We start from the raw sequence: 72089 nt of genomic DNA, 5'->3' as shown, positions 1-72089 counted from the left end.
CGCTGAATTGGGTTTAGATTTAAGGAGAGCTCACGCTTAATCAAAAAGAGACTGACGCAGATTATTTTATCAAGCTTCGCTGGTCACACACCTTCACAGAACGTAACGGCGACCGATGTTTTTCATTGTGTACATGCAGTGTGTAACAGGTATTGTCCATAACACCGATTGTCACTGGAAGAAAAAAATAAAGCATAAAAAATCGTTCATATCTTTTATTGCATTGTATTCAGGCGTCATTTGAAAGAGCACGAAAGCAAAAGGCAAGTAATTATATTTTAAAGCACAAGAAGGCATATTGCAAACAAAAAGACCAAAAGTTCTTGTTGCTCTAAATCAGGATTTTCCAGACGCTTCGTTAACAAATCAGTCTTGCCCAATTGACAAATCTCTTTACACTTTTGCAAATTAATCGTCACGTCCGACAACAAAAGCATTTCCACATAGGCTTTCAAGCGCAAATAAGAAAGCTTTTCAGCAGTGGGGAATACAATATTTTTGGGCACTCTGTGTCAACATATTGTTTTGCACTTATGGCAGAGAACGTGATAACCATAACAATTTATTGCTGACATTCATAACATTAATGCACTTGGGACATAGCACATGATAACCATTACAACCTTTTGCTGGCACTCGATGTCAACATGACATTTTAGACGTGTGAGTCATGACACAGAATATAACCATGACAAAGTTCAGCTGGAAATGCATGGCAACTGAGATTTCACACTTGCTACCATAGGTCGGCAAAAAAAAAAATGGAGCTCACTTACTCAAAAATATTTTGCTCCGAGAGCTCACTGCGACTCAGACTCACCAAATTTCCCTCATCCGGAATACCTAAACCTTTTCTCAACCATTCACTCGAGCTCAAACATTTTTTTATTTCAATAGAAAAGAAAATAACATCAGAAGGTAGGTTACATTACAGCCGACTGTCTGACCAACAAGACGAAAGAGGCCATAACAAGAAAAATGGAAACAAACAAAAAATAGAAAAAGAAAAACAATCAGCTGAACTATGCACATATGCAACATGCGTCGTACAACTTCGCACTTGCAGAGTCCCAGTGCAGAGTCTAGTACATAGAGGGTTGTGTCGCATAACACCTCAGATGCAGTCCACACAGCCAGTCTCCCATACAAGGACATATGACATGACTAGAAAGTATTCTCAATAATGCAATGCTATGAAAGTAAAGAATCGTGGCAATCGTAAGCAGTTCATTAAGTCTGTATCAATTAAAAAATCCAAATGAGCACTCATAGCCCGTCTTTTGTCAGGATTTGGCCATGGTACAAACCTTGCAAGTTGAGAGCGGTCGTTTGTCAAGAGTCTTGAGTCGGTCACTAAGTCGAACACGCTGTTCTTCATATTTCGGGCATTCTATAAGGAGATGCTCCACTGATGCATCAGAATTATCACAATGGTCGCTGGTATTGGTCGGCAGAATAACATTTCTAATAAACAAATCTAAACAGGCAAGAGTAGAAACACATTGATAACAAGGAAAGCCAGTGTATATTAACTCAATAAATGAGTAAATAAAACACAAATATGAATAGTGGTGTTACAATTTCAGGTCCCATTGCGACAGAAATGAAACAAGGCAGGAAGCGCCATTGACATGAGATCAGAAAGAAAAGGGAACCTTATTTTCAACATTTCAAGTCTCAACTAAGCAATGTGGTTCTCGCTGATGCAGCATATAGTGTTAACATTCACGATCAAGATAATTACATCCCAGCCACAGTGACGGTACAGTGCTTGCAATACCTGGCTGCTGACAGAAAAGACTCATGTTTGAGCGTGTCGCATTTCAATGAATGGGAAATGCCAGATGCTCGTGTACTTATATTTGGGTGCACATTAAACAACCCCCAGAGGTCAAAATGTGTAGAACCTCAAGCACAGCATGCCTCATAATCACAACGTGGTTTTGGCACACAAAATCCCAAAAGTCATTATCACATCACGATAACGTAATCAGAACATGCACGAAGTGCAACAAAAAATTACAGCATATCCACGGGTGAATGATGAAGAGATTGGGCGAAGCTCCTGAAGCAATCATGGTTACACCGTGAAATGTTCAGTGGTTTCGCCCAGCAGTAATCAAAGCGATACGCCGCTTTGATTACTGCTGCGCTCGCTTGGCGGCAGCCTCTCGAGCTCGCACCTCGGGATCCTGCCGACGAGCACGAGACGCAGCGGCCTTCCGCACCCGGCGCTCCTCGTCGTCCATGGTCCGCCAAGCAGCACGATCCGGCAAGCGCACTCCTCCACGTACGGCGACGATCAAGGAGAATGAGAGATAACGGGCGCAGCAGCCAATCTGAGAGCAGCGGCACCTATAACGCCATCTAGCGTGCATTCACCCAACCACCACACTGCACACATCTCTATGGGACAGCGCCATCTAGCATATCGTCACCGAACTGCAGTTTGCATGCATGTCTATGGGACAGCGCCATCTATTGAATGATACGGGAGACGCGACGGCGGGGAACGCCGGATGGAGCGACGACCGACCAGGTGATGCTATAATGAGCTTCGCCCCTAAAAGATCAGCAGATAAAATCACAATGAAGTGAATAAACGATCAAAATGTAAAGAAACAGCAGTGACCGATATTCCTCAAAAACAATATCACAGTTTCTGGTTAGGTACATGTGCAATCATTTGCTCGAAGCATTGGCAAGGCACACATGGAGATTTCACGGCAGTTCATCAGATGTCACGGCAGTTCATCAATTCCACTCATGTCGGAGCAGCTCGACACATCTAAAAAATTTGAGTCTATGCACAAAGAAATGATGAGACTTTCTGTTTGGCTGCCTATAATGTCATCACGCTCCCATGCCTCATGTTCAAGCCTCGTCACGTGAGTGCAGTCATGGAGCCAGTTCTGTTGGGTCACACTTGCGATTCCTTCCTGCAGCAGCTTCTCGACAGATTCAATCTTGAAGTCTGTGTTCCTTGAAGCAACATAGCCTTTGAATTGGCTCCATACAAGCTCTATAGGATTTAGCTCGCAGTGGTATGGAGGCAAGCGCACAACCTCATGCCCGGCAGCATTGACAAGTTTGTCAACCTGGTAAGCAAGGAAAAGATGCTTATTCTGCTTAACGAGCTGCAGCAGTTCGCTTTTCACTTGGTCATCTGAAAAAGGTATATTTTTCGATATCAACCAGGACAGGATTTCCGCTTTTATGGATGATGAGTTTGGCAGCTTCTCAACCTGAGCACTTCGATACGACGCATTATCCATCATGATCACAATGCGTGGCTTGATGTTGGGTAGCAGCTGTTCAACAAACCAATTCTGGAAACGCGAAGCATCCATCTCTGTGTGGTGATCACCAGCGCCCTTCTTGGCACGGAAAACTAGGGCGGCTCCATCAACAAAGCCTTCTGCACTTCCAGAATGTAAACCGATTAGGCATCCTCCTTTACCGCTGGGTGCACGGAAGCCAGTTGAGAGCCCTTGACGAAATGCGTCTTTCCGAGTCAACACGCTGGTGTTTGTCCAAACTGTCCCCTTTGTATGGCCGGCTTTTACCCAGGTCTCATCAAGGTAGTAGACTGTCCTGTAAAATAGAAAGCAGTCTTATTGTTAACAGCGCACTTTCACTCGCAAGAGCCCACTAAAAAGCAGACAACCTTCATCCGAGGTTATACCTCTGTTCAAGGGCAAAAATGTGCACTGAGAAAATCTATGTGAATACATATAACATACATAAGCTGGCAAACCTCTCTGTGAAAGAAAAGTTGTTTCAGGCTGCCAGAAGCGTAGCCAGAGGGTGGCACTCCGGGCCTGTGCCCCCCCCCCCCCCCCCGAAATTTTCTTTCTTCCACGGAATACAGAGCACAAATTGACACTCGACCACATAGTCCCACCCGGCCCCAAGCTCAGACGAAAGTGGTGTAAAAAAATTCTGCCTACGCCCCTGCAGGCTGTATATCAAAGCTGATGCGACCACGTCCCCAATCCCCAATTACGTGCGCAGCGTATTCGCTCAATAAGATCTACAATTCAGAGGGCCATCACTAGCTATTCCTTTCTCCAAGCCATTGAGATGCCTTGCTCCTACGCGGAAAAACGGCAGTAAGCCTTTTCAAACGATGCCACGGGAAATGCTGCAATACACAACGCTGAGTTAAACCTACACCACATGCAACGGAATCCTCAGCGAATACTATTATTTACGGTACAAGCGCAAGCATGAACAGCCACGATATCTTAATGGGGAATTTCGCTGCGACTTAAGCCAGCATTATGTAAGGCTTTCGATCACTCACGTCAATAGGACACGTTTGGCGATCACAAATGCAAAGTACAACCCATCGTTTTCGCTAACCAGTAGGTACACACGCATGCTCACCATTCGCGTCAACTTTTTTACCAACAATCAGGCGTAGTGAACAGAAAGTTTGCAGAAATAAAAAGAACGTAAGAACTTACCGTCGCTGCCTCCGCATTTCTCGGATGGTACTTTCGACGCCAAGCAAGGATGTCGTCCCTCTCGAGCAACGCGGAATTCCTTGTTCTGTTTGCGAAGGCGAACCCCAAGTCGTTCAGCATTCTTCGGATCGTACGAGTGCTGATGGTTGGCATTTCCATGTCAGGGTCGCTGATCACGTCGTTGCGTAGTTTCTCGACCGTAGGTATTTCATTGCGCATGAAGTAGCTGTGCATATTGCGCCGCAATGCTGCCAACGCAAACGTGTAATAGTGCGGCAGCCGCGTCTTGCCGGTGATGCGCTTCTCAGCTTGGCTAGAGAAATTCACTTTCTTGCGCTTTGGGGAGGCAAGTGGGGCTCGCAGAGCTTCAGCCTTGATTCGCTTAACTGTTCGCTCGCTCACTCCGGTGAGCTCGGCGACGGTCCGGCACAATGCGTTTGTAGACAAGTCAGGCTGACGGCGCCTCACTCCAGCGATGACATTGCATATAACTTGCTTCGTCTGATAGCCACTTTCTGTCACATTTAGAGTACAGCTTCTTCGGAGAACGAAACGGCGACTTTGCAGCCGCACACGGTTCAGGCGGCATCGCGGACGCCGTGTTTACTGAGAGAGCAGGCGTGAGGAAAGCGTGGTGCTGTCCAAGAAATAAAAAAAGACAGAAAGAAAATTGAAGTTTACAATAACTTTTTTGACGAACGGCTTCCCATACTCGTTCTCGCTTTATAATGAAGAAATCTTTATTTATTCGAGCTAGGTAACTTTTCCAATTACAAAATAAATGTAGGTACTATTTCATGGCGCGCGCGCATGCAAGCACTTTGACTCTGTAGCTTCCACAGTGGTGCCACGAAACGTTGTCGCCGAGTATAGTACAGGGCCCGTATTCTCAAACGATCGCAAAAGGCGATAGTATCGCGTTTGGTGACGCAGAATTTGATGCGTTCAATAAGTAAAAAAAAAAATTGGGCAGATCCCACGTACCGTGGGAGTCGATGTTATGCGAAGCATGCTGCGAGTACGTGACTTTGGCGTAACTTTTTTACTGAGCGACACGTTACAAAATGATACTAAAGATTTCTATAAGTTTTATACGCATACATATATATGTTGAAGAGCCGCATATGTGTTATATATGCGGCATATGTGTTATATATAACCGTAAACAACTGGTTATATACCAGTTGTTTACATTTGGGTAACGCTGCCAATGGTAACGTGGGTATTACCAACACCAGAAGCGGTAAGCTGATATGTAGTGCTTATAAGTGTCCCGAGAACGCATGCACGTTTCACGAACCCGTCTGCATGTGTGCAAGAAGCTCTTGACAGTTCTTGAACAAGGGCATTATCACCGTGATCAGTGAGCACCAGCAGCTGGTCATGACTTGTTATAGGATCCGGTCGTGATCGTGGTGACGAGGGGTCCATGTGTAGTGAAGTATGTGGTATAGTAGAGCTGTTGGAATTCGTTTATGCCTCGGTCATTTCGTCGACAAATTGTCTGTCGACAGAGTCGGCGACAAGTCGGAACCTAAAGCCACCCTTCTCGTTGGGGAGGTATAGGCCGTCGAGGCTGGTAGACCTGGATAGTGCTACGTAGACAAACATCAGTGGATGGTGTTTGTCGTATGGGTAGACTACCTGGGCGTATGTGGCCTACGTAGCCTAGTCTACAAAGCGGCCGTCAATCAATCTGGCATCATCCTTGGTCAGCATGAGGCCATCGCCCAGCGTCGTAAGAAATGAAGAGGACACTGCGTCGCTCTGGTGGACGAAGTGCATTTTACGGTGCGGTGATGTGGATATCATATGTAACTTTCAATAATATATTTCTTCGGGGTCGAGCAATGCTTCAACATAGCTTGCTGAATCATAGGAATACAAACGTAATGTTTATTAGACTGCTATAAATGCGGAGCCAACACTGGAACTACAGATGTTAATCTGTATCGTAGAAGTACACATTGTAGGAGTATCATGTAGTGTTATTGCTTTCTTGTAAAATTAGATAGCCAGCACCACAAGCACAATTGTCGTTGCACCGATATTACGCCTGCGTAGGCTGTTTTAGTGGCGCAGCTCCTCTTAGTTTAACCTTGTCACGTCTCCGTTGTCCGGCGTAAACGGCAGTATCTCTGTCCGGCGTAAACGGCAGATGGCGCTGTCTCATAGAAGTACATACAAACTGCAGTTCAGGGACGATATTCTAGATGGCACTGTACACAATCTGTGTCGTCATCACCATTTCTTGTCTCATTTCCTAGATGGCGTTGGTCCAATAGAATTGTGTGCAATATGGCGCTTGTGTGAATCGACACTAGATGGCGCTAGAAGTGCCGCTGCTCTCCGATTGGCTGCTGCGCGGGCTGCGCGGGCTGCGCGGGGATGCGCGGGGAGCGAGCGCCTCTCTCATTCTCCTGGATCGTCGCCGTACGTGTCGGATCGATGGTGGAGCATGAACGATGCGCAGCGGCGGGCGCTCGCTTGGCGGCAGCCAGGCGCATCCTAGATGGTGCGCTCCAAGGACGCCGCTGCGACACGGGCTCAACGAGAAGCCGATCTTGAGACCATAATTGCTTCAGGAGCTTCGCCCAAGCTCTTCATCATTCACCCGTGGATATGCTGTAATTTTTTCCAAAATACTTTATAGACCTGGCGCGGCTCTGTGGTAGAATACCTGATTGCCACGCAGAATGCTTGGGTTCGATTTCTGCTGGGATCCTAATTTTCATTCTTCCCATTCGTTGAGTCAACGCTGCCGATGTTGGATTTCCTTAACGCTCTAGCATTTAAGTTACCAATATCTGTTGTCGCCGTTCCTGGGTAGAGATAAACTGTCAATAACCTGTGGCGCATACCCGTACACCGCGGCCCTTGGTAAACGGGTATGCGCCACACGTGTCTAGTGGAAAGGGTTTGACGACGTACGCGGCAGGATTTTAACGTTATTCATGCCATGACCCGGCAATCATATTCGTCAAATCCTCTTACCCTCCCATGCCAATTTTGGTCTACACCAAGTTAAGGAGGCGATCATGAGAGCACCCAGACGCAGGCGGCTAGATAGATAGATAGATAGATAGATAGATAGATAGATAGATAGATAGATAGATAGATAGATAGATAGATAGATAGATAGATAGATAGATAGATAGATAGATAGATAGATAGATAGATAGATAGATAGATAGATAGATAGATAGATAGATAGATAGATAGATAGAAACGCTCAAAGTGCCAGAGGTTCGCTAAGAAATGCTTCGCATTTAAAACACTTGCCTGTGACGTCATTGTTGCAACTGGCCGTTGGTAATACGAATGTCTCACAACATAGGAGTGAGCGCACCGTGCCAGCGCAGAGCAACCGTGCAAGCGCAGAGCAACCCGAGTGCGGCGTTTTCGAGCGTGTGCTGCTGTGTCTACGCAGTGGCCAGGCTAGGCCGGCTTGGCTGCGGCTACTTGAAATATAAGAGGTGTTCAAAGTGCTTTCAACGTTTTTTTGTTCGATTATTTAATGCACAGCATAATATTTACAGAATGCAACTTTGCATGAAACGTATTTTCGTTGAGAGTTTAACACGGCGTACTCGCAGCGACATCGTGTCAAGATCTCCAGATGTTGCCGGCTCACGATAAGCCACGCGAGCAACGCACGGTTCATGTTCCTGGGACGTTCAAACCACGAAAAAGCACGCGCTGGCAAAGAACGAGTGCTGATAACACCCCAAGGTAATGCTCGATGAAAGCTTCAGCGTAAAAAATGCTGCGTATATATCCACCGAGGATTGAATACTAGAAGCTACCGCCTACGTCACTGAAATGCCAGACTTCACCACGAACCGACGGTTAACGGTGCCTTCGTTTATTGCAAATATGTCGAGAGCACCGTCGAGCACCATGACGCAAAACTGACGTCGGCGGAATTACCAGATGGCGCCCTAACTTTTCCGGTTTGCTCAATAGCCAATCAGCGCGCACCAAAGGCGATACTTTTGCGATTGTCGCTTTTTGAGAATACGGGCCCAGACTGTGTCTGGGTTGATATAGACCTGTGGTACATACCCGCATTCCGCAAGCCGTGGTATGCGGGTATGCGCCACATGTGGCGCAGGAAAGGGTTTTCACGGCGTACGCCGCCGTCACGTTACTCATGTGATGACCTGTCGGTCAGATTCGTCACACACTGATGTCCTCTTATGCCAATTTTGGTGGAAACCAAGTTGTAAAGGCGAACATAAGAGCATGAAGAGGCAGGCGGCTAGCTAGCTAGCTAAATAGATAGATAGATAGATAGATAGATAGATAGATAGATAGATAGATAGATAGATAGATAGATAGATAGATAGATAGATAGATAGATAGATAGATAGATAGATAGATAGATAGATAGATAGATAGATAGATAGATAGATAGATAGATAGATAGATAGATAGATAGATAGATAGATAGCGGTCAAAGTGTCTTGGGTTCGCTAATAAATGCTTCTCATTTAGTATTCTGCCATATGGTATACAGGAGAAAACAATCTGTGGCCTGTTCGTCTACCAGCTGGCGCAGAGGTGGCTGCTCACTCACAGAATAGATCGAGTAAAAAGGGCGTCTTTTTGTCCCACAACAATAATCGTCATTTATTTTGCCTTCCTTTCCTTGCATTATCGCCGCGCTCCCGGCACTTTCTCGTCACGATCGGCATGTGCGCTATCAGCGTGACATAGCGTTCTTTTTAGGAAAGTGGACAGCGCCGAGTTTTCAAGAAAGGAAACGCAAGCAAGCTAGATGACGATTATTGTTGTGGGACAAAAAGATGGCCCTTTTTACTCGATCTATTCTGTGAGTGCACGTAACGAAAAGCTACTCGTAGCATGCGCTGTACAGCGGGCACTTTCTGCTGAAGGTCATTCTCTTGTACGCATTTTCTACTTGCCACTAGTTCTCGTGTGTGCAGAGGTGCAGAAAGAAGGCAAACGTTGGAACGTCCACTACTGAAAGGTCATGCACGTTCACCCCACAATCATTCAAGCAGACCTCCATAAAGGGATACTCCTTTGTGAGTGGGCTCATTAGGTCCTTTGGAAAATAGGTTGAATGAAAAAACAGCATTCGATTTTTTGTTACGTTGTTATTGTCACACGAGGAGAATTCCCTATTCATTGAAGGACTTCATGGTCTGTACGTTCAAGGACTACGTTGATCAATTCGCAAAATGTTCGTGCATGCGAGCGCGCAGCGCACTTCTCGACCCGTACCAAAGCCAAGTTTCTCCATGGCAAGCATGGAGGCACCTTAGGATAATTGTGTTTCCACAGCTTGCATGCACAGGGCATTGCCCTTGAAAGTTGCGTAAATGTTACCGCGAAGGGCATGCTCAGTTTTTCATGTCACTTTGTGCTGCGTTGAAAGCCTCAGCATGAATACGCGCGATAAATTAATGCATGCTTGATGAAGATTGTTATTCCAAACTTGGCACGCCAGGTGATTCAAGCACCGTCCTTGACAGAGCAGCGCCTCTTCCAAGTCTGGAGCGGCCATGCGTGTTGGCTCGCTTCACCAGGCCCTGCAGCTGGCCGTCGGGATTTGCCCGTTTCCTGTATTCAAGGAGTTACAGAGCACGTAGGCTCAGGTACAAGCCAAAGGGCTCAATTAGGAATGTGAATTTATTTGACGATTTTGTGCGAGCAGTAGCAGGACGGCATACGAACTACGTTGCGTGCTTTAGTGCAGTGGCTCTGGGTGTTAAAATATTCAGTGGGCGCATCGTGTCGGCTTAAATACGTTATTTTTGGCCGTGCAAGAATGTATCGTGTTAGCTTAACTAAGATAAACGCCGGCGATTGCGCATAAGACTTCCTCACATATGAGAACGTTAGCGCTTCCCGAGACTGGTCGCAGCAAACTCCCATCTCACGAATACGACCAAGACAACGCGATTGCCAAAAGCTTAAAGCGTGTAGCTAGACTCTCACGCCAAGAATCAGCAGCCTGATGAGTGACACAAACTGGCGTGCGGCACCCTTTCAGGCGCGAAATTCTCAACATTGACCGCCAAAATTGGCTGTATTATTATGCACATAACATAAGTATAACTTTAGGGGCTACAAAATGAAATTCTGTGATTGCTCTTCATTGTACACATCAAGGGTCGTTTCGCCGCACATTACAATGCGGCGAAACGCAATGCAATGCACAGCCAAGCCAATGACCTGTAATTACTAATGAGTAACATTCTTCCACGAGTGCAATTAAAGACAACTTCATTGTGTATTTACATGCTTGTAGCAATTTTAGCGGGCTTAGAGGTATTTCATCATCAATCATTCATTTTACTGTCTTATAACTTTTATGGGGTTGTATAAAACGCCCGATTGGAGCAACCGTGTAGTATGGTTTAATGTCCGGCTTGATTATACGGTTTGTATAAGCATTTTAGCGTCCTGATGCACCCTTTGCGGTTTAAGCGTGAAAGAAAGACTCGCAGACTCGCAGGAGAGCGCCGCTCTCCGTATTCACCTGCCCATAGCGCTGTATACACTTGTCCGCCTCGCTGGTACAGTGGTTACTGCGCCCGGCTGCTGACCGGAGAGTTGCGGGTTCGATTCCAGCTGCGGCGGTCGCATTTCGATGGAGGCGAATTGTTAGGGGCCCGTGTGCTGTGCGACGGTACTGCATGTTAAAGAACGCCAGAAGGTCAAAATTTCCGGAGCCCACGATTACGGCGTGCCTCATAATCATGTCGCGGTTTTGGCAAGACCCCGAATATTATTATTGTAGAGCTACAGCTTGCCCTTGTGTATATTGGTAATGTACATTGCGTGTTGCCGTGCTATCTTGTACGCAAGCCGTTCTGCATGGTCACTTTCAGTAGAATGTGTAAAACTCGGAGAAGCCAAGACGACTTGCGCGCCAACCCGAGTCAGTTTTCGGCTAGAAAGGCTGCATCTCTGTTGACAGTGCATCGAAACGCTACTCCCACGTTGTCCTTTCCGCTATTGTAGCGGAAAAGACAACGATTGCGAACTATGACAAATGTTACAAGCCAGGCTGTTATGCAGGATGGGCCGAGTTTGGCGAAACTCTAAATATATCCGAGCTCTGGCGACACGCCCTTTTGAACGCGCTAACAGTACGAAAATTAAAGGACATTTTGTAAATTCCAAAGTGTGGTCAGCGAAAGCCTGTGGCCATTCGACTACGCCGACGGACGCCGCCGCTGGACGCCACCGCCCCGTTGCGCAACGCGCGTTGGAAATAGCAACGCGCAACTGTTGCTATGCGCCGCTGTACCATCACGTGATTTCTGAGCGAGCGTGAGGGGAAGAGGCCACAGCTGGCACCGTGCCAGCGCACGGACGGACGGACAGACGGACGAACGCAAGTATGAGACATTAAAGCTTTTGCCTTAAAAGGTCAAATACACCCCTCAGAGCGCGCTGCGATCCATTCGTTACGATGGAACGCGGCGTCACGTCAAGGGCCGGTCGACAAAGTTGGGTGGTGTCTTCAAACCAAAGGACATCTAATTATTTCATTTGTTTGTCGTTCCACTGAGTGCAGCAGTGCACCCACGCATGAAAAGTGTCAATAACGATATTTTTAGAGGTACAGGCTGTTTAAAATAATTTTCAAGCGTTTAATGTCTGCACTAAGTATCCTTTACAAAAAAAATCATTTCCCGCTAAGCGTGTATCCACACGACGGAATTATCCGCGGAAATCTCGTCCGCGGACGATCGTTCCGCCACCCGTCCGGCTGGAAAGCACATCCAGACGACGGACGAAGCGAGTAGACGGACGCGCCGCAGGAAAAAAAACATGGCGGCACCGTCTGAAGCGAGAGCTGTCCGCTTCGAATCTTTAAGCTCTTCGTCGCGCATTGCGTGGGCTGTTAGTCCCAAACTGACGATTGTGTCGACTTTAGGTTTGTGTCCTCAAGCTTCGCCGGCAATGTATTCATGATAATTCGGTACTGTTTCCAAGCGCCGTACTCGTTTTCTGAGAGCTGTAGGCTTAGCGAGTACCTCTATTGGCAGAACATGAGCTCGGTGATCTGCGATAGCTACCGAATCTCAGCGGTCATAATATTGTGCGAATGCTTGCTTTTTTCTTTTTTTCTCTAGATGGCGCGAGCAGGGCTTCATGGCATACCTGCGGAGCTGATCAAATGCTTCGGAAACGAGGCAAGGCAGAAATTGGCGGACATCTTCTCGGGCATTATGACAGGAGAACCGATACCAGAGGATTGGCTCTGTGGCCGAGTAATCCTGGTGCCGAAGAGAGGAGGGGATGCAGGGCTGTTGCGTGAGTACAGACCGCTCACAGTTACAAGTGTGCTATACCGAACTTTCGCACAAATCTTAAAGACATGGATGAGCGGCTGGGCAGAACACGATGAGAAGTTGACTGAGCTACAGAATGGTTTCCGAAGCAGACGGCGCCTCGAGGACAATGTATTTGTGCTCACACAGGCTATCGAGATAGCACGCAAGGAGAATAGAGGGCTATACACTTGTTTTCTCGACGTCGCCAAGGCCTATGATAGCGTACCGCATGACCCGCTGTTTCACTGTATGACACAAATTGGCATGCCGAAGACATGGGTCAGTCTACTGCGCCGACTATACACGAACAATACGGTGGTTGCGTGCTTTGCCGAAGCTCAAGCTGAACCAGTGAAGGTGATGCGAGGTCTCAAACAGGGATGCCCATTGTCGCCGCTGCTGTATATGCTGTATACAGCCAGCCTGGAGAGGATGCTGCTGGAGGATGGAGGGTGGATTCTCGCTAGCTCACTCCTATGGCGGAACACCCGTGCCCTGGAGACTGCCGGGCTTGGTATATGCCGATGATATTGTTCTAATGGCTGACAATGTGGGAGACCTGCAGCATCTCGTCTCACTATCGGCAAATCACCTGAGCAAACTCGGATTGCGCTTCAACGCCAAGAAATCAGCGGTGCTGGTGTTCGCAGGCACGGACACATCTGCGGTGGTGTCGCTGCCGGAGGGTGGGCAGATTCCGTGAGAGATGAGTACAGGTACCTCGGTGTACAACTGAGCACATCGAGCCATGTCCTAGACATCCACGAGGAAAACATCCGTCAGACATCACGCAAAGCGGCGAACGTGTTGCGCAAGCGAAGTCTCTGGGGCTGCAACCGCTTCCTGCTGGTCCGAGAAATGTGGAAGTGTGTGCACGTCCCATGCCTCTCGTTTGCCAATGCTGTGCTGACCTTCCAGTCAGGAACTAGACAGTGACTGGAGCGAGGGCAGCGAGAGGTTGGTCGACTGGCGTTGGGCTGCCACGGGCGAGTTGCCATAGAGGCCATTCAAGGAGACGTGGGGTGGTCGTCGTATGAGGCTAGAGAAGCCAGGAGCAAGATCGCCTACGAGGGCCGCCTGCGTCTCATGAACGACCGCAGGTGGGCACGGCGCTTGTTCCGCTACACACACTTGACCGGAACGAGGATTGAATGGGCTGCTCGGTTGCACACCCTCCGCCGAAAGTTCCGGTTCTTCGCGAAGCCCGTGACGGCAACCAGGGAGTGCCAATGGGCTCGGGCCGTTTCAAGAACAAGTACGGGAAGAAGAAAACGAAAAGTGGCGGAAGGCGATGTGTTCCAAGACAACATTGACGGAGTACCGCAAGCACAAAAGTGTTATAGAAAGGAACGCATCTACGACACAAATGGGGTAGCGGCCTTTTGTTTGAAGCGCGGGCTGGGGCACTGCGAACACTTGTGTACCGCCGTCGATTCGACGAAGCTACCGACGACACGAGGGCTTTATGCCGGGTGTGCGAGCAGGAAGAGGAACCAGTCCCCCACCTTGTGCTACGCTGTACGTCCTTTGTGCCCCCGCCAGCGAGAGGGCACTACTCTGCCGAGGCACTGGGGTTTGCGCGCACGAGTGACACGGTGCCTGCACGCAGGCGATGAAACGGCTGGTGCAGTGAACTATGCAGCAGTTCGCACCACCAAAGCAAGGCTGGTGCGGTGGTGGCGAGCGACGCAGCGGCAGTGAATTAGCGTACAGACTTAATTACGGTGCTGTGAGTGTATGTATGTGTGTGTGTGTGTGTGTGTGTGTGGGTGTGTTTTCTTCTTTTTCGCTGGCTAGGGCAAATTAATCTTGCCCGCCCGATACAAAGGAAATAGCCCCAAGTCATCATCATCATCATAATCATCGAAAACACATTCATCGCTAGCAAAACTATTGAAAGTTTTTATGTTTTCCGTCTATGGCGCAGAGTTTCTTTTAAGTTGAAGATGGAGTTCCGAAAGAAAGCGGACGATTAGCTGCAATGGCTGTGCATTACCAGAATTAGACGGTGAAGCGCTCTTCTTTACTCCAAAAAGATCTTGTTGGCAAAAGGACTACAGCATCTGGGTATACAAACACCAACTGTACGGTGAGATTTTGGTTAGCGACGCCGAAGAATACAGGAGGCTGCTGCGAGTGTCAAGAGAGCAGTTTGTTCAGTTGCTGTCGCTCGTGGGACCTCGCATAGAACGACAGGACCCCGTGATGCGGCGAGCCATATCAGCGGAAACAAGGCTGCAGGTCGCGCTACGGTACCTTGCTTCGGGCAAGTGTCGCACGTCTGTGCATTTCTACTCAAAACATAGCTCCTATTTGTTGCATCCGAGACTGTTCAGTTTAACCTACGCGCAGACTTGGAGAGCCTCGCTTTTAGAGCCCGGCATTACGTTGTGTGTTGGAAAACGCCTGCAAGGTCTTGAATATAGTAGATATCTGCCAACAATAAATAAATCTTCATCGGCTAAATTACGAAACCATACGAGAAAAAGAAAAAAACAGCGCTTGTTGCTAGACCTATAATGGCAACCCTTGGCTAAATCTGTTGTGGTATTCCGCGCGAATCCGAATGCGAAAAAGAGCTTGGCATTTTCCGTCCGCGACGTCCGCGGACGAGGCACGGATGCACAAATCCGTGACGCGGGTCACGTGATGCGCCGTCCGCGCCGGAAAGACGGATTCGGTACGTCGTGTGGATACAACCCTAAAGGGGAGCCTGAGGCGATGCGAAGCCGGAGCACTTGCCACGATCGCGTTTCGTTGGTGTTCTTTGGGCATGCTACCGACCTGGCGTCGTGGAAACCGAAGAGGAACGCTACGCGCGTCTTGTCTTCCCTCTAGCCTGGCCGTTAATTCTCACAGGGCGAACGGGGAACGCAGTCGGCAGGCTTGCGAGAGGGGAGCAGCGTAAGAGAGGAGAGAGAGGGGGAGGGGACGGGCATGCGCTGGTGCTCATCGTGGCGTTGCGCAGGAGAGAATTTCGGTATGTCTAGCTCGCGTTTCAGGAGGAAGAGTGGAAAGGGGGATGGGAGAGGGAAAGGGGAGAGGGAAAGTGGAGAGGGGGAAAGGGGAGAGTGGATTTGGAGGTGGGGAGAGGGTATGCGCATGCGCAGTAAGGGGTGGTCACGCCGCACACCACCACCACCACCGATTGAACTCCGCATAACATACTTCGCATCTAATAATCAGCACCATAGCCTCTGAGATTAGCTCCGGCAGAACGCCTTGCAATCCGCGGCCGGAGCTAATCGCTGACGCCACGTGTGTAATGATCATGGTCGGCCTGTCCATTCTAGCGCGTTGCTCTCGGTCGGCGCCGCACCCTTCTTCGGTCCTCTTCTTCATCGTTTGTTCGCTCCCTGAGCACGTGCGCCCGTCTCATTTGATGATTAGTTGAGTGGTATACATAGCTAATTAAGTGAGCACATGCTAATGGCCCAGCTGATAAGCCATGTGATGCTAAAATCGCGCTAAATAAGCCACATCTTACTAAGACCATGCTAATTAAAGCCGTGTAATGATAAGAATGTTCCTAATTCAGGGCCATGTAAATAACACGATGCTAATTAGGCGCGCGCTGTTCAGAAATGGGCTAATTAAGACTTAGAATAACAGAGAGCTGAGCTAGTTGGTAAGTATTCATGCTAAATAGACAGGGCGTGCAAACACGGACACAAGAAAGAAGTCAGTGACACCACAAACGCCGACTAACACTGAAGAGACGCACAAGGGCGGAAAAGAAAGAAGGCACGAAAACTTATCTGCTCATGCCCATGCAACAGGCGAACCTATCAATCCGGCACTGGTGGCGGTCTACGTGGAAGATAACTGTTAAGGCATTTGATTCATCTTTATGCCAAGTTAATCGACGGTTGGCTCACGCATGCGCTACCACTATTCTCGATATGCGCCGCTTCAATCACCAGGCGCGCTTCCTTCATTTCTATGCCGGTACAACACTGCGCATTCATCGAATTTTGGCGTGCACTTACAATCGCGATAATGTAAAGATAGATTAGAAGGTGAGCCCCCTGTTAGTGATATATTATGTTCCAACAATCTCTGGTTAATGCATCGGCCCGTCTGTCCTATTCGAGAATCGAGAATCCGGCACGGTTCTCCAGAAGCGCAGCGACTGCGTTCTTGTTCCGTCCCAGATTTTGCTCCAGTGTTTTCGTTATGTTCTGCTTGCGATCTCCCAAGTAATAAACCATAGCCCGTGCATGAGTAAAACTCGCCAAGCTGTGCTGATACTCCCACAACTAAGCTACTCAGCTGCTCTGTGCCGAACATTTAGAATATTCCCGCGACTCACACGATCGTTTCATCAGCTGAAACTTTGGATACACAAAATCGATAAAAAGGAAGAGATAAGTTGACTGCGCTGGGAATTGAAGGCTCACAGGAAACTTTCCGCGTCGTGCTAAAGCTTTTAGCCAAGAAAGATATAAAGCGATACGCGGGCCTTCGGTCGTCGAGCGACAAAAAGGGAGTGAAGCTTCATTCAGCGCCTGCTTACAGAAGTAAAAGATTTGTCAGCGGCGCTTCTTTCTTGCACTGATTGTCTTGTGTAAGTTCAGCTGAAAACTCGGTTAGAACGCTTCTTTATTTGACTGCATGAATGGTACGAAGAAGCACGGCTGCAAATGAGAAGCAAATTAGGGTGGCGTATTGGCGAGCTGTATTCGCCAGCGCGTGAAGGCGGCGGTGCTGGTAACGCCCGAATTTTATGTAACTTCTCTGAAATTGAGAAGCTGCTCACATCCTTAATGTGGTTTCAGGTGAGTGACGAATACAAACTTGCGCACATATAAAACTGTATGTTGGACCTTGCCATGTATTTATCGCCTATTTTGCGGCGCCTAACTTTTAGGCTGATCAAAAACAAGCGCGTGAGCAGGAGGAACATTCTGGCTACTGAACAGCTGAGTAGCTTAGTTTTGGGAGTTCCTGCACGGCTTCAAGATTTCACTGATGCACGGGACAAGGTTTATTATTTGTAAGATCGCATGCAGAAAAGAAAGAAAACACTAGGAGCAAAAGCTGGACGGCACAAGACGCTGTCGCTGCGCGTCTCGAGAACCATACCGCATTCTTCATTTGCATTCGTATAAGTGGGAAGTTAATAATAATACCTGGGGTTTAAGTCCCAAAACCACGATATGATTATGAGACATGCCGTAGTGTAGGGCTTTGGAAACTTCGACCATCTGGTGTTCTTAACGTGCACCTAAATCTAAGCACACGGGCCTCTACCGCTTCGCCCCATCGAAATGCGACCGCCGCGGCCGGGATCAAAACCGCGACCGGCAAGAGGAAGTTAGCTTCACAGCAAAGCAAGCGCGGTTACTGACGACGGGGCGAAGGCCCCCACCTGCCACTCTCACTGCGCTTGCGCGCTACTTCTCCAAGCGCCCGCGAGAGCACTCCGCAGAGCGCTGGCCGCACGGTGCGGTTTTCAAGGTGGAAGTGGACGCCTCTGTCTCTGTACGCCGACTGGATGAGGGTAGCTGAACAGCATGCGGAATTCATATAAAGGGTAAAACTTCGAGAACTTCCACCATGTAAGCGGAAGATTATTTCTACTGTTTCACCGCAAAATAACTTGCTAGTCCTTGGAGGAGCTGCCTTAGATGATAGTCAGTGCAAAACCCTAGCCTTAGGTCCTAAATACTGTTTTAAGCCTAAGCTGAAACCAATAGACGCGTAAAGTTTGCCGCGTACAGTCACTAGACTCGTTCCTGAAGAAGAGCGCTCCCACTGCATTTCAGACTGCGTTGCTAGTATCAAGGGTTCTAATATTGCATCTCAAATGTCCTGATCCTATCCGGCCTTTTGGTTAATTAACTGTGTCGAGAAGAAACTCAGGCCAGTAATTTCAGATAAGGAAGGGTATTTTGTATTATGCCGGACAGTTTTGTTCTCAGAAAAGGCATTAACAGCCATAGAAAAGAATTTTAGGGACGGTAAAACTTAGGCATCAAGTAGTTAGGCAACGTGCTGTCGACCTTTTGTTAAGACATAACGTTGAGAGAATAGCTTGTAATGTCAAGAAGGCTAAATCACTTACTTTTAGATTTCTTTTTTTCAGCCAAAACACATAAGAACGAGATTACCGTTTCGAGCAATCCTTTCAGAACAAGGCACCTGGCAAGTCGCTGTATTTATAGGTATTTGCAGAAACTGCTTAACCTCTTTGAGTTTTCAGACCTTTTTCGTATGCGTAATTCTCAGGCGCCAGTTCAGTTCCTCTCAGAGGAGAACCCCCGGCTGTTGTAAAGGTTTTAGTATGGAGATTGAAGACCTGCATTACTCTTTGCCGGCATGAGGACTTATTAAATTGTGTTAATGAATGTAATAATTAACAAGGGCACGAGACGGTTTTCACCGATAAATGTGGTGTTTCCTACCGGAGCATTTCTAGAAATTCTTAAGGTTTTTCGTTATGTGGACGATTACTTGATTTTTTGTAGTGGTGAGGACTTTGAAACGGTGGTAACTTCAGTGAGCGAAAATTTGGATTAAAACGGAGGAGGGCTGAACTTTACTAAAGAGGTGCTTTAGAATAATGGAATACCATTTCTAGACATTTCCATAACGTTCCAAAAGAACCACGTGTGCTGGACGTATTCTCCTAGTTCTTCGAAAAACGCTGTTAAATTTTTCGTCGAAGCACTCGAAGGTTGTAAAGAACGGCATCGCCATGTCCTGCCTTAAATCAGCCCTCACCAAGTCGTGTGAGCACAAAATGAGTGATAGCTTTAACGCACAGGTTACGCGTCTTTTAGATGTACACTCAAAGAAATATCCGTAATCTGCCTATAGAAAAGCGGGTGTGTTCCTCATAACAATTAACTGACTCTCACCCTTCCGCAGAAAGCACGGATATATCACTAGTAGACCGGTAAAATTGGGCTGCATAATTTAGCATAAGGACGCTCTCTCCATCATGGCGGATTACGGAAGGCAAGTAGATGATTACATAACAAATGATCCCTCTGTATGCCGATCAAATTCGACTGTACTGTTCAACATATGGATGCTCCTTCCATCATGGCGAAACCTGAAGCAAATAGGTAATTACAATACAGATGATCCCTCTGTACATAAATATACATTCGTACAATTTTCCCTAACGTATATGGTCGTCACGTACCACCGCTATACGAATTCGAGCCTGCTACTGATGTTACTGTACAAAACTGTATTCCCTATTTCTGCGCCAAGCAGTATTTAGAGGTTTTATTCATCATATATCAAACTGCAGAGGGCGCACTTGCAATTATCAATCACCGTCCACCGTCCGATATAATGTTGTAACGGCAATATTCAGCCGTGGCTGGCCGTAGCCTTATCGACGCGCGCGCGCGCTGCTCGATTGGGCTCAACCTGGCTCAACCTGCTTTGTTCTTCCAAGCTCGGCGGCGTGGCTCAACGCTGTGAGGTGAGTGGCTGACTTTCCAAACTTTTTACCTTGTACTTATAGCTCCTACCGCTAAAATCAATCTGTTGTCGCATACGCACGCTCGCGCCTAGGAAAGGCGGGAAACTATATAGCACAGGCGCTGGACGTTTTTTGCTACGCTTTGATGTCCGCACTGTGCAGGTATAATTATTAATTATAATAATTCCTATCTTTGCGGTAGTATTGTATATGCTGTTTTTAGGTGGAGTGCTTAATGGGTGTAGAAAATGCAGCATTAATGAAAAATCGCCAAGTGGTTGGGATGTATGTGCCACAAAGTTCGCATTCCTAGTTTGGTAGTTATCACGTCGTGATCATTGTTTCTCCGCCGTAGTTGTATTACGCCATATTTTGCACATGCGCCGCGTATTAAGGAATGTAATATGAGGTATGTGATCCAGGAAAACGTAGCGTGCGACAGCATCTGCATGTTAATGGTTCATGACTTGTTACAGGCATCTCTGGCGGCGGCGTACAAGTTGAAGTTCACGTGGCACAAGTACACAAGGGTAAGATTTCTTTTTATTTATATCGTCATATTGTTGGTCGTGGTCTCGGAACCGCGTATTGACGTAGTTCCGAGACCTTGTCTCAAAGTGGCTTCTTCGTCACGCTGGGTGGCCAAGTTGTGCCGCCAAGTCGAGCTGAGCAGTGTGGTCTTTAAGCGCATTTTTAAAAATTTATCCATTCTGGGCTAAACCAGGCCCGTAGCCAGGAATTTTTTTCGAAGGGGGGGGGGGGCACTTGCTGAAAACCTTGACTATTTGAGAAAGAAAAAACGCCTATTTTCATGATTTATTTTCAATGTGTGACCATGCATCATCAAATTTCGGGGGGGGGGGGGGGGGGGCGAGCCCCCTGGGACCCCCCCCCCCCTGGCTACGGGCGTGGCTAAAACACATAATAATATTTGGGTGGTGTTGTTAGAAATTAAACATTGTTTCTTTTATAAGAAGATACGAGAGCAGTGGGCCACGCACAAAAAAAAATCTGGCAAATCACATGTACATGTGGTATCGATGCAGTGTGATGCGGTCAGAGAGGACCTGCATTGTTTGGCTTTCAGACAAATCAAGGCATTCATTCAATGACATGTCGTTCACTATTGGATACTTGGCATGCATGCATGCCTGCATGTTCATTCTGGTATGTACCATGCTAATGAAATGTATATGCTGGAATATACCACGCATGACTTTTCATTTATGTTTGTCATACTCGTACTGTGCCAGTTTTGGTATATAACAAGCTAATGAAACATGTGCTAAAGCAACAGCACTTTCATGTGAATCATGATGTTACATGACATGCATGTTATGATTTTTATGTTACAACCAGTCCCTTGCATTCGTCATGTACTCATATCGTGCTATATCAATTTTGGCATATATCAAGTTAATGAAATGGCCACTAGCACAACCAAGGCCGCATCATGTAAATCATCACATACATGACATGATTTTCATGTTACAACCAGTCATTTATGTTCACCATACACTAATGTAGTGCTGAAAATTCCCCCAGAGCACCAAGACCATTTCATTGTAAATCATGACATATATGACATGCATGCGTGACATACGATTTTCGTTTTACAACCTATATTTTACATTCGTCATACACCCATGTCATGCCATACCATTTTGGTATTTATCAAGTCAACAAAACCGTGCCACGACGAGCAAGAATGTCGTGGGTGCCTAGATAGATAAATACTTTTAATGTGCGTCTGGTTTGCTAAGAAATGGTTCTCATTTTAGTATTTACTGTATGTCTTATTTTCTTCTTGTGTACGTGTTGTTTCTGGTGCCGAGTTTCACGGTGTTCAAGGTGCAGGGAATGCTTCGCGCGTGCATAGCCAGGAGGGAGTAGGGGGGGGGGGGGGTCTCAGCAGTATTATACCCCTCTGTGCTGGTGCATGTACTGCTAACTGTGTTGTGTGGTTCTGACTTGTGCTGGATCACTTTCCGGTGAGCCCTTTCTTTGTGCTGCCGGTGGCAGCAGCTGCAGAAATACGACTACCTGGCCTACCGTTCGAAATTCTGGGCACTGCCTACACTCCCCATTTGGGCCAAAATTACATTCCATCAAGTTAGGTGGCAGCTGCCGGATGGCAGGGAGCCCCGATTCATGAGCAGCCCATGGTAGAAATAGGTTACACACTTTCACCATCCTTTGAAACCATTCAACTTCGTTATTGTTCCTTCTCTGACAAGGGAGCAGCAACACTGACAAAAACTGGATTGCTCAGTGAGGTATTTGAGTCATGAGTAGAGGCCGGATATTTAGGCATTAAAGAAGTGTTTTAGGTGCGGAAAATAGGCAGGCAAAACAACTTTTTAGGCCTCCAATATCGTAAATATAGGTACAATAAATTTTTACGTAAATTGAAGTAATTTCCAAAAGAAGAGGTGCGTGACCTCTATTTATAACAGGAAAAACAAAAAATGTTATTGTTTAAGGTGCTACACAGGCAAGCAAAACAGTTGAATGTAGCCGTGCGATTGTCCCTTGTCCACGCACCGCTTTGCACGACACGGTCTCTCTGCTTATGCTGTAGCATGGTGAGTCAAGTGTTCACTGTTGAGGTCAACACCACACCTCTGTGCCTTTCCTTTTCGGCATGACTGAGGAAGGGTAGGGCAAGAGGCAGTTACCCAGGTCGCTAAAAGACCAGAAGGAGGGGATTCTTCCTATTGACCGGGTTGAATCACGTAGAACCAGTTTGTCCCCTGGTGTTGAACACCTTAAAAAGTAAATTACAAACAAACAAAGCTGCATGCACAACACATTTTTCCTTTCTTCTTTTACTCTTCACTCTCTTCTGACGGCTCTCTGTTATTCCGCCCGGCGCGTCCCATTTCACTGCTGCTAGTGGTTGTTTCTGAGAGTTGGTTGAACTAGACGACAAGGATGAACCTCGTAGATTTCTGGACAGTCAATGTTGCACAGTAACATGAGTAACAGGCTCAAACTGCACCGGGAAAGCGGAACTTGAGGTTAATAGTGTTATATAGGTGCCAGTTCTGAATATAGGCATTGATAGGCAATGTAAAAACACTAAAAGCCCTCCTTAGCCTCTAATTCATGCTCATATATCAAAGTGGCACGATAGGAAATAAGGAACAAAATAGGCATTCGCCAAATATCCGGTCTCTAGTCATGGACCAAATAGCTTTGTAAAGGCCTCCAAAAATGCTAATTCAATGAGATGAAATGCTTGCCCTCAGCTACATGATCTGCTCTGAGGAGCGAACTTCACCTGACAACATGAGAGTCGCTGCTGTTGACAAACTCAAGCTACACCGCAGTGAAAAAAATTTGCAAGTCGGCTTTATGCTTTATGCAAGGTTCGTTTTACAGCCAAAAAGGAGTACATAGACAGGTTCCATCTGTTTCGATTGAAAGTGCACTAGAACAACAAACGCTTTTCATATATTGCTGCAAGACTGTCATTCCTCATAGTCATGTGCAGTGATGGGCTCCAGGGAGAAGAGGGGAGGATATGCCTGCAGCATAAAGAAAAACGTGGAAACAGAACGTTGGGGGCGAGTATTGAATGGGAAACAATAGATCGTTCTGCTAGTCTGACCGAGGTTATTAGCTGATTGCCACGATGGTGAAGGAGCTAGTAAAGTTAGTGTCTTGGGCGAGTTAGCAATTCATATCGGCATGATCGCACGGTGCATACGAAGCACGACAGCAAAAACAGGACTCAGTGCCTGTGTTGTGCTCTCTCCTCATTCTATTTGCGAGGTACAATCATGTTGAGTTGCTTGAGCGTTTGCCTCCAACACTCGAATTCATGTAATGTACTGATATAAACGTGATGCATTGAATTGTTCGAGATGCCTTTCCACTTGAGCATTGAGCGTCATAAACACTTTTGCACTTGCCAACTGCATTTAGCCGCTATGGCCTTTAAAAGGTTAATTCAGTGCTTCATCTCGTATTGCTCAGGATTATACCTGTTCATGGTATGGCCACCTGTGAGCCAACATGCAAAAACCGCAACCGGCGTTTTCGAAATGCGACACCTGCAGCTAGTGTGAACAAAGTATGATAGAATCTTAACTTTTCTTACCTGAGGGTGGGAGCCACACGCTGACATCTAATAGTGTATCTTATTTTACTAAATGCCGACTGTACTCTCACATAATCTCTAAATATCAGAACCTCACCCTGTGATTGACTACAGTGTTTGGTTGACATAGATTGCAAGAGTATCCGTGAATTGCCTTGGACCGCCCGTGGACTTCATCTAGGAAACCGTGCTGTATCTGTTTATTTGTATTGTAAGGCATATGGCTGCAAAAAAAAAAAAAAAAGAACGATGCTTCTAAACTGCTTAGCTGGTCCAAAAGTGGCACGCAAAATCACAAGACAGATGGAAGTCGTAGCTATCAATAAACACAGAAATTCATGATTGAATTATGCAGAAATACATTGCACCAGTCCAAATTCACTTGATCTGAGAAGTGCTGCCACGGCGCAGGTGGAAAGCTAAAGTGTGAGGCCCGTTCACTCATCTCGGCAGTTGATGCAGTTTACACACTTTTCCTGTGAGTGCTTGCGAGCCTGTTGGTGGTGCTTCCATGCTTGAGAAAGGTCTGTTGCACATTTTTTTCGCCAAACTATGATGTTCCCTCAAGCTGATATACAGGCATCATCCAATCTGCCCTGTATACTGGACACTCTAAATGAAAGGAGTATAGTACCTAATATTTATGTGCTGTAGATGAAGTTCATGCCATAGTTCACGTGGCATTAGCTTCTACCTGGACACTTCTTCCTTACTTGTTTTCAAGAAAATGAAATAGGGATTCTGATGAGGAGACTATTGCGGATCAGAGTGGCTCTAACAACAGATGTTGCAAAAACACTTTTGGCTAATGCAATGACTAGCCTGTGAAAAGGGAAATTGCCATTCCCAGCTAATATTGCAGGCAGACTTGCCCACTTGTGAAAGTGGGTTTATGTCCATAATTGCGCTTGGTCATTTTCAGAAGCTTCACAAATGTTAAGCTGGCTCACCTTATTTTTGTGTCTAGCCGTAGGGTTGCTGCTGTGGACTTTTGATTTTCCAGCATGCTACTGAATTGCTATTATGCTAAGAAAGTTACTATGTATGATAATGCCAATTTAATAAGCCACAGTACTGCGAGGCTACTTAAAAGGCCAACAGCACTTTTGTACATGAAGGTAGTACATTCAGTAGGTGTCGTTTTTCTCAATAATTTTCATGGTAATCTCATATCGAAGGCTAGATACAGTTTACTCAAACCGGTAAGATGTTTAGTTGCCTCTTTTGACTGGAAGCTAAACAATTTGACAGATGCACCTGCCTGTTTGGGTTAATTGTTCCAAGACTTTAGAACGGCTCCAAGCAAAAAAAAAAATCTATATGCACATTAGGTTTGAAAAATGGTTGGGTATTTCTTTTCTTTTTTTTTCCTTTTCTGTGAGGTCGTCTTCTGAAATAATTGATCTGGATAGGCTGCTTCTTGGAGTTGGTGAAAATCGCTCTTTCTTTCCTTCCATCATGTTTCAACATGTGAAGCGTTTCAGTCCTTTTGAATAAGGCATTCACTACGGAAGCTTCGAGTTTTGCCAGGTGGGTTGAATTGAAATAAAAGTGGCAGCCTGCATATACTGGTTTGTGGTAGACCAACAAAGGTAGCCTCCTCTTAGGCTTGCTAATTGATCAAGGAATCGGAGTGATCTGTCGTTTCTGCATTCACAAGTAAACTGAATATCTAGTTTAAGGAGTTTAGGTGGCTGAGTAAGTTTTATTATTTATGGTTTCTCTATAATTATGTGCCTGGGAAATGCCTGGTTTCAGGTGAAACGTGCTGAGGGCTCTTCGTTTTTCATAGTGATGATGAATGATGCCCTCACTGGAGCTCCGTTTATCTGTGGGGAAGCGCCAGTGAGGGCCTTAATCTTGTTAAACATGGCCATTATCACCACGAGAAATGAAGAGCCCTCAGCACATTTTAACTGAAACAAAGGCTTCCTCAGATAAATAAATTATAAATTATAGTGATATCACAAGCCAAACGCTTACTGAGCTATTGATACTTCGTACTACATATTCAGTTCACCTGCAAATGCAGAAAAGACTGATCACAGCTCCCATCCCTTGATATATGACTAACAACCCAAATAGGAGGCTCTCTAAATATGTCAGTCAACCACAAACCTACATATACTGGCCTTTACTTAAATTTCAGCTCGAACCATTCGGGAAGCCAAAAGCATCAGTAGTGAATACTTCAGAAGAAACAAAGCAAATTGCATGTTGGAATCCCACAGAAGGAAAAAAATTAGCAATTTTCACTGAACTCTGAAAATACAGCCTACCCAAATCGCTTCCTTCGGAAAACAACACAGCAGAAAAAAAAAACATTTCCAAGAAATGCTCAATCTCCCTGTTTCCCCAGAAATGAATATATTTCTCCATGTGTTTTAGGTAGCAGTGCATGCATCAGGCAAATCTTAAAAGAAAGCCTAATTGTAATGCACAGACCAATGAACACATCCTATAGCTTCTACTGGCACCCAAATACCATGCACCAAGACAAAACTCAGTAGTAGTCTACAAAATGGAAGTGCATACTCTCAGGCAGCATACACAGGCGAAATGAAAAAATCCACCAAAAGAATCCAGCGACACAAAAACTGTCAGAACCTGCTCTAGATTATGCAGCCCCCTAGGGAGACATTAAAAAATATGCAAACTACAAAATTGCTTTTCAAGAAACGGGAACTAGCTGCTGAGACCAACCAACAGAAACTACTATTGTGGAAATCTGCGTGCACTCATAACCCCAAGAACAATCTTATCGGCTTCAAAGGAAATCGTCCCACTGTTTACATGCTTGTTCTACAAGCAAAAGTAAAATAGTGAGACCATGAACAAACTGTCACGTTTCGAAACGCATTTAAAAGGTACAGCTTGCCAACTCTGCAGTCATTCTCTCCTGAAAAATAAACAAAGTTAATTCTAAAGCTTGGGGAACTAAACAACCCCCTCCCCCCTCCTTTTTTTTCTTTCTCTTTTTTCTTTTGTTAGAGCCATTCCAGTCTTAACTGTTTCTGACTGCGCTAAATTTTGCAAAAAAAAAAAAAAAGCGGTTGCTGCTTTTAGGAGCAGAGTTTGTTTGCAAGAGGCTCTGCTGCTGTTGAATATCAACTTTGCTGTGTAACATTCAAAGGCCAACAGTGTTTGTGTGTACAACTGTGGTACATCAATTGAGAGGTATTATTTATGTCTAAAGCGGTGTATCTGTGAAACTTTTCGGCACAAATCTTGCTCTCGTAAACCAACCAGACTGCCTCTAAAGACAGTTTTGTTGGTTTATTAGTGTACAAATATTTTGGCCATTGAAAGTAAAAGTTTGCTTCGTTATTGCAGATACAGCTATCGATCATGCCTCTATTGAAGATATGGAGTGCGGATCACACAATAAAAAAGATGATCACCGCTGAAACAATGGCTGATGTTATTGAGAAAGCAAAGGAATACGGGATCTGCAACTCATGCAGTGCAAAGGTAAAAACTTGAAATGTGCAATCTCTTGCTAGCTATTTTCTAACCAAGAAGTTTGTAGGCATTTTTGGGTGTTTACATTGTTACACTAGGCTGCTGCTTCTTGTCAGTTACTAATGCAGCAGCAAGTGGCTAACAGCTGCACCAAATTATATTGAATGTGTTCCTTTCTGCCTTCCCACCGTCAAACAGCATTTGAGCCAAAAATTGCACTCAGCTTATGTGACAGAGGCCCAAACTGCCTTACTTGTAAAGCCGAAACGAAAACCTTAAGTACATCATAATCATGATGGTAATGAACTAAGTGGTCACAGCTATTCATATATAGCTGGTGCAATTTATCCCATGTGTAGCAGTTATTTTTTGAGTTCTTCACTAGCTGGTGTTCGTGTTCAGCTACTGTGCAGTTAATTTCCTCACATCACTGTGATGGCGAGCATGCCAAAGAATGTTTTCAGGGGGGGGGGGGGGATCAGTGCAGCTTGTACTTAGTCGCGCAAGGCTGGGTCACAGCAGAACTGCTGGGCACCTAGCTGATCTGGCTTGGCTAGGCTTTCACCCTCTCACCATCCCTTTCTATATTGTACTATACATGGCTACGCTTGCTCTCTCCTATAGTGCATATGTGCCACAGAAATTGGAAAGTCTCACTACTCATCGCACTGGTTAAGGGAACACTGTAAGGGCCATATGTTTCAGCTTCTCTTGTTAACCATCTGTACCAAGTGCTAGGGCAGTGACTGAGCACGTAGCGGTTCATGGTGATCATTTCCTATCTACAACACACAGCAAACCTTGACCATGACAGTTCTGCTGCAAAAACAACTTTGGCAAATGTTTGGTTGTACATTGCTTAGCGTAGTTGTTGACAGTGCCACTTCAGATTTTGTAGCAGGTGTAGCTCTGCTTCCACTCTTCAAAGAAAATGAACATCACTGATAACTTAAAGGGACACTAAAGGCAAATATTAAGTCGACGTTGATTGTTGAAATAGCGGTCCAGAAACCTCGTAGTGCTACCTTTATGCCAAGGAAATGCTTATTTTGAAATAAAATCACATTTTAGTGGTCCGCATCGCGTTAGCGCACTTCAAATCACCCGCCTGAAATCAGACTTTCATACGTCACTGCTGCCGTGCCCAACGTTGCCCGCCTTTACTGCGCGGCCGCCGACACTAGTAGCAGCAGAGCAAAAGTAGCGGGACCCACAGCAGCAGCAACGGCCATCGAAGCTTGCCGCAATCGCCGCTATGGATGTGGACGGAGAACTTGACAACGAGACATTGGCTTGCGACGCTGGGCTGTACGCCGTGGCAGTACGCGATGCCGAAACTACCACCAAGACGCGACCGCGTGAGCGAAGCAGGGCGCCGGGCGAAGCGCAGTTCGGTGAAAACGGAACCTTTGAACCACACGCGCCGTTCCCCATGGCAATGCCACAGAGGTTTTTTTTCCCCTGAATCAAACGGAAACGAACAAACAGCATTTCATTACGTCTTTTGATGCATGGAAGGTTCTTTTGTTGCTGCTAGATTGATTACTAGTGATTTATTGTAGGCAGACTCCCACGTCATCGGGATCACTTCGAAAATGTCCCACTCGTGGCGCTCATCGTGTGATACATTTAGCTTAATTTCTCGGTAAGTAGGGCACTGCTGTTGATAATATTGCCATTTTAGAAGTTGTCATACATTGAGCTTTCACTCTGACATAAATTGTTATTTGCCTTTAGTGTCCCTTTAAGGAATGCTGCATTCAAGCTGCTGCGCCACAGAGCCTTGGAAGCAAATATGTATATAGTGTGATGTCTCAAAGTGTGCGCCAGCTTCGAGTTTTCACTGTCTCTCCCAAGTAACTTAGTTTGTTCCATTGACAAAGTAAAATGTTTGTTTCAACAACCCAACCACATATTCCCAGACAAAACAAATATCTTATACAGTGAACTCTCAATTGAGTGAACTTCAAGGGACCCAAGGAAATAGTTCACTTAACTGAAAGTTCACTAAACTGAATATTCACCAGAATATGGAACAACATTAGGCACAGCAGACATTAGAGTCAAAAGTGTGAAATGCAATTTATTTTGAAAAGAAATCTGTAATTTTCATTTGGACTGGTGCCCTTAAAGCGCAAGAAGAGACAGCTTTCCAGAGAGTCTACATTTCTGTGCACTGCCTCTGGCACAGCTTTTTGCTAAGACACGAAGTCTCGCAACTTTCTAACATAGTCTACTGCCTCGGCTAGAGTTACAGGATTTGAACCTGCCTCAGCCGTTACGACTTCCTCGTCGCACTATTCTTCTTCTGGTTGATGTTACAAGAGCGCACGGCGCGCGAAATGCGCTGTTGTTTCCTGAAATGAAGATGGCCGCACAATACCGATTATGCCGATGAGACAGACACAAAAAGAAGGGGCGAACTGATGCGCACGTGGCTCGTTTTCGTCACCCGCACGGCCGCTTTGCCTCGGCGCCGCCGCATGCACAAGCGATGTCGCGCCGCCGCCGATGGATGGGCGATTAAGTGGCGGCTCGCATCGGCTACGCCAGTGCTGCAGTGCACAAAACTTCGTTGAATTCATTTAAAAAATGAGCCTGGGTCTGCGGATCAAGTTCGTTCAACTGAAAAATTAACTATTCTGAAATTCGTTTAACTGAAAGGTTTTTGCAAAGAATGCATAAGAAAATCGCCGGGGATTTTCTAAAAGTTCGTTATTCTGAAATATTCGTTAAACCGACGTTCGTACAAGTGAGAGTTTACTGTAGTCATTGTTTGGCCTATGGTGCTATTATTTTGCAACAGGTGTTTCTTGTTGATTGGATGGAACTTGAGGAAACAGTGTTCCAAGAAGTTGTTGCTCAGCTACCAATGGACCAGAGGATTTTCATTGTTGCAGAAATTGTGCCACCTGCAAGTCCTCCTGTGCAAGGTTCGTTAAAAGTGCTTTTACTTGTAGTTGACATTAAAAAGTGGTATGGCAAAAAACAGGACTAAGAGATTCATATACTAGGGGTGTGCAAATATTCGAAAACTTGAAATAACGAATCGAATAGCATTCTATTCAATTCAGTACTCGAATCTAATGGTGCAAATTCGAAATACCAAATAATTTTAGCATATTTTTGGAACAATCAGCAACGACGAAAAATGTTAGAAGGAACAAGTCGTTAGAACAGTGAACGGTAACATTTCCTGTTTTCATCTTTGAATTACCCAGATGCACACAGCCAGAGAAAGATAGCAGTAGCAAGAAAGAAAAAGAAATAGAAATAAACAGAGACAAAAATGAGATAGGAAAAAAAAACAAAGAAAAAAACAATGAAAGAGAGGAAGAAAGAGAAAAAGGCCCAGCTTTGTACTTCCTTCGTGCTTGGCATCACTAGTGCGAAGCTGCCTTATTTTTTTTAAAAAGCTTTTGATAAAGTACCACCTTGAATGCTGTAGTCACTGCTATATTTCAGCCTGCAGTTACAAAATATTTCAAATTGCTGCTGTATAGGAGCTTGCCTTAGTTTAAATAATCGTGTTTTTTTTTTTTTTTTTTTTGGTCGGTTAGAAAGAACCGTAATGTCCCTTTGTTGACACTTGTGAATGTTTGTTTCAAATCAAATGTCGAATTTTTGGACAGTTTTGAAAATTGCAAACTTGACCAGTCTAGGGCTGCTTTGAAGATGGTTGTCTTACAACTTGGAAGAACTGTTCGAACAGTATCTAATTTGTATTCATATTTGATTTGGTGTCATCACTATTCGATCCTTATTCAATTGGTTCTAAAATTCACTATTCGCACACCCTGAAGGAAATAAAGCGTCCTGATGTGTAGAAAAAGGGGTTTATTTACAATAAACCGCAGCCTGACTCCGTGGGTTGCTGCTGTTGTGCACGGTTCCAAAGCACGAGAGAGTTCTGTTCTTTGTCGATCTTGTTCCTACAAACTGCCCTGCGTGCAGGTGAATGGGGGTGATTCCACGAGAGATCGAACATGCCTGTCCGGTCGCAATTTTTGTTTTGCCTGGGTTTTTTATATGTTATGTGGGCACATTCAAAGTGCGCGGAACTGAAAACTTTATTTCCAAGAAACGCTCCCAGCGTGCCAAAAAAATATTTGAAGGTGGGGGCGCGTGCCTCCTGTTTTTGCTCACTGCAATGTTTTCGGATTTCACGGCCGAATTTAGCGCGAACTATAAACGATGTGTCGAAAATTTCTTTTGCTGGTTTTAATACGCATTGCTGTGACTTACATCCATGCTTTTTTTATGCCGTCCTCAAAAAGAAGAAAATGTGAAAAAATGAAAAACACGGCCGAAATCAAAAAAGGGTCCTAAGTTTGAGGCGCCTTGGCGCCTTTACTATTTCAAACAGAAACTTGAAAACAGTGTCAACTATAGAAAAGAGCTTTTGCAACATTCATACTGAAGATCAGTTTCCTATGGGCAGCTGAAAAAAAGAAAAAAATAGTTAAAGAAGCGAGCTTTTTCAAAAAAGTACATTTTCAAAAAATAAAATAAAAAAAACTCCGGTCTCAATTCTGACGGCAATTTTTTATCGAAGAGCGCTTATGTCAATTAACACATGGTCTTAATATCATATGTCCTCATTTGCTTTGTTTACGAGATATAACTGGCCAAAATGACCCTTGCTGTGAGTGCTCACTTCAGTGCGACTGATAGTTGTCATCAGCTTGCATTGCACTTAAATCTAGTTTTAATTATTTTCCTGCAGTAAAACCTTGCTCTGGTGTCTTGTCGTCAAGAAAAATGTATTCTCAAACTTTAATTGTGTCTAGCGTGTGGGGGGGTGGGCTGTTGCCGCTCTCTAGAGGCCAAACGCGTACGCAGTTTGCAGCTTACAACCTCAATTTACCCCGCCAGTATTCGCTAATCAGAAGCACGCGAGACACCGCGAACATATGGTTTAGGTCACTTTGTCAAAACTCTCCTTGCACACAGAATAAAGCATCTGTATGCAGCGAAGGCCAACTTAATCTGCAACTAAATGCCACAATCTGCAGGCTCGCTGTTATGCAGTTGTTTTCTCACTGCCTGCTTGCTTCCCTTCCATTACATGCATTGTACGCTTTAACCATCTTCCCCATTCGACGCACACTGTGCCTAAACAACATTTGTAAAAAAGTTAGTTCAATCATTTCCGAGCCGTTTATTTCACTTCCCGCTATCACATGTTTTCGGCGTCGCAGATAACGTCTTCCTGTATCATCTCGACCTTTACCTCAGCGTTTCAACAGCCAGAAAACGTGCGGTGCGGCATGATTAAGCCATGAGTGGCCGAAGCTGCCCAATTGATGATGTTTTGTTGCCACTTTACTAAAGTGCTTTCCCATGTCGAGGACAGCAGAGGTCATTGGTGGCACCAGAAGGACATAACCCTTAGTTTTGACAATGAGTGCGGCCTACAAATTAAATATTACAGCCCAAAGCATTTAGACACCCTTAGTCATAAAATGTTAAACCGTAAGCAGTTCTGGAAAGGCATTCATGACAGCTGCGCAGATGTGAGATAATTTGTGCGGCGCCGTTCAGTATAAACGTTTCGACTTGCTCTAGGTCTAGCTGTTCACTACACGCGATGCGCGCGGCCCATGGCTACGTCCGATTGTTCTGTGCCGATTATTTACGCGTTCACAAAAAGAAGATTGCTGAGGAAAACGTCTTCGTTGCGCAAATTTTTTTTTCTTTGCTCTTTTTGTTGTTGCCTACCTCCAGAAGCTACTGTCATAGGCTGAGGATCTTCGCGACACCTGCGAGGTCTGCTTGCATTGCTTTAGGCTCCTCAAGGAAAACCTGTCAACATCTAACCGCGATGAGGTAGACCAGGCATCCCTTCAGGAAGAAGAAGCGGTTGATATCTTGAACAGGCGCGCCCATCTTTCCTCTGATGATTGTAGGCGAGGTTGTAGGCGGCAAACTGTTTACACGTGAGCCATTTAGAGGGCGGCAGCAGCCCACTTTTGCACACGCTAGACACAAATAAAATCTGAGAACACATTTTTCTTGACGAAAAGCCACCAAAGCAAGGTTTTGCTGCAGCAGAATAATTAAAACTGCGATTTACGCACAATGCAAGCTATTAACAACCATCAGTCGCACTGAAGTGAGCACTCACAACAAGGGTCACTTTGGCCAGTTATATCTCGTAAACAAAGCAAATGAGGACATATGATATTAAGACCGTGTGTTCATTGACATAAGCGCTCTTCGATAAAAAATTGCCGTCAAAATTGAGACCGGAGTTTCTTTTATTTTATTTTTTGAAAATGTACTTCTTTGAAAAAACTGGCTTCTTTAACTATTTGTTTCTTTTTTTGCGCTGTCCGTAGGAAAATGATCTTCCGTATAAATGTTGCAAAGGCTCTTTTCTATAGTTGACACTGTCTTCAAGTTTCTGTTTGAAATGTTAAAGGCGCCAAGGCGCCTCAAACTTAGGACACTTGTTTGATTTCGGCCATGTTTGCCATTTTTTCACACTTTGTTCTTTTTGAGGGCGGCATAAAAAAAGCATGGGTGTAATTCACAGAAATGCGTATTAAAACCAGCAAAAGAAATTTTCGACACATCATTTATAGTTCGCGTTAAATTCGGCCGTGAAATCCTAAAACGTTGCAGTGAGCAAAAACAGGAGGTACGCGCCTCCACCTTCAAATATTTTTTTGGCGCGCTGGGAGCGTTTCTTGGAAATAAAATTTTCAGTTCCGTGCACTTTGAATGTGCCCACATAACATATAAAAAACCCAGACAAAACAAAAATTGCGACCGGACAGGCATGTTCGATCTCTCGTGGAATCACCCATGGGCGTTTAACGGTAGTTCCACTCGGTAGTCTATGGAGATCTGATATTCGAAGAATGTTCCATAGGGGTCTGGGCTTTCTCAACCCTTGTAGGAGAACGAGTCGCCCTTTTTAATTCTGTAGTACGATGGCGCTAAGTTGGAGCTTTGCTTCGACTTTGAGGCATGTTGTAGTAGCCACGCTGTGATGCGGTCAGTAGAGTTTGGCATACAGTGTGGTGGGCATTCATGTTCTTCATAAGCAAGCCCTTTGGGTCCTGTTCGTCAGACAAGGCCAGATTCATGGCCGGAAGCTCCTCTTGTTAAATATTCAGATGGGTTCTTCTTCATCTTTACTGTGGAAGAATCCAACATGCTGCGTGTGTCGTCTAGGCGAGAGGTTGCCTGAAGCGTGAAAGTTTGGTGTTGCTTATTCGCAGTTCTTTGCTGAATGAATTCTGCACCATTTCCCGGACTAGACGACAATACATCTGTGTCAGGGTGCCATACCAGTCCCAAGGCTTTCGGTACTCTTTTCAATTGTTTGAGTTGTAACCGCGGAGGTTGCGTAGATTGCATGCTAAAGAAGCGTAGGTTGTTTGAAGCCCATTTGTTCAGTTTCATAGATGCACTTGAGAATATCTTCATGGCTTCTGACTGCAGCTTGCACGCGTCTTCGACGGAGTCTGTTTCATTGTTTTCCTCCTGGGTCTTCTTATGTCCATTGAATTTTGTTCCCATAATTTCTAAATCACTGGTTGTCTCTTGTGATCTTATGGTCTGTTACTGCCACTTTCAGTACAATAGCCTCATTGCAGTGCATGAAGATAGCACAAGAGGTGACTGGTCCATGTAGAGCCCAGCCTAGTGTGGTCTCGACAGCTTTGAGTCGGTTGTCCAAATTATGTACGTTTCCCATGACAAATGACCAGTACAAGTCTTTGCCGATCAAGATGTCGACAGCGTTTGGGCTTTGACCTTGATCGATGTCGGTGAAGTACTAAATAGCCTTTGTGTTTGAGCTTGTCGATGAAATCTCAACTTGTTCGTGGAATGGATTGGTGGCCGATCATTGTCATGATTAGAGCTTTGATTCGCAGTGACTTGCAACCACGTACTGAACTCAAAGTGACAAACGCGCTGGTAGGTGTTCTCGTCATGTTGTCCTTCAAGATATCCCTCTGCAAGACTCTCGTGATTGAGTGCTCGACACTGCGGACCCGAAGGTCGCGGGATCGAATCCTGGCCGCGGCGGCTGCATTTTCGATGGAGGCGAAAATGTTTGAGGCCCGTGTACTTACATTTAGGTGCACGTTAAAGAACCCCAGGTGGTCTAAATTTCCGGAGCCCTCCACTACGGCGTCTCTCATAATCATATGGTGGTTTTGGGACGTTAAACCCCAGATATTATTATTATTATATGAGTGCTCGACAATGTTCATTCCCAGCCAATCGCTTAGTCGCGAAACTGCACTGACTGCCTCTATCGAATAAAACTCAAACTAGGCATTTACTTTCTGGGCCGGCTGCCTAAGCAACAGCTGTTGGAGGCATACACACCGTTTGGCATTGCCAGTTCCAGTCACCTCCAGTTGCATTGGTTTTGGTAATGTCGGGACCGGTAGTCAAGGTCATCATCAGAGGGTCGCACATTGTTTCTGCATGGTGCTTATTGCACTTTGTACATTTAACCTTTCACCTGCAATCTTTTGCTAACTGATGTTGCAAGGTACAGCGGAAGCAGCGATCGGCTCTTAGTAGTCGTTTTTCTTTTGCTCAAGAGGAATCTGGAAGTCTCACTGCTCTGTATAATGGGTAGTCGAGTTGCAGAATAAGCAGGCATTCTCTTGAGGAACTGGTTTTGCAGATGAAGCCAAACACTCCGTGGTTGAATGTTGAGCCACGAAGAGGATGTCGCGCTACTGCGAAAACCTTTAACTTGGCCCTTTGACGCATCCTCCTTTACAGAAACATATGGGACTGTTCTTTCTCGAGTCTCTGTTTCTGTTTGAATAAAAAACAGCAAGGACTTATTGCTCGCCTTCTGTTCCTGACTGTGCTTTCCTTGTTGGCCTGTGCTTCCACCTTGTCCTCTTTTCTCTGAACCTTGACGTTCAGTGGTTTTGTTGAAGTCGAGGGCTATGCTGTGAGGAAGCACTGTCAGGAGGATGGTGTACAGCATCAGTGGCGTAAATAAAAAAAAAAAAATGAGAAGGGGGGACAACATCTCGTCATGGTAGCAATTTTTTTTATAAATATAGGTGTTATTTTTACTTATATAAAATTAGATATTTTTTGAAATAAAATTAAATGGTGAGCATGGGTGCCCAGCTCACGTAATTGCATTGTTTTATTGAACCTTCTCTGAAACCGGTCGAGCGACAGTTGCAGTTTCAATTGTCTCACACAGCAGAGGGGTATTGAACACAGGACCTACACACTACAAAATAAACAGGCATTACAGAAAGTTCAATGCACTATACTTAACTGCCAAGCAATTCAAACATATGATGTTTGAAAAATAAATCTGAATTGGGGGGACATTTGCAAATGGTGTCCCCCCCCCAGGCACCCCCCCCCCCTCCCCCGGGATTTACGCCAGCGTACAGCATTGCGGAATAATTGTCTTCCAATACACCGAGAGTCTTGAGGGCGCACGTCTGGGACTGCACCATGTTGTAGAGGTATCGAAGTCCTCGAAGATCGTTGAAAGATTCCACTAGTTGCATGTCGATGAGTCACTGCATGTGAGCCTGAATTATCACATCAGGCTTGGCAAGGCGCTGTTTCAGAATGTCCAAGGCTTCACAATAGCAGCTTGCAGTTGCTGAAAGTCCCGTGATCGCCAGTGCCGCATCGCCGGTAAAAACCGAACGTAGATAGGTGAACCTGTCTACGCTGGAGAGTCCATTGTTGCTGTGTATCAGCTGACTGAACTGCTCCCAAAAAGGTGTCCACAGTGAACCAATGGTTGGTCATCGAATTTCATTAGGTCGATTTTCGGAAGTTGGATAGCGGGCTGGGCGTGCGTTGCACGGGTTCGGTTGACAGTAGTGCACGCTTCTTGGACTCCTGAAGTTGATGTATCCGATACCAGAGTTTCACAGACGTCACTGTGGCTCGATCATTGTAATCCACAACCCGGTCAAGCTCTGCCTGAGCTTCCATGGTTGACAGCAGAGGGACGATGTGGGAGTCAGTTGCTCTCAAGTCGGTGTGAAGGTGTTTGAGGTGTTCGTTAAGGATGCAAAGCTCCTCTTCTGTAACACTGTCTTGAGTGAGCATTGCTTCTATCTTGGTGAAAAGGGCCGTTAATTTCAATCTCTCGGCTTTGCGCTTCAGCTTGAGTGTTTCCATGTTTTGACTCAGTCTTGAACTGCTATAGGTTGGTACGATGAATCCATAGGCAGGAAGGCGATTACCTTGCACCTGTATCTTGGGTCCATCGATGTGGTTCACTGTTTCGATGAGTTTCGGCACCACTTGAAGGAAATCAAGCCTCCTGATGTGTACAATAAGGAGTTTATTTACGATAAACCACAGCCCGACGCCGTGGGTTGCTGCTGTTGCGCGTGGTTCCGAAGCACGAGGGAGTTCCTCTCTTTTTCGTCACTCTTGTTCCGACACACCCCTAACACATACCCATATTAGAGCTGTATGGGCTGTGCATTGTGTGTCCTTGTTTTTCATTTTACCTCTCCAAGCAAAGAAGGAAATCATTTCTGCCATGCATTTCTTTTCTGGCTTCACTAATTGTGGGCTAAAAGTGCCTTCATAGTGCAATTTGGAATTTCATGCATCAATTATACAAGGGTAGGGGAACTTAAGGACTTGTTTTTCTTTGTTAGACACAGCTAGACACAGCCTGAACTAGAACCAACAGACAATCAAGCCAAGGAAAGTATACGGGACGTTATTTGTAGTAATTATGCTATAAATGTGAAGAAATTCAAGTGGATGAAAAGAAAACTTGCCACCGGCAGGGACCAAATTTTACAAGTGTTGTTTATGCATAATAATAGGCTAGCTTTTATGTTGTTCATGTTGCCATAGTTCTACAGCTTAGCAAGCAGCAACTTTGAAACATGCAGTTTACATAACAGGCTTTATTGTGAAAGTGTAGTGTATATATACGTTGAACTGCACCTGCACAGTTGAAACAAAATTGAGTCATATCCATAGGCCGGCAAACTCACTCATGAGTCGACTAACTCACTCAGATCGGACCGTGAGTCTGAGTGAATCCAGGTGAGTATTATTTTGGTGAGTGAGTACGAGTGAGTTCAGCTGAAGAAAATTTTAGTGTTCGAGTCCGAGTGAGCCCTAAGCACAAAATATATTTCTTGGGTCAGTCTGACTGAGCTCGACCTTGCATTGCCGACCTGTTGTCCTATCTACTAATCTTCGGCATTACTAAGAGACTTATATCGGTGTACATTTATACTCAAGTCTATTTACACATGTCAGTGCACGAGTGTTCATGTGCCACCTCAATATTTATTGAACAGAGGTGCGAGTTTTTTTTTGGGGGGGGGGGGGTGCCTTGACCTCCCCCTCGCAAACTCTTTCATGGGAAGTTCTTGATAAAATGTCTTGTGTGAGTCGCTTATTTCATAAAAATGTCCTTACTGGATTGAAACCACTTATATGTATTTGAAGGTACAAGATCAAAAGGCACATCGTAGAGCACCGATTATGTGGGATATTGCCGTTAAAGCGCAATTTTAATTTTACAATAACGGGCTCATGAGTTGACTCACTCAGGCTCACTCAAACTCAGGTCAAGCCGTGGGTATGAGTTTGAGTGAGTCTGGCTGAGTCATATGCTGGTGAGTTTAAGTCCGACTGAGTCCGGTTGAGAAATTCAGTGAGTCTGAGTGAGTCTGGTTGAGGAAAATTTTGGTGAGTCTTAGTACGAGTGAGCCCTTAGAGCAAAGTATATTTCTTGAGTTAGTCTGAGTGAGCTCCAATTGTTTTGCCGAACTGTGGTCCTATCCTGGCGTAACTGCTGCCACTGACTTTGTGAGCTATCTGAGCTATTCTCCTGTCTAATCAGTGGCTGTGTGAAGCTCAGTGATCATTTTAAATAACGTCTATGAATTCAGAGAGATGATCTGTTCAAACAAAATCTGGAGCAGAGCTTTGTCTAACATCGTTTGCCAGGTAGTAAAAGAGGCCAGCATGGCAAGAAGGCACGAGGTACATTTTCCATAAACTTCGAAGTTTCAGTTAAAAATATATATTCATTCCTTTTGTAGCAGTCACTCATTCCACTGACAAATTGCAGCTTTTAACTTCTGGGTGTCTGACAACATTAGAGCTTCGATGCAGTGAGTTAGTTAAATGAGCATGCATTATGGGGCTCTATTTGCCGCTACTACAGATTAGGCCTAACAACGCTGGAAGCTAGCAAGCCTTCAAATTTTTGAGCTACTAGTATGGTAGTGTAAAAGCTTTGTACTGACATGCAGAGGTGCGGCGGTGGTCAGAGGTTGCGGTGCTCAGGTGCTGACTCGAAGGTCGCAGGTTTGATCCTGGCTGCAGCGGTCTCATTTTGGTGGAGGCAAAATGTTAGAGGTCTGTGTACTGTGCTATGTAAGTGCCCGTTAAAATACCCCAGGGGCTCGAAATTATATTGGGCCTTCCACTACGGCATGCTTCATAATCATATCATAGTTTTAGCACGTAAAAACCAGATATTATTATTATTATTACTTACTTACTTACATGCAGACTTGCTTTACTGCTTGCATTTTTGTGATTTGTGTTCGTAGTAAACATTACTTTTCTTGTTTCAGACGTCCCAGAATCAAACAGTGCACCTGTACGAGAGCCAACCAGTGACATCAACATCCATGTATCGACAGAGAAGCTTCCCAAAGATCTTCAGGGTGCATTGAGTACAGCAGCATCTCCTCTTCACCCTGAGCATCGAAGGGAACTAGTCCGTTGTGTTGTTGATCAAATGTTAGCTGTGTGCTCTAGGCGAAGAAGAGAACTGATTAGGAGTGTGGCTGAGGAAATAGTCAAGGCATACTCAGCTACTCTTGAAGATAGGAGCATCAATGGCTCCTTGCTTCGCCGTGGCTACGACTCATTTTTTCAACAACTTGAGGCAAGAGTAGAAAATATTCATCAATGCAAGCGAGGAATCCCATCATCGACTCCTGTGTCGACGCAGAAGAGCGCAAAGATGTCGTACGGCTGCATGAATTGGCAGCCGCGGCCGGTTTTACACACTGATGAGCTTGATGAGAAGCAGCAATTTCTTCAGCGTGAAGTGTGGAAAAGTCCAAAGGACATGGATTTGTCTTTGGCCATGGTGTACATGGAAGATACATATGGAGCACAACGGCAATTCATAAACAGTGGGAGTCCTGTGCACCATGCTACAGAAATCAAGAGAGAGTGGCCACTGTTGCTTCACCGTCCCTTCTTCTACAAGCACGTTGCACAACTTCTTGGAAAGGTTGCCAAGGTATGAACTGCATGTCACTTCGGATTAACTAGCGAAACGGGTGCAGGGAAGTTCTCTGGGGATAATCTTTTGGTGCTAGAATGCCTGTACGTGCCTGGTTGTTTTGTAAGTACATTGGATAAGCTGCTAGACCAGTGCAGCTGCTAGTGTAGTGCTTGACGTCGCGGAGACATAGCATGCTTATTGGCCGATAGCCGGATGAGATGCGCTTCTTGCCACGGGGTGCCGCCACTTGCCCGCGCCGCACTCCTCAGTCTGCTAACTTTAAACGGTAGCCGCACTCGCGCATGCGAATCACAGCGGGAGAGCGATCGCGTTTCATGACGCGCGCTGACGTAACTTCTTACCCCCGTGTCATCCCTCCCTGTCTAGCTTCCAGTGCACTTGTCGGCACGAGAAAAGAGAGAAAGCGCTGAGAGTGTGCGCCAGACCCCCGTAACTCCGCTGATTCTTGACGGATTCGAGAAATTTTTGCGGCAATCGATTCGGGAGGCAGTAAACTCCGAAACTGAGGTCATTAGATCATTACTTGGAAAAAGGGTTCATGACCCCTTTAAGACTGTTGCTCGTCACTTCTTCTAAACATACTACTGGCTTTTCAAAAGTAATTCTGGGCTTCTGCCTGCTACAGTCTTCATATACTTGTGATGCGCACTGCAGTGGAAGGTGCTGAATTATTTGAAAAGTAGGCATTTCTAAACATTCATGTGGATTAAATTTAAGTACACAGCCATTCTTGCATATCACCCCATTACTGATATTTCTAAGTCTAGGAAGGCGGCAAATGTAATGAAGTTTTGAAAGTTAACATGCTAACACAGCTTACTCGAATGGAAAGTATATATACGAGGGTAGCTGCTCAGAACATAGTTTTGGGGATATTTAATTCAGACTTTTTTGTATTTCAGGATGGTTTCAAGGCGTCATTGCGGGGTTACGCCCCACTGCTGTTTAAGCACATGAAAACTGTAGTAAAGAGGGATGTCAACGAATGGGTCATCGAGACAGAGCGGGAGGTGTCAAAGGGCTGCAAGAACGCTAAGGATGTGGCATTTGTGCCATTGTTGGCTGCGTATTTTGGCGTCAAAGAAGAGGCCCTCTTCAAAGTTTTCGAGGTATGTTTAAAGTAGAACCAAGTTTTGCGATTTATATATTTACAGAAATGCTAATTAGCAGCTCTTAAAAGTAGCGCTGATGCATATTTGTTATGTGCAACTCCTTCATTCCCAGGCCAGTAGTGTAACTCCTTCATTCCCGTAGCCCCCTGGCTACGGGCCTGGCTCAAAGCGAAAAAAAGGTCGTATAGGCTGCTACTTGCTCACTGCATCGCATAAAATCGATTCTGACAATGCATGGGATCTGCCGAATTTTTTTATTGACATGCTTTACTTACTTGGTTAAAACATGCACCAGGCAGGAGAGAATGGGCTAATAATGCTGGCACAAGAGGCTTTAATTATGCCAGTGAATATACAATCTAAGATGGCCAAAAATAAGTATCAGATGGTAGAAAATGCCATTTACCACTAGACCTAGTGCGAAGCTGGGTTACGAATTTTTCCGTTGAAGGTTGTTTTATGGATGGGTATTTGAGTTGCTTTTAGGTCACTGAACTGGTAGCAAAACCCTTCGCTGATAAATAACAAATGCGTACCATCTTTTCTCTGCAACTTTTATGGGCAGGCATGTTGAAGTGTACCTATTTGTAGACAACCAGGGAATTACCCTTTTTTTTATTGGAGAGCAAGCCTGTGCGAAAACATTCCCTGACTGATTGTGTCGGGATTGCTTTGTATTCTCAGTAGCATTTTTGTTTTCTGAAAACCAGTCGCTACGCGATTCAAGACTCGACGTATTCTGCAGATACAAATCCGTTTGAGGGGCATTTTCAACTGAATGTTTCTCTCATCACTGGTCCATGATCCGAATTTTAAAAGTTTGAAATGAAAAAGAAGCGGGCATGAAAAGCCCCCTGTGAAATAGCTACTGCGGACAGGACGGGCAACAGTTCGTTGTCAGTAGACGAGGACCTAAGCCAAGATCTTGACAAATTTCCTGGGCTGATGACGGGGAGGGCGGTCTGCCTCCTATGAAACCGTTTGGGGGGGGGGGGGGGGGGGGGGAAGTCCCCCAGTACTCTCCGCCTATGTGCTAACACACAGTATTTGAAATAGGCTTTAGTTACGCAAGATGCACTGCATAGTCAGGATCGACCTCATCTATCACGTGATATGGGCAGTGATTTTGCATGTGATGTGCTAACATGCTTCAGTGTATCATGTGACGAAATTTTAACAGAAATAGTGTTGGGGCAGTAGGTATGAACACAGCCATTAAGGCACGGTAACTAGCAAATAAATAAGAAAAAAGAATGCTGCTGTGAAAGATGACCAGCAAAGTGCAGGTGACTGACTTCTCAGTATGTGCTCAGCTCTGCTATGTTCTTGGTGCAGTAAGTGTTTACGCTGCATGGCTGGCATGCACAATTTAGAGATCAAACATGCCGCTTCTTAGCTGTGGTCTTTGTCCTTCCCAGTATGTCTGGCCAGTGAACAAAATCTTAGACAGGGTTATGTAAGCCACTGTTGTTGCAACCATGAGCCTGCGTGACTGCATGCTTGCACATTGCAGGCATGATGAGCAGATGAAACCGCAGCAGACAGGGTGGCTGGCACTCCAGCTCCCCATACTGCCCTGCAGCTACTCATGTGGGCACACACAGACTTCTTGAAATTTAACGTTCATTGTGTGGCAGTATTACACAGAGAGATCTCAGTGGGCCTTTGTATAAAACCTGGTTTCACTGGATGCATAGGCATATGGCTTTTTTCAGCAGAAAAGCTTTATTTTCCTGACCTTGTCATGATAAGGGAAGGTTATACAAATTACGACATATACATGATGCTTTACAGTGAATATTTATGGGGAAAAAAAACATTCTTAGTTTGAAATAGTACATGCTACAGATTGTCTGTTTACAGAGTCATTCTGCTCCTTTTCAGCATGGTACAAGTATAACAGACGTGGTTTCTGAGTTGCCACCTACGCCCATCATTGCAGCACTAGGTAAGCTGAGTTTTACTTCAAGTTTGTAACTAGTGTGTCAAGGGAAGTGTTTCATCTTGCAGGTGCATGGCAGTTTTTCACCCAGGTGCATTCAAACTCATTTCAACAGATTTACCATTCTGGCTAGGTTAATCAAGAATCTGAGACTCCAGCTAAAATTGCATTGATTGCATTTTTGTTTAATAAATGCACTTAATTGATGGGGTGTCTCCTAAATTTTAAAATAAAGCAGTGATACTGTGTTCCTGCAAGGTGTTGCACTACATAAAAAGTTAAATGTGTAACATGGTGTAGCGTTTTGTGTTTTCATGCCACAAAAGCTTTAAGGTTTATGCATTCAATGTATATTTTATTATGTATGTATATATGAGCAAAAATTCTTATATTGTAAAAGGTGCTGTATCAGAATGCTTCGTACTGTGCTGAGAAGGTAATCTACTGTATTCCCCTTGCTAGTGGCAAAGAATACATTGATCAAAGAGGTAATCTTGTTAATTATTGACTTTGTCAATGTTGAAACTCATGTTTATATTCACAGAAAGTGTCTTATATGTGGGGCTTATAGAACTTTTACTTCTGCAGTAGAAGTATAAGCGTGTGCTGTTTGTGCAGCTATTGTTCGCGGCACTTCAGCAACAAGTATTACGCCGCAGTGCTAAAAATTTGTTCCACTCTTCGAACGGAATCAACGAATCCTAAGGATAACACAGCTGGAATGAATCGGAATAGATTCGTGGGAACGTCGCGAAGCGCAATACAAGCTACGAGAGAGTGGAGGGCTCCGGATAATCTCGACCAGCTGGGGGTTCTGAAATTGCACAGTACGCATGCCTCTAGCATTTCACCCCCATCAAAATGCGACCCCCACAACTGTGATCGACACCGCGTCTTTCACGTGAGCATAAAAGCACCCTAACCAATGTGCCCCAGCAGCGGGCAAAATAGAAATATTTGAGGCGTTGGTTGATGTTAGCGTGCTTGCTGCGTGGTGTCAAGGCAGGCCTGAGATGCTTGCTATATTATGACGTGTAGTAGCTTTGAGCCTTGCTCTTTAGATGTTGCGCACTCGATTTTCTTGATTTATGGAACATTGGTATAGCCTGCCTGATGTCTCATCGTAGGGTTTAGGCAGCAGGAAAGGACCAATTTACACCTACCTATAACGATACACTGCTGTAGCAGCAGGTAAGCAGAAGAATCTGCGGGCACCACAATGCCGCCCACATATGCGGATCAGCTGACACACACACGCACAAACAGACAAATCAATAAGGCTATGCGCATTGCAAAAATGGTGAACAAGTTTCCTACGATCATTTCTTCAGCAGTTAGTATACAGTCATTGTTTCTCTCCGCCTCTTCCTGTACATGAAACGTTATTTCGCTCGGTGTTCCATCACCGCCTTTTTTCGGATTTGAACACGTTTATACAAGAACGCGACGAAGTAACCGGCTGACAAAGCCGCTGCTAAATGCTGACGTTTCGCCGTGATGCTCTAGGCAATCAGCATTCGATAAACGATACCCACCGGCAGCTACAGAGTGCGTTAGCCCACCTACCTTCAAAACACTGCCGAACAGTGTCTGTCTCGCCGATTGGCACACCCCGTGACAGCGCAGCAGCACTTACCTAGCAGTAGATGAGTACGGCCTATACGCGTTTGCACTTCGCTAAAAAGCCAGCAGTGCAGGAGGATTGGCCATCGGAGATCATAGGCTCAACAAGAACACTTCAGCCGCACTGGGATTTCTTGTGCGTCCGAATTCACGCCAGACGTTTACACGAACAGTGCAACATTTATTTTATCGTCGATGTCGTCCTTTGCGACAACTAGAATGCGGCACTAGCCCCCAAGTACACCCTCACGTTCGACAAAACACCACGTTTTCACAATCTAGGCAACACGTTTTTTCCAGCAGCGGCAATCCGCACATTGTACGCACATGGACCTCCTTGCCTGATGATGATGATGATGACGATGTCAGCTGCCTCTTCCCTTTGGAGTACTTTGGAGCGGGAGATCGACGGGCTATGCCGGTAATGCCGGATCAAGCAAAGAAGCAAACGAAAGGGGAGTGAAAATAAAACTGAAACGAAAGTGACAACGGGAACAAAAATTTGACTGTGGGAATCGAGTACGAAACCGAAACCAAGTTTGCGGCGCTAGCACTCCCGTCAGAGGGGTCAGGTGCATTGTCATCACCATCACACAATGGCGGCCGCCATGTCGGCCGAGCACATTGTGTGGTCAGTTCGCGTTGGTTCGCGTAGAACCTGTGCGCGTTGTATCTGTTCCCAGTGAAGTGTAAATTGTGATGAGCCATTTTAATATGGAAGTGCACGACAAGGGAAGGCTATTTTGCACACTGAATATAGCTGCGTCGTGTCTTTTTCGTGTGCGCGAGGCTTGTGACCGTGAGTAGCGCGATGGGATATCTTCAGCTACACGTCGATCTGAATAAGTTACTACGGACCGAAAACTGGATAATATCCGGACCTCGAAGAAAACCGTGCAGACTTTCTTAAACAACTCTGCATATAATGACTGTCAAGGGAACAGCACACGACCAAGGCGTATCCAGAAGTGATCTTAGAGCCAGCAAAACAGGTTCACGGAAGAAAAGGAACTGCCAGGACAATAAGTTTTACATTCTTTGAAGGAAAATTGTGCTTGCTTGTCTCTCTCTCTTTTTGTAATCGTAAACATAGGAGCGTGCGACAGTTTTATCATTAAGATGTGGTAACAATATCTTAATGAGAATTTTTATTTTTGAAAATTGTGCTTGTTTGTCTCTCTCTCTCTTTTTTGTAATCGTAAACTTAGGAGCGTGCTACAGTTTTATTAAGATGTGGTAGCAATATCTTAATGAGAATTTTTATTTTTGAACCAGCGAAATCAGGTGCTCGTAAGATTCGTGTAAATACTCTACCTGAAGGCATAGTTTTTTTCAAGCTGAACTAAATAAATGCTTTTTTTGTCTTTTTGCGCCCATTGTAAGTCTATACCATTCAGTGTTTCCAAGTAACATATTTGGATGCACTTGGCCAGTTAGCATGTCTCTTTTTGGGGGCACTTCTGATAAGCCAAACTCCTGATTAGCCGAACAGATGACTGCGGTCCCTTCGAGTTCGTCTTAACGGGAGTCTACTGTATACTGTACATCTAGCTTATGATGGGACACTGCAGTCAACCATGCAGCCTCTGAAGCAGGCTGACCTGCACTGGCACGAGCAGTTTTTGACCATCACCCTAAATATTCATGATGTGCAAAGACATCTTGAAATGCGCCTTATGGGAAGGAGCTCCACTCTCTTTGCAACGCATCTTGATGTCTACATAAATGAGCTTATATTTTAATTCTTCATGTTTATAGGGTGCTGCGGTTAACACTTGTTATGTCGCTCACAGCCATCTGATACAGAATAAAAACAAAGTTGGGTACAATATTCTCACACCAATACCCTTTAAATATTGAGAAACTTGTTAAGTTCTTATTGGTCTTTTTGAAATGGATGCTGTAACTTGAGTTTCACGAGATTCTTACTAAATTTTTTTTTCACAGGAACCATCTTTTCGGACAAATGCTATGTGGCCTGTGAGCAGGAACTGTTTTGCGAAGCATCCAATTTCACCGAGGCAGTCTGCGTAATGTTCCTGACTTACTATGCTTTCAACATGATGTACGCGAACAATGCTGCGACAACACTGGAATTCTTGCAAAGGTCAGTTACTTAATTTTTTTTTTTTCTGTTGGTGGTCTTGGGCTGTTAACTGTGCTATCAGTCTCACATTTTAAGTGCCACCTTAAATTGTGTGTGGCATTCAGTACTGCTGCACACATATTCTTAACCAGCAAAAGTGTTTCCGAATTTTTGTGTAAGTTATGGCTTGCCATAGTCTGAAATCGTTAATCCCGTATACATGAGAAAAAAAGCATTGGCCTGCTCTGTGGGCTGATAATGGTGCGATTTGTAGATTGGAATGTGGCATCACACACACACCAGAATCACTCACTTTGTCAATGTCTACTCAATTAATTGAGGTTAAACAAGCACTGCACTGCAAGCTGCTATTATGAAGGAAAATTTATGCTTTTTATGACTTAACCTGTACAGACTACTCTGCTCCACTGTTAAAGGGACACTAAAGAGAAACAATGAATTGGTTTAGATTGATAAAGTGTCCTCGAAGAACTCTTGTGTAGTTTATTTCACCACCATAGGTTTATTATTAGCAGAGAAAACAAGTTCAAAGTTTCATTTTTAAATTTCGTGCCGAACTTTGTAATTCGTGATGTAAAAGATTTAAAAGAGCATTCAACGTGTTTTGGCGCCACTGGCTCGAAGAAATTTCCACAAACTCGTTTTGTCAAGTCTCTGGCCCCCTCGGAGAACAATGTACTTCGATTCAACCGATTAGGAACTACGTAGGCCCAAGCAGGCGCCGTCAAAAATATGTGATGTCAGGCAAATGGTGCGGGAATTCCAAGGTGGCGTCGCCACCTGTATTTTCTTTTTGCACGTTTTCTCGCTTATTAAGCGTCTTCTCGCAGCAAGCGTGGCGTTTTTGGTATCGTGGAAGACCACTTTACTAATGCGAGAAAAATCTTTTTGCTCTTTAGTGTCCCTTTAAAGGGATTCAGGGGCATAGCCAGGGGGCAAGGGTTGGAGGATTCGACCCCCCCCCCCCCCCGGTATTTTTAAATTTTGCATATGTAGATATGCATGCACGAACATACATAAAATATGGTGGAACCCCCTCCCCTTTTCCCGAAAATATTTCCGACTACGCCCCTGACCTGATTGTAATGCACCTTGCCAAGAACGAGAGCCAAATGACTTCTGAGGTAGTCCATATGCACCGTTTTTTTTTCCCCCGAAGTGACAAATGAGCAATAATTTGTCACGACCATCCTGAATTTTGGTGCCATTCTGTAAACTCCCCCCCCCCCTCCCCACGGCCTTCCACTTTTCTGGTAATTTCGAGTTGCAGAGCGGAGGTGGGGGGGACGCTTGCTTGAAATTTTAAGTTAGTTTAAGGCGTCACTTTTTTGCATTTCCTGTTGCAGATAGAATTTGCTAATTGCTTTACACACATTGTTTCATTACATTATGTGCACAGCCTATTAACCTGTTATCTATGCACAAGAAAGCAACAATGTAAAAGAAGAAAATTGCACATGACATTTATGTATCTTGACTTTGGTGTGCAGGAACTTCATGTGGTCATATTATTTCAGAATCCTGCACCAACCATCATATGCCATGTGCACATTAGAGGTGAAAACCACATTACTTTTTAAAATGTATGCAATGTTGTGCATAGCTGCTTTGTTGCACTGCACAATGGTTTGTAAGCCACTCAACACAGCCAACAATGCTTTTAAATTTCACTTCAGCTGGTTGCACTGTCAGATGCAGCAGTCGCTGCAAATGTATGTGAACCACTTGTGCACGTGTCTGCTCTGGCCAGCATGACTTGGGAAACCGAATATATTTTTTATGTAGTGGTAGTATTAATACTATCTCAGCTAACTTCTTTCTATAGTGGTGTTACACAGTCTTGTGCTATCAATGCATTGCGTGTCCTTTCGTGAGGTAAAGGTACACTTTTCGTTTTACAGGCAGCTGTTCCTCATCAATCCACCAACCGGTAAAAAGCGGGAAGGGGGACAGCGGTCAAGGACAGTGGTTAATTCGAGAAATATGAAGCTGAACCATGTGCTTCGAGCAAACGTCTCACCCGAGCAGCTGGACTCTGACCAGGTGCGTTTTACCGGTCATGAAATGTCATCTAATAGCTTATTCTCGTGGCACCATTTTTCATGTGAAGTGCTCCATTTCAGCGGCATATCATGAGAGTAAGCTTATCAGCATTATCAGTACGGTTAGTTGTTTTCGGATTTTACGGTTGAACCTCTTTATTAGAGACCCTGATGTAACAGACAATTGGCATATAAGAGACACCGTGCGCCTGCATCGAAAAGGGGGTTGATCAGAAAATGGGAACATGGTACCCTGCTTAAAAGAGACCTTTCATTTACCACATTTTCTAATGTATAACTCGCACAAATTGTACAAAAATTCGGGGTGTGAGTTATGCACCAATTTTGGTGTGTGAGTTTGCTTCCTGTCAATATGCTGGGAGTCCCCCCCCCTCCCTTTTTTTTCTTTCGTGGTTTGCATTGGAGGTGTCGGTTACATGCGAAAAAATGCAGTCACTGACAACAAGTGCCCCTCAGTGCATGTCTCTTATAAAAGAGTTTAGCTGTATATATTTTTCAAATGTGGTGGTATTTCTCAAGCTAATAATCAGGGAGAAATTAATGTATTTGTACAATCATCCTGGAATGCGAGTTTTTTAGGTCTAATTTTATCAATGTTCTACGAAATAAATTTATGACTTAAAAATAATGACAACAAAGAGCCTTGATAACTTCTATGAAAAGAAACCTTTTATTCATGTAAGGCTAAAAGAGACCTTTCATTTACCAAATTTTCTAATGTATAACTCGCACAAGTTGTACAAAAATTCGGGGGTGCAGTTATGCAACAATTTTGGTGCGCGAGTTTGAGGCGTCAGAATGTGCTGACACTATGTGCTTGCTATAATTCTTGCTTCTGTACTCGCCTAGCATGATTGTGCTAACACTTCTTTTTTTCTTTTTTCCAGTGAACACAGTGCACAATACTGCACATTGTTACAGGTACCACGAGAATTTGGAAATAGTACAAATGCCACGATTATTTACAAGTTTCCATTATACATTGCATTTCGCATTCTAGATCTATAAGATATTGAGATCAAATAAAACTTCTGTGAATTCACTTTGCGTATGCTTCACATTTGTTTTTTACGTGCACCTTTATTCAACTTTCGGAGAACACGTTCTTTTTACGCATGCTTAATATCGCACTTACAGAAGACACATTTGTTTTTTACGTGCACCTTTATTGCACTTTCGGAGAACACGTTCTTTTTACGCATGCTTAATATCGCATTTACAGAAGACACATTTGTTTTTTACGTACAGCTAGCATACCAATTAATGTAGTGCAATAGATTGTCCACGGAGTTGACTTCGTGATCTGCTTTCCATTTCTTTGTTACGGGGCAAGGTAATGTTATGTGTTATTAGCTGTACGTGTTCTGAATTCTACGTCATCTCTGGTCTACCGTTTACCTTATGCGGAAGAGTGGTCGGCAGCATTTTACCTACAGGTTTTTCCGTATTCAAGAGCCTTTTTTTCTAAGAGTGTAGGGTATCCTCGTCATGCAGGGGCCACTGTCGCTGAACGTTTAAAGGGACACTAAAGGAAAATAACAATTTATGTCAGAGTGAAAGCCCAATGTATGCCAACTTCTCAAACGGCAATATTATCAACAGCAGTGCCCTACTTACCGAGAAATTAAGCTAAATGTATCACATGATGAGCGCCACGAGTGGGACATTTTCGAAGTGATCCCGATGACGTATGGAAGTCGGCCTACAATAAATCACTAGTAATCAAACTAGCAGCAGTAAAAAAAGAACATTCCGAGCATCAAAAGACGTAATAAAATGCTGTTTGTTTGTTTCCGCTTGATTCATGGAAAACAAAACATCCGTGGCGTTGCCATGGGGAACGGCGCGCGTGGTTCAAAGGTTCCGTTTTCGCCGAACTGCGCCTCGCCCGTCTCAGTGGTAGTTTCGGGATCGCGTACTGCCGTGCGTGTTTTGCGCGCTCGTGAAAGTTGCTCTGACAGATAGTTCGACAAAATGCCGCAAGCTTGTGATATTGCCGGATGCCCGAATGGTGCACAACGCCAGTGCTGCAGCAAGGAAACCGGTGTGTCCTTTCCCTGGGTGCCGCGGAATGAACCCTTACGCTCGAAGTGGCTTATAGTGTCATGCCATTGCGCCAGTGTGCTAAACAGTCAAAACCTCTGCGTGTGTGCTCGCTGCACTTTCGAACTGAGGATTACGAGACCAACCGCAACTTGGTGAAGGCTTTGAATGTGCCCATCCGAGCAAGTCTTTGCCGCAGCGCCGTTGTTGCTACTGTGGGTCCCGCTACTTCCGCTCGGCTGCTTCTAGTGTCGGCGGCCGCGCAGTAAAAGCGGGCAACGTTGAGCATGGCAGCAGTGACGTTTGAAAGTCGTATTTTCAGGCGGAAGATTTGAAGCGCGCTAACGCGTTGCGGACCACTAAAAACGTGATTTTATTTCAAAATAAGCACTTCCTTGGCACAAAAGCAGCACTACGAGGTTTCTGTACCGCTATTTCAACAATCAACGTCGACTTAATATTTGCCTTTAGTGTCCCTTTAAAGAAATCCATTGTGTTAAGTCCGAGCATGGTTGCAGAAAGCGATAGGAAGAAACGTGCGTAGGTATACCGTACAGTCATTGCGTATCTCACAGGTTAAAGAAAGGAGGAAGTAGACACGGCGTTAATGTTGTTTTCACGGCTGCCAATAAGCTAGGTAAGATTTGTGCCGCTGTGCAGAGGAAGAATGAGCGAGTAAAAGACAAGAAGCAGACCGATATTTTTTCGTAAAACACACCAACAAATTCACTGATTGCCGTACGAGTGTGGTGTATAAGGTCCCTTTCAGCTGCGGCCTCTTCTACGTAGGACAGACGGGCCGATGCATTAACCAGAGATTGTTGGAACATAAGAGATCACTAACAGGGGGCTCACCTTCTAATCTATCTTTAGATTGTCGAGATTGTAAGTGCACGCCAAAATTCGATAAATGTGCAGTGTTGTACCGGCATAGAATTGGAGAAACGCACCTGATGATTGAGGCATGGTATATCGAGAATAGTGGTAGCGCATGCGTGAGCCAACCGTCGATTAACTTGCATAAAGATGAAATCAAATGTCTTAATAGTTGTCTTCGACTTAGACCGCCACGCGTGCCGGATTGATAGGTTCGCCTGTTGCATGGCCATGCGCAAATAAGTTTTCGTGCCTTCTTTCTTTTCCACCGTTGTGCGTCTCTTCAGTGGTCAGTCGGGTTTGTGGTGTCCTGACTTCTTTCTTGTGTCCGTGTTTGCACGCGCTGTCTTTTTAGAATGAACTAATTAAGACCTTACACACTAAAACACACTAATTAGCATCGTGCTAGTTAGGACTATGCTAATAAGCTGCATACTATTTTATACCTTGCCAATAGAACGCGTACATAATGGTGGGTTAATCAAACATTACCACTTAAGACAGGACTACTCGATATCATGTTAATTAAGACCTAGCTAATTATTACTGTCAGAATTGAGACCGAACTGTCGTGGTCTTCACTCCGAAGCAGACCGAGCAGACTCACTAGACGAGCCACGTAAAAAGCTAGAAGCTAGGTGATCACAAGCTCCTCCGAAGGCTCCAATTCTGTATAAGTAGTGCAAGCTGACCATATTATTTTACATGCAAGGAAGCTGCTGCTTAGCGTCCACCGCATGAAACGCTTGACAGTCACACCGGCACTATGACAGTCACGAGTTGAACTGGGGCCTCTTCAGAATCAACGATATTGTAATCTCGTTGATTCTGAAGATTGTAATCTTAGAATCAACGAGACGTCAATCAGTTTGATTGACAGACACCCGCGGCGAAGATCGAGTCCGCCCACCGCGTTTGCTCGTGCCGAGGAGCAGTGCTCACGCCGCAACGCCAGCGAGCGGCACGATTCATCTATGAGTTCAATCGCACAGACTATGCACACACGCACGAAGAATTAAGGTTAAATAAAGTTGCCCTCTCTCTCTCTAACCTGGCTATGATGACTCGCATTAAATTTCACCGCTCTCACGACGTACTACTCACAGCCATGAAGCAAGCGCCCCTGGTGGCACTTGCGGCGAGAAATGTTACTATTTACTTGTTTGTGGAGACATTGTTCCTACCGATTCGTTACTGCCGAAAAATCTTCAGATGTGTAACTTAAGTAGTAGTAACCCGTCCATTTATTTATCTCTGATATTCGAGAGAAACGAAACGAGCTGCACTAGAGTACTGCGTTTGCGCCCTTGTTGCCTTCAAGAGTGGAAATTTTCATGCTGCGGGTGGAACGAAAAAACGAAAAAAACTCGAAAGAGGACAAACGCCCACGAACACGCCTGTGGGAAGCGCTGTGTTGAGTTGGCGAAAACAGCGCGACAATCACGCTGGCGTCGCTGTACTGCTGAAATGTTGACTGAGTGGCGGCACTGACGCGTTCGCACTTGGTGTTCCTTTGAAAACCGCCGCAAATACCGCACAAGAGTTTGTGACGCAGGAGCCCTTCAACACTTCCACGGCCGCTACATAAAAAAAACAGGTGCGGCCTGCTGCGTGGCGCCGAAACGGCGTCCGGGGCCTAGTTCTCCTTGCGCCCGCTCTGGCGCCACCACACCGGTACAGCTGTTCACGGAGAAGCGCTTCGACAGCCGCGTTTGTACGCGCGACACCTACTCCAATCAGGCCGTAGATTACGCGTTTTATAGCTGCACATTACAGGTTGAATATTGAAGTCGTTATTAGAAATGCCGATTACCCCACATATGTGAACGGTTTGCCCTAGGACTACCAATATTTGTAGAGTGGGCCTCAGTACTCTTCATGAAGGTTGCCCGCTTTACTCACCTGAAATTAAAAGAAGTTCTCGTTATTACGAAGTATGCTGAGTATATTTACGTGTTTCTTCAAGGCGAAGTAGTGAGTGATGCAGGCACTCAGGAGGGTGGCCGCGTTTTCTGCCGAAATTTGACTTTTCCTCTGTCTCTCTATTCTCGGCAATGAACAAGCGCGGCAGTTTAGTAAAGGTGCATGACATGAAATCAGCAGCATGTAGTGCGGATAACCGGGAAACAGAGTTGGGACCGCAGTCGGAAGCAAAATCCTAATCTTCGTGTTCTTTTTATAGTCATCCTCAGTGAAATGTAATGCACATACCAGCGACCTGTCGCTTGGCTCCCATTTACTTGCTTTCCCTGATGGCCCTTGGCGAGAAATATTCTTCAGCCACGCTTCGCGACGCTGCAGATCGCTAGGGAATTCGTGGTACTTCATAGTAGCGTCTCTTCTCGCGTTTGAATTGCGCAGCGGCACACAACAGCTTCGCGGCACCTCACCGCTGGAAAAAACCGTCCGCCACAGACGCGCACACAAAATAAACGCACTCAGGCGCAACAAACACGAGGAAAGCTACTCACACACACGATCACACAAAAAAGCACACGAACAACGCATAAATTCCGAGCCGACCACATTGTAGCACCACGGCCGCTGCATAATGGTAGCACGAACTGGCCTCTGCTTTGCGGACCGCGCTAGTGGCGTCCTCACCAAAAACTGCGGCCGCAACTGTGAACTCGACCGGGACGCGCTTGCCCATTGACTGCGACGCGACGCAGCAGGCCGCACCTGTTTTTTTTATGTAGCGGCCGTGACACTTCTTCAGCATGGTCAGAAAACGCCTCCGATTGGTAGTCGGTGCTCCTGAGAACACGCGATCCAAACATTACAGCGTAGCACGCTGCCTAGAATTTACAATTAATTCTCAAAGTTAGCTAGAGATTGTTCCCTCTTCTCTCTACAAATGAGGCCATAAACCCAAATGACCGCGCCATAAACTCAAATTCCACGGTCATTGGCTGATTTGAGTATCGTGTGCTGCATAGTTACCGCGACCGCCGCGTTATGCCGCCACGTGCCCGCGCGTGTGCTCGAAATCACACGGAAGAGAGAAAAGAAAGCACCCAAGGTCATGACGCTCGCTGACGAAGAGGCGCATCTTCCTGCTTTCTTGTCAAGTCCCTCCCTGCGTAGCTTTCAGCGCGCTTGCTGGTACGAAAGGGGACAGAAAGCGCTTAAAGCGTGCGACAAATCCCTATAACTCCGCACGTATTTGACGGATTCTAAAAAAAAAAAGACATGGCGGATCCCTCCGTCATAGGAATCGGTATAACAGGAAAGTGAAACGTGTCTTCACAGAAGTAGTGCTTGTTGTGTAGTGATATATGAGAGCTTGTACAATCAGGGGCGTAGCCAGGGGGGGGGGGGGGGGGCTTATGGGGCTTCAGCCCCCCCCCCCGAAATTTTTCGTGCTCTCATACACCACCAACCAGCGGCGTCACCCGGGTGGTGGGATTTATTGGGCTTCAGCCTGATTATCATTTATTTAATTATTTATCTTTTTATGACCCTCAAAATGTTAGCAGAAGCAAGTTTGATATCGGGCTCTACACAGATGGCTCAAAAGTGGATGATGACACAAAACATCAACTGCTAGCTTCTCCTTGGATTCCTCCGCCATGCTATATGTTTAAGTCTATGAACGATTTTAAGCAGAAACGAATGTTTACGTGGCTTGGCTGGACAGGTACCGATGGCTTAGCTTCTCAGCGCTTCAAGAGGGTGCGTTTTGCCGAGTGTGTGTCCTTTTTAGCAGAAGTGAGATTGGCAAGGGCCAACATGCGCGCACTAAGGCCCTCGTATCCAATCCATTTCAAAAGTGGACGCACGCCCTCGAAGCCTTCGGTGCACATGAAGTCACTAAATATCACACTGACGCTCACCTGGTAGCCGATAGTTTTCTTCAAACCTTCTCAGGATGTGTGCCCAGTGTTGTTGATCAGCTGGACCATGGCAGGCAAATTCAAATAAGAGAGATCCGAAGGAAGTTACAGCCTATTGTTGAGACAGTTCTCTTTTGCGGGTGGCAAGGTGTGGCTCTCCGTGGACATAGAGACAGTGGTCCCATGGATTCAAGCACAGCCTCCTCTACAAATACAGGCAACTTCAAAGAGCTGCTTCGCATGCGCGCGGATTGTGGCGACACAGATCAAAAAAAGCATTTGGAAAGTTGCCCAAATAAGGCCTCATATTTTAGTTTATATGTACAAAACCACATTATAGAAATCTCTGCTGCAATCATCAAGGAAAGCCTAGTCGCAAAAGTAAACGCTGCAGGCTGCTTCTCCGTACTTGCTGATGAAACGACGGATGTTGCGGATATCGAGCAGCTTACTGTTTGTGCAAGGTACCTTAATAAGGATGCGAACGGAATCGAAGAAGTGTTCTAAGGCTTTGTGCCAATTCACGACCAAATGGCCGGGCCCTGGCCGACACCATCATAAGGCTCCTTATAGAAATGGGAATTAACATGCAGCATCTCCGTGGTCAAGGCTACGGTGGTGCAAGTTCGATGGCCGACAAAACGAATGGTGTTCAAGCTGCTGTCCGTGAGAAATATCCAGCCGCACTCTATGTATTCACTGCGCGTGTCACTCCCTTTATCTAGTTGTGTGTGCAGCATGCTCCATCACAGACATTCGAAACTGTTTTGGGACTCTGAAGGCGACGTCAGCCTTTTTCCGTAAATCTTCTAGCCGCTCACACGTTTTGCGAAAAGTGATAAGTTTGAGCTGTCCTGAGCCTACAAGGCAGCGCCTTTTGGGACTATGCGAAACGCGCTGGGCCGAGAAGCACGATGCAGTGCTTTCATTTGTGAGCCTCTTTCAGCCGTTGATCGCAGCACTAGAGGAGACTAAGTTTAACGGAAATGGCGAAAGTCCAGTGCAGGCAAACAGTCTAATGTTGGCACTCTTTTCACCAGCGTTCCTTGTAAGCCTGCATGTGACGGAACACGTGTTAGCACTGACTTTGCCACTGTCAAAGAAGCTGCAGACGAGGAGTATCGACATGAGCGCTGCCATTGACGACATAGAAGTGATACAGCAGACAATTGAAAGTGACCGCAAGAACACGAAAGTTTCTTTCTCAAAAATATTTGCACAAATGCAGGCATTGGCAGAAAAACTGAATGTGGAGATCACCAGCCGTCGAGCCGGTGTCCGGAAGCAAAACCTTGGGAGCAATGCATTCGAAAGTGCGGAAGAATATTTTCGCAGAACCCTGTTCATTCCGTTCATGAACCACGTACTAGCCCAGTTAAACCAACGGTTCGAACAGCACAGGACACTTCTAAAGGACTTTTCATTAATTGTATCATCCGCAATACCACCAATGCAAGATGATCGGGAGAAAGGAGCAGAAAATCTCCTGACCGTTTTTGCGCATGACGTCGAAACGAGGGCTGGTTTTGGAGAACTGCGACTATGGTGGACAAAGTGGGCGAACAAAGCAGCAAACCAGAGCCCCGGTACAGGAACCGATACCCTCTCTCATTGCGACAGCAGGTTCTGTGCGAATGTGTACAAGCTACTCCGGATTCTAGTCACCCTTCCAGTGACCACTGCCAGCGCAGAGGGAACGTTTTCAAGCATGAGGTTACTTAAGAACTACTTATGCTCCACGATGTCTGAGGAACGCATGGTTGGCCAGGCACTTCTGTACGCCCACAGAAATGTCGACATCAGCGTGTCGGAAGTCATTGACCGCTTCGCTAAGCTTCCTCGCCGGGTCAACGTTGTCCTTTGATACCGAGCAGGACAAAAATCAGCGCAAACGAAAGGAAAAGACACTACTGTTCCAGAGTTCAGGTCAATGAGCCCGTAATTCTGACGCAATATTATTGTTCACCACCTTTTAAAGCCGTGAGGATTTTGTACCTTTTAGCAGTTAACACTGTGACCTAATATAAACATAAGAATACGGGCATCAGGTGGACATTACCAGCCAATCGACAGCTTCACCTTGTTCACTGAGAGGTCGGCATACGCGGCGTTACCAAACAAGTTCAACTATTGGGAAGCCGTACTAACAGCATTGTTTGTTACTTTCATTTCTCGTTTTTGTTCTTCATTGCTTTTTGAACTAGAAGCGGCAACCTTCCTTTAAATTGAGTGCACAATAGTGGTTCGCACTTTTAAAACAGTTTTGAAGTAGTTTCTTTCGTTATTTCTGCGCTCTTCCTTTATAGTTCTGTTTACATGGTGCGTCCGAGACAGCAGCTTGGCCCAAGGACATATCAGTTGGCCATTATGTATAGTGATCATTGCTTAGTTCCGTTTATTGATTGCATATTTAAATGTACATTTGTGAAGTTTTGCGTAAGCATACTGCGCACTGTTTCCGGTGACTTATATTTTGCCCGTATTCGAGGTGTACTTTCCCATTCTTGCTTTTCCCTGGCCGCATCATTTGTGCAAAAAGATTAACATTTTGCGTAAACAATCTGCATTAAAATCCTGGTTATTTCGTGGACTTCATTTTTTTGTTATCAGGCACCTCTTCAGTTCAAAGCTGATGCAGTTTCGAAGTTTACGTGATATTTGCCGTACCTGTTACACACACACAAACACAAATATTGAAAAGATTGAAGACAGTTATTCCTGGAAAGATTTTGCGGGCATGCAAACATAATATTTTTACGAAAAAACACATTTCTTACTCGTTCTTAACAGAGGGCAGCATTCAAGAAGTGATTTGCAGCATCTAATACAAATTGTCACTGGTAATACATATTAATGGTAATACCAGTGACAATGTATGTACATGGTAATACATGTACATACCCACGCCGCTTTTGGAAAATTATGAAACCGGACGACAAAACCACAGTCTCTCTTTGTGACACTTCTGGATCCCCCGTTGCCGACTGCGACGTTCCATCCGTCAACTCTGCATTTTGTTCAGTCTTTACTAACGAACCTAACAACGAACTTCCTGATTTTCCGCATTTTGCTTTTCCGCCAATGCCAAAGATTACATTCAATTCAGAGGGAATTGTAAAAGTTATTAACCAATTAAAGAACTCTTCGTCATGCGGTATAGATGGCATAAACGCCAAAATTCTGAAAAATACTAAACATGTATGTAGTTCCATATTGTCAATCATTTTTCAGCAGTCACCCGACACAGGTGAAGTCCCATTAGACTGGAGAGTTGGGAAGGTCTTTCCGTTCTTCAAGAAAGGTGACCGCTCATTTGCAGGTTACTACCGACCAATCTCGCTCACTAGTGTTTGTTCAAAGATCATGGAACACGTCATCTTTTCTCATGTTGCTACATTTTTATCATCCGTAAACTTCTTTCACCCAAACCAACATGGCTTTCGTAAAGATCACTCATGCGAGACCCAACTAACATTATTCCTGCACGACATTCACCTTCATATGGACCGTAACATCCCAATTGACACACTGTTCTTAGATTTTGAAAAAGCCTTCGATAAGGTACCCCACTCCCGTCTCCTTCAAAAAACCTCGCGTCTAAATCTTCATCGGCATGTTTTTAACTGGATTAAAGCATTCCTAACAAACCGTAAACAATTCGTGCATGTTAATGATCACTCCTCCGACCTCTCGCATGTCTTGTCCAGCGTGCCCCAGGGTATCGTCCTAGGGCCTCTTTTATTCCTAATATACATTAACGATATTCCGCTTTCCGTTGAATCTAACATCCGTCTTTTTGCTGATGTTTGTGTCCTCTACCGCCCTATAAATAACCCCACCGATGTCTCCTCTCTACAGCATGACCTCTCACGCATTCAGCAGTGGTGTACCACCTGGCTGATGTCCCTTAATGCGAAAAAAACATCACTAATTTCTTTCCATCGTCGCCGAAACCACACGCCGGCTACTTACACAATCAACAACTGTCATATAGCTGCTACTGACTCGATTAAATACCTGCGTGTCCATCTTTCGAGTAACCTATCTTGGGGCGACCATATAAATCACATAATTCACTCCGATAACCGCGCTCTCGGGTACACACGCCGTAACATTTCCATGACACCACCTTCCGTTAAACTACTCGCTTATAACACCATTGTCAGACCAAAACTTGAGTATGCAGCTGCTGTCTTTGACCCCCACCAAACTAATCATATCGAAATACTTGAGTCAGTACAGAACCGAGCAACCAGATTCATTGTTTCAGATTATTCCCGCTACTCGAGCGTCTCCGCCCTCAAATCCCAGTTAAATCTTTCTACCCTCGCTCTTCGTCGTCGTATTGGACGTCTCTGCCTTTTTCACAGATTCTTTTATTCAACCCCGCGTGACAACCACCTCATCCAGCCGGTCCATCGAGGTCATCGCACAAGTCATCCAAATGCTGCTATTCCGCCACGTGCCCACACCACCTCATTTCAGCAGCCCTTCTTTTTGCGCACCACCCGAGACTGGAATGACCTTTCGAACGAAGCAGCAGTCATCCGCGATTTTGCGCGCTTCAAAAATGCCATCCAGGAAGCAGACTCAACCACATCCTAACATACACCTTCATCGATACCGCCATTTTATGACGCCCACCCCTCATGTAAAGTCCCATATGGGACCTTTGAGGATATAATAAATAAATAAATAAATAAATAAATAAATAAATAAATAAATAAATAAATAAATAAATAAATAAATAAATAAATGTTATTCATATACTTAGTCGTTCTAAAAATTCAATGAGGAGGTCGCGCTGCAACGTGAGCCCCCCCCCCGAACAAAATTCCTGGCTACGCCACTGTGTACAATGTCTATTTGTGTTTGGCAGCTACAGCACCGTTTTGACGTGGATGCACCAATGTTGACGGCATGTCTCTATCGCGACGACCAACGCCCACGATCATGATTAAACCGTTGTGGTAGCTGACGTTGTGAACATATATTTGGACACAGCGAATCGTGAATCCCGCGTAAGGATGATATCAACAAGCTCATAATCAACATTGGTACCCGGTATGCACTCCTTCAAAGCGTCGTCAATTAAGGAGAGAAATGGCACGGTGTGCGCTTTCTAGCAATGGGTGACCGACGCCTACGCTCATGCATGCAATACCACACACTACGCTTCAGCAACGCGGGAGGTAGAGGTTCGTAGCCTGAGCCGCAAACGCGTGCGTCCCGCTGGCCTCTGTCTCACAGGCGCTGGTCTCGCTCCACCAAGGCACGACATTCGCGCATCGAAATCGCGTCCTTTCTGCAACGCGTATTGCAGCAGTTTTGTTAGTCGGTGCTCTCACAATCGAAGCAGTCGGCGGCGGAGAAATCCCGTTGGTGCATGTCGAAACTGCACTACTCCGATGAGCCGACGCACGCTAACACGAAGCGATAGCTAAAGAACGTAACCAACGTAACTGCGTCAAGGGCGCCTCGTAGTGATGCAGAACTATCGGTAAATCGACTATCGATAGTATCGATAGTTTTTTGAAACTATCGATGGTGTAAACAAACTATCTATAGTCCAGTCGATAGTACCATCAGTAATATTGTTAGCGATGTTACTGGCACGCGTGTTTATTGCTTTGTTTTGATGTGTTCGGGTTTTGACCAACAAAGAATGTTCGGAGCGTTTGACGCAGACCATGCCGCAACGTTTGAGAAGCGTCGCGATTGTTTGAGATAATTTTTTCAAGATTACGCGCTGGGCGCGGATAGACAAGTTAATTCGAGAGCTTACGCGAGCACCAGCGATAACGCTGGAAGGTTCGATGAGTGATGTATAAAAGACGAAACGTTCCACCGATCATCAGATTGCTCGACGGCCGGCTACTGTTCTCGCCGCTATCAGTGTGCAGCGTGTATCGCTTGTATGTCTTGATTTTCTTGGCACAAGTTCGCCCAAATAAGGAGCTTCGTACTTTCCAGTCTTTCTGCAGCATTCTTCACACTCACAACCACGTGACAAACTATCCATAGTGGTGCGAATAATGATGCTGTTGCTGGCTGCCCATATTGCCAAAATAGTTGCGATAGCCTACTATCAGCCTTGCTTAATTTATGAGCAATTTTCGACGAGAGAAAGAAATTATATCTGCAGTAAATTGGCTGAATATGTCCATAAATAAATTCATATTCAAAAGCAACCAGTTAAACCTTACGATTAACAAACTTAGGTCTTGATAATTTTTTTATTTTGGAATCATCAAATGCAATCCTTATTGAATCCTTATTGCAATATAAATTTGAAGCCGCGCTGTTGCACCACATGTAACGGCTTCCTTTCCGCTACAGCTTAACAGTTTGACTTTATGATCATGTGTCAGCGAATCACTCTGGTGAAGAACATAAGCATGTCAACTTTCTTGCCCTTCAGCCTGCTCCTCCGGCTCCACTGTGTGCCACGCGCGCGGGGAACAAAGTTCCCCGCGCGCGTGGATTATGCTATCGATAGTACTGACTATCGATAGCATAATCTAGATCGATAGAGCTATCGATAGTATTTTTTACCATCGATAGTTCGATAGTGACTCCGCTATCGATAGTATCGATAGTACTATCAATAGTTCTGCATCACTAGTGCCTCGGCGACGCCAGCGCGGCCAGTGTACCTCGCTGGTATCGAGACTCTTTAACCATGACCTCTGAATCTCGGAGTAAGCGCTAGTAAGCGTCGATCGTGAAGCATTACTTCTTTTCACCTCTCACAGACGGCGGCACCACTCCGCCTACCTACACCGCCAACAGAGAGCACCGTGCGAAAGAGAGTGTGTGAAAGATATAAGGCGCGTTGGCGCTGTGTCCGGCGTCTGCCGAGCTAGCTTAGTCGGTAGGGCGTCGGGCGCTTGCCGTCGCGGCCGCGAGGTCGTGGGTTCAATTTCCAGCGGGAGGCATTTTTCTCGTTTTTTTTTCTTTTTCGCCCGTTGGCGTCCATTTTATCAACGTGATATCAGTGACGGATGTACTTGGTGGACCCCGGCATAAAACACTTTCGTGTTAAAAACTTTGCGGCAGTCTATTCGTGAGGCAAGAAGTTCTTTAAATAAAGCCATGCGGCTATTATTTGTGCAGGGGCCATTTAACTCAAATCAGAGCGACAGGAGCATCACGCTTGGAAAATTAACCCGAGTGGTTGGCCCAGGTTCTGCCGCAATGCTGTACAGGAAGCAAAGTGTTTAAATACAATGACTTTATGAAAAATGTGATTCCTTCCTCTGCGACACAATTTTGTACGCCCTTTGAAAAGTGTTAGGTTCAGTTACACCGAAATTCGCCGTTGTTAATATTACTGCATATTGCTTCTATGCGTGGGATTGAAGCAAATTGAAGTGATGACGCAACTAAGCGGATTAATGACATCAAATTAATCGATCTTTTCTTTGAAAGATATTAGGCTCCGTGAGAGGCCGCTCCTTCATTGAAGTGTAATGACCATATTACGGATATCATTGGATTGGGGAACTTGCACAAATCGGCATTTATGGCATGGATCTGCATACATAAAATAAAATAAAAATCATGACTGAGGAATTGCCGGGGTGCTCAGTTTATTCTTAAAGACATCGAGGCGAAAGCCTTTTCACCTTCATTGCCCCTTCATTGAACGCTTCCTTGAATGTTCTTCTTCCACTTTGTCGATGAGGCACGCGGATTGTCATGTGTTGCGGCCGATGATATGTAGGGTTAGCAGCCCATTCGTTACGTAATCCACATGTTTTGACGCTCGGGGCGATTTTACGCTTCTACCACGCAATATTACGTCTGTTACGCGGCTCACTGGCTCACATGACGACTCTACAGGGTCTTTTTCCAAAGTGGCTTCATGCAGCGGCTTGGCTCTCTGGCAGAATACCTGGGCTCGATTCCAACTTGAACCATGATTTTTTTATCCGATTTTCATTGAGGTCTCCTGAGTGTTAGTACCGCATGCCGTGGCCTTGCGGATTTCACCTTCATAAATTCACAAATCGAAGCAACATTTCCTCTTGCTGCTTACCTCACGACTGGGTAGATCTCTTGGCACTAAAAATGTTGCATAAAATCGTATAGACATCAGCTCTCCAAGCTCTTCTTTAACTCCGGATAATCCTACCTAACAGCAAAGCAATGAAAGAAAAAAAAATACAAGAACGCTTCTTAACAGTGTACTGGAAGTTATGTAATCCTTTGTGATAAATGTTATCGTGGCTGCATTCGATGAGTTGACCATGCCTGCTTGTGCGAAGCCAGACGCTCCCAGCAACAGCTTACGGATGTGTTGCCTGCCTGCACAAGTCAGCAACACGTGTTGCGCATCTCTTTTCAAGCATTACGGCTATTAAGATAAATCGGAATATTGCAGATCATGCACTAATATATGAATAAACAGGTTTTAATGAAGCAGACGCGATAAACCTTGTAACAAAAACCATTACATTATTCTAGCGAGGCTTTACAGTTGGGGCATGTGTCCCTAAAAAGCCCTTACAATTCCAGGTGACCACAAATGCTAGGGATGTTGACAGCCCATTACTCCCCTATACACAAATGCGAGGTTGCGGGCGAAGGAGTGGGCCCGCCGCTGAATACGAACTAGATGTGTGTCGCGTCTGACAAATATTTTTAGGCTAAGAAGGCGGTGATGATGAAATGAACTTTATTTGGTCCTGGAGAGTCCCTATCAGACAACCCCCGAAGGGGGGTCCGCCGCAGTTGCTGGCCGCGCCCACGCTGGTACTGGAAGACTGTGGCCCTCCGCCCGTTCGTAGGCCTCCTGGACTGCCGACAGCTGGACTGAGAGCTCGCGGCTTTTAAGAGCCCTCTCCCAGTCCTGTTCTGTGCTGAACTTTGCGCTAAGTAACGCCGGGCACTGCCAGAGCATATGAGCGAGAGTGCACTTATCCACCCACGGCTAGCGCATCCCGGATTTATGCGTTCAGCAAAGTCAGTAAACGTGCTACGAGATGGGAAGGAACCTGCCTGCAGCATTCGGAAAGCCGACTACTGCGGCCTAGTTAGCTTGGAATGTGGGAGGGGTTATCTCCGCCTTGACAGTTGATAGTGCGACGTAACTTCGTTGAAGGTGCCAAGTGGATCTCTGAAGCTATCCGTGAACCCGCCTCCGGACCCGTCCGGACCGCCGCGGCACGTGATTTCTCGCGCACGGTTACGAGCAAGTTCGTTGACGTTGGGAACTGTTGGATGAACCTCTGAGCCCATGTAGGCCGGGAACCAGGCAATTGTGTGAAAGCCTACTACACCCCTCGAACTGAGAATAGCGGCAGACTCTCTTGAGACCACCCCCGAAGCGAAAGCCCGGAGGGCAGCCCTAGAGTCAGGGAATATCTCAGGACGCGAAGGGTCCTTCATCGCTAGAGCTATCGCTACCTGCTCTGCTAGGGAGGCAGACACCTTCCTAACGGAAGCTGAGTTGAGTACGCGACCGCGATGATCAACAACCACGGCCGCAAAGCTGTCCGAGCGGCCGTACTGCGCTGCATCGACGAAATTGCCACATTTCCCGAGGATTTCGCTACGAAGTCAAGCAGAGACTTGGCCCGTGCCCTACGCCGGCCAACATTTTGCCGCGGATGGACATTACACGGGAAGGGTTCCACCTCGTATGTACCCTTCATTGCAACAGTGTGCAAAATTGGGCTGGTTGGTTTAACTTCATTGTTTAAACAGCGCAAAAGACGTACACAGGACAGGCGCTGGACTAACAACTGTTGGGTTTATTATATATCTTCTGTTCCGCACTGCGCGTATGATGATATCCAAGCGACTGTAGGAGACGTTGCCCAGCCTTGGTGGAGGAGAGCCGCGCGACCTGAGCTAGTTTCTGTGCCTCAATCACCTCCGAGAGGGTGTTGTGCATGCCCAGGTTCATGAGGCTGTCCGTGCCGGTACTCATCCTTCTCGCGTTTATACCAATTTAGAGATGATGCGACATAATTAATGAGGCTCATGAGGAACGTGTGGTAGTGCCGAAGGAGATTACTTTCCCTGAGTCCTCCCCTGTGGTTTGAAACCCCTAAAATAAGCCGAATCATGTTCTCCGTCTTGGAGGTGATGCGGGCCAAAACCTGTGTGTTTCTGCAGTTGCATTCAAGAAGGAAGCCTAATACCCGAATGCACTCGACTCTGGGAATCGCCTGCCCGTCCCTTGTGGTTAGCGTAATTTGTACCTGATCAAGCGGTGAGTGGATCCTCCTCTCAAGCCGAACAGGTCTGTAGAGAAGCAACTCCGATTTGGAGGGTGAGAGCGGAAGCCCCGCACCCTCCAGAAAACTTTCTGTGATAGAGAGCGCCGACTAGAGCGCTTCCTCCACCTCTGCATCCCAACCTCCCATGCACCAGACAGTAATGTCGTCTGCATATAGGGCGTGGTTGGTGGTAGCTACAGTGGAAAGACGCTCTGAGAGGCCTTTCATGGCTATGTTGAAGCAGTAAAATAATCAGCAAGACAGCTGTGCATGGAGGAGTGTGTTTTGTGTCATCGCGTGCTTTACAGTCGCCAGCAAGCTTAACTCGAACGCTCCGCAGCGTGGCCTGGACTGGTTTGACTGATGCCAGCCGCGAAGCACTGGGCGCTGTTGCCGAGATAATACCTCGGTATGCTTGGATAGTATGTCGGCATGCATTGGTAACATCACGGCAGCAGAACCCAAAACTACGCTGCTCTGACGTCAATCGCACCGTTTCAGGACACGCTGCGCAGCGTTCGAGTTTAGCTTGCTGACGACTGTACCATGACATTGAAAAGATCGCAGCAATGTGCTTGTTCACAGAGCAACTCGGTCAGCATTGAAAGGCTAGTCTATGTCAACAGTATCTACAGAGGAGGGTTTTAATGACCCTCTTCAGCCTTTGGTGAAACTCACGAAAATACTCTATATATACGTTTGTGCTTGCGCGATAGGCTAATTCATTGACAACCATTAAACGATACCATTAAACGATACTATTAAACGATCCTACACACTCACGTACAACTTTGCTATACATGAAGGCACAAAACAAATCCCTTTTTTTTTCTTCATTTTTAAGAGGAATACTGTAGAACCTTGATTGTGCGCGTATTAGGATCAGGAATCGAGCTGCTTTTTTGCTGCGTTCCTTGTTCCGTCGTCATCAAACCTCTATTTTTATATCTTATGGCTCGCCATGTGCGTCAGATATGAAAGAACGACAATAAAAGTCGAGACATACAGCAGAGCTGGCCTCCTTAGCGCATGCTAGTGGTATCCACGTTGCCGTTAAACCTGACCGGCACACAGTTTTTGTTCTTGCTCCTGAGGAAGGGTGGCTCCGACATCGCGAGGATAAATTGAAGTAGAATAAACCAAAATCTGTAGCCGAGTAAAGCGGATAAAAATGCAAGAAATGACAAAGGATGGAGGCTGAATATGTTGCAATGGCCTGCAACCAACAGGGTACAAAAGGGAGCAGCCGAGCGGCGACTGCCGCAGCAGGACGTGAGTCGCGTGCCAAATTGGCTGTACGCGTTGGTCTCCTTTGCATAATGCGGGTTATACCGACGGTGAGCAGGATCCGCCTCGATTTCATGCCTTTGGGGCAGCGGCTACCAGGACAGAACGCTCGGCATATCGCCGACGAGTGTCGAGGCAGTGGAGGTCGGTTTACTGCGATTGTACATCACCCAATACGATATGCCTCATGTTGCCTAATTGCTCCACAACTCGAATAGCGACGTGTTGTGGCGAACTTAACTTTCATACTAACTTAAAATAGTTGAAAACTATGGCTCTAGAGCTAACGACAACTAAAACAAGTCATGAAAGTTGGCGCTTATGTCACATTTGTCTTCGTCCTCTCGCACTCGTGCGCAAGTGTTAGAGTAAGACGAGCACGTTGAGATGACAGTGAGTAGCAGGCTGATTTGGGTTTTTCTTATCCCGGGCGAAAAAGCAAAATGGACACACCCACGAGTTGTGCGACTTCTCTTGTCCATTCCTTTACTCGTGCTAAGAAAAACCTATTCAAGATGCGATACTGAAGAGCCAAGATTGCACTGTTCTGAGGAGTGCCTCTGTAATTTCACTTCTTACGCCTCTTATTAAGAAACAGTGGATAAACTAAGAAGCAATAGTGTGCACAAATATCCACGAAAGAAAGAAGAAACTACAAGAGATGCACATAGAGAATGTATACTGTCATATAGATCATTTTAATCTCATACTTCCACCTCACTTTCATGGCACCGCTTGCTAGTGCGGTAGTATTCCGCACAGCTAACGAATGAACAATAAAATTTAAAGACGATAGGTACTAAATATTAATAAGAAGCATCCTGTAAGGACGCTCGTAGTTCGCCAATGCAGCTCGTAGTCTTGAGAACAGCAGCGCAAAATTTTAGGAAGAGACGGACAAACAAACAATGTGGTGTTGTTTTAAAATATGAAGGCAGAAATGGTACACTATTTCAAGAGAGTATAAAGATAGTAGAGTCACTGACTGCAGCACATATTTTGACCCGTTCCTGCAGTAAAAGGGTCTACAACCAGCCCTCGAGCTCGATGAAAAAGCACATACTGCGGACACTGTTACGAACAGCTCAGCCGAATCTTGCCGTCGTGTGCGGCAAGGAGAGCTTACAAGCGGAGCCCGAGTTTGCCAATTGCTCAGGCACCCTCTTTTAATATAGCAGCCCAGCGGCGTAGCCAAGGGCGAGTTCAAACACCCCCCTCTCACCCTAGGCTAATCACTAAGTTAATCGCGACGGTTTAGTAAAGCTTCTCTCAGTTACTGTTACGACTGTATAAATTCTTAATTGGTGTTTGCCGCCGGTCTGTTGCCTTCTTCATTTTTAGTGCACCAGCGGTTAGTAGTGGGATTTGCCCAATTCATGTGACACATACCCGTTCATGATGATGATAGTCTTTTTTAAACCAAAGTTCTTACGGCTGGCTAAAACAGCTTCGCTGTTAAATGGACTGTCACAGGAAGTAGAGCTGTTGGTAACAGATAACGCGGACGACGAGACACGCCCACTCTGGAGTGTTGATATGGTGGTGCCATCTAGTAAACTCCCCTGCCTTTCTGCACAGAATAAATTGCATAAATAGCCACTGCATCTTTCTTAAAATTACTCGAAATGAACACAAAACAGTGTCCGTACGTTGTTAATACGTGCAAATGCTTCTTTAGCGTTGATATTGCGAGTATTGTGAGCGTATACAGTATAACGCTAGTTTTAGCTGTTCTCTAAAGTATAGTAATGGCAACAATGACAATGTACCAAGATGTCGGCGCTATTGTGCTGCCGCTTAATCGGCCCAGCTTTTCCTCTGGGGTCTGTTATATTAACTCTATGTAGCCTGCTAACATTACTCGGTAGCCCACAGGAATAACGACGGGAGAGAGCGATCACATTTCAGCACGCCCGCTCAAGGTGACGACGCGCGCTGACGTAAGTTCTTTACCCCGTGCCATCGCTTCCAGTGCGTTTGTTACGACGAAGCGTGCGACAAATACCTGCTCGTTCTAGACGCATTCGAGAAATTCTTGTGGTAATCGATTCACGCGACAATAAACTCCGATAATATGATCATTCGAGGATTACTTGTAGAAGTGGTTCAGGACCACTTAGAGCTGATTTGTAAGGGGTAGAATTATGTTCTCACATATGCGGCTCTCCACTGCTCGGTCACTTTCTCAGATATGCAGAAAGACACCATTGGCTGGCGGCTCCTCTTGCGAAAAGTTACGTACGGCCATCAGAAATGTTACCTTTAAATATAGTACCAGAGTTTTAATGACACATACAGAAGTTTTCAGAAATAATTGTACAAACCTTGAATTTGGTGAAGGTTAGGTTGTATATTGGTCGCTGATTGGTTCTGTATCAGTGCTCAGGAAAATTACACTACTATTGAATGCGAAGCATTCCTTCGCGAATCAAAGACATTTTGACCGTTTCTATCTATCTATCTATCTATCTATCTATCTATCTATCTATCTATCTATCTATCTATCTATCTATCTATCTATCTATCTATCTATCTATCTATCTATCTATCTATCTATCTATCTATCTATCTATCTATCTATCTATCTATCTGTCTCTCTGTCTGTCTGTCTGTCTGTCTGTCTGTCTGTCTATCTATCTATCTATCTATCTATCTATCTATCTATCTATCTATCTATCTATCTATCTATCTATCTATCTATCTATCTATCTATCTATCTATCTATCTGTCTGTCTGTCTGTCTGTCTGTCTGTCTGTCTATCTATCTATCTATCTATCTATCTATCTATCTATCTATCTATCTATCTATCTATCTATCTATCTATCTATCTATCTATCTATCTATCTATCTATCTATCTATCTATCTATCTATCTATCTATCTATCTATCTATCTATCTATCTATCTATCTATCTATCTATCTATCTATCTATCTATCTATCTATCTATCTATCTATCTATCTATCTATCTATCTATCTATCTATCTATCTATCTATCTATCTATCTATCTATCTATCTATTGAGCCGCCTACGTCTTGGCTTCTCGTGGTCCTCTCCTTAGTTATGTATATACCAACATTGGTATACGACGGCATGAGTGCATAACGAACATGATTAACATGTCGTGTTAGTAGGCGGTGCTTTATAAGAGCGCTAACATATCCTGAATGACATACAATAAATAAAGATGCTATACAGGCGTCGACATCGGGGGCAACACCAATTGTGGTTGGACTGTTGGGTATCCCTTTTTACAAAAATGTAATAAAGATTACATAAACCGACACGGTGGTCCACTGGTTATGGTGCTCGACTGCTGACCCGAAGGTCACGGGATCGAATTCCGGCAACGGCGGCCGCATTTTCGATGGAGGCGGAAATGCTTTATGCCCGTGTACTTATATTTAGGCGCATGTTAAAGAACCCCAGGCTATTGAAATTACCAGAGCATTACGGCGTCCCTCATAATCATTTCGTGTTTTGGGGATGTTAAGCATCAGCAATTATTGTTATTATTACATATTAAAGATTACATATACACTCCTATCACTCGGCAAGCTATAGTCAATGCGCCGACAACCGCTACTTATGATGTACGCATAATCGCACAGTAGTATACACTTCGTTTGTATCCAACTGTCATCTGGACTCTAGCGCCAGTGCCAACGTTACGCCGGGCCATAAGCTACACTATAGGCACCAGTGTAGTCGATGTGCCGGGTAAGCGCGCAATATGTGCAAAACGAATCAGCTTCGCACTGATTTCGATCCACCTTGTAACGCTTAGTTCAAAGCAAGAAATCTCGCATCAGCTGATATTCGCTCACTCTTTCGCATGTAATCCATTCTTACATTGCACGGAGCCTACCGGAAATCTTCTTGCCAACTGGCGCCATCGACGG

The 72089-nt window shown here is 45.3% G+C and overlaps 2 protein-coding genes across 2 annotated transcripts; both read left to right on the top strand.

Moving 5' to 3' along the window:
• Positions 1-13232: 13232 nt before the first annotated feature.
• Positions 13233-41068, top strand: LOC125758662 (uncharacterized). The gene is made up of 6 exons (XM_049416098.1): positions 13233-13473; positions 13545-13636; positions 20705-20758; positions 27667-27804; positions 30602-30728; positions 40383-41068. Exons 1-6 carry the CDS (start codon positions 13233-13235, stop codon positions 41066-41068), a joined length of 1338 nt encoding a protein of 445 aa, XP_049272055.1.
• A 932-nt stretch (positions 41069-42000) lies between these two features.
• Positions 42001-51345, top strand: LOC119394515 (uncharacterized). The gene is made up of 5 exons (XM_049415804.1): positions 42001-42177; positions 44065-44128; positions 47693-47852; positions 49754-49895; positions 50803-51345. Exons 1-5 carry the CDS (start codon positions 42022-42024, stop codon positions 50803-50805), a joined length of 525 nt encoding a protein of 174 aa, XP_049271761.1. The 5' UTR covers positions 42001-42021; the 3' UTR covers positions 50806-51345.
• The last annotated feature ends 20744 nt before the right edge of the window (positions 51346-72089 follow it).

Source organism: Rhipicephalus sanguineus, chromosome 5, assembly GCF_013339695.2.
Source record: "Rhipicephalus sanguineus isolate Rsan-2018 chromosome 5, BIME_Rsan_1.4, whole genome shotgun sequence".
NCBI lineage: Eukaryota > Metazoa > Arthropoda > Arachnida > Ixodida > Ixodidae > Rhipicephalus > Rhipicephalus sanguineus.
This window is presented reverse-complemented; position numbering and strand designations above follow the sequence as displayed.

Bases quoted from the DNA above. Each gene is read 5' to 3' on its own strand.
- LOC125758662 (XM_049416098.1), top strand. From the start codon at position 13,233: ATGGAGGGTGGATTCTCGCTAGCTCACTCCTATGGCGGAACACCCGTG. The intron at 20,759-27,666 runs GTAAGATTTCTT...TCGTTATTGCAG, and splicing joins CGTGGCACAAGTACACAAGG to ATACAGCTATCGATCATGCC. The intron at 27,805-30,601 runs GTAAAAACTTGA...ATTTTGCAACAG, and splicing joins GCAACTCATGCAGTGCAAAG to GTGTTTCTTGTTGATTGGAT.
- LOC119394515 (XM_049415804.1), top strand. From the start codon at position 42,022: ATGAAAACTGTAGTAAAGAGGGATGTCAACGAATGGGTCATCGAGACA. The intron at 42,178-44,064 runs GTATGTTTAAAG...GCTCCTTTTCAG, and splicing joins CCCTCTTCAAAGTTTTCGAG to CATGGTACAAGTATAACAGA. The intron at 47,853-49,753 runs GTCAGTTACTTA...TTCGTTTTACAG, and splicing joins ACACTGGAATTCTTGCAAAG to GCAGCTGTTCCTCATCAATC.